The sequence below is a fragment of the Chamaea fasciata genome, unplaced genomic scaffold (assembly GCF_029207755.1).
Source record: "Chamaea fasciata isolate MVZ Bird 193981 ecotype frontalis unplaced genomic scaffold, bChaFas1.0.hap1 SCAF_17, whole genome shotgun sequence".
NCBI classification, from domain to species: Eukaryota; Metazoa; Chordata; class Aves; order Passeriformes; family Sylviidae; genus Chamaea; species Chamaea fasciata.
The window spans coordinates 10989491-11057317 of record NW_027094102.1 but is presented as its reverse complement, the minus strand read 5'-3'; the positions used below and the strand labels follow the sequence as shown (position 1 = coordinate 11057317).

At 50.8% G+C, this 67827-nt stretch overlaps 5 protein-coding genes and 1 long non-coding RNA gene across 11 annotated transcripts; 2 read left to right on the top strand and 4 right to left on the bottom strand.

The window, feature by feature from the left end:
* Positions 1 to 5368: 5368 nt before the first annotated feature.
* On the bottom strand, positions 5369 to 19961 carry MYBL2 (MYB proto-oncogene like 2). 3 transcript variants are annotated; one of them, XM_066199030.1, is made up of 15 exons: positions 19875 to 19961; positions 18197 to 18290; positions 17018 to 17089; positions 16555 to 16647; positions 14728 to 14948; positions 14424 to 14580; positions 13417 to 13686; positions 11817 to 12203; positions 10231 to 10370; positions 9855 to 9954; positions 9176 to 9289; positions 8397 to 8513; positions 8090 to 8236; positions 7700 to 7742; positions 5369 to 6101 (listed from the first exon to the last, which is right to left on the bottom strand). In XM_066199030.1, exons 3-15 carry the CDS (start codon positions 17072 to 17074, stop codon positions 5953 to 5955), a joined length of 1995 nt encoding a protein of 664 aa, XP_066055127.1. In that variant the 5' UTR covers positions 17075 to 17089; positions 18197 to 18290; positions 19875 to 19961; the 3' UTR covers positions 5369 to 5952. The 3 variants fall into 3 exon arrangements, with proteins under 3 accessions (XP_066055127.1, XP_066055124.1, XP_066055126.1); XM_066199027.1 differs by lacking the exon at positions 19875 to 19961 and adding an exon at positions 18819 to 18913; XM_066199029.1 differs by lacking the exons at positions 7700 to 7742; positions 19875 to 19961 and adding an exon at positions 18819 to 18912.
* Positions 19962 to 20030: 69 nt separating this feature from the next.
* LOC136298362 (uncharacterized) lies at positions 20031 to 21858 on the top strand. Its single transcript, XM_066199031.1, has 2 exons — positions 20031 to 20132; positions 20799 to 21858. Exon 2 carries the CDS (start codon positions 20849 to 20851, stop codon positions 21599 to 21601), a length of 753 nt encoding a protein of 250 aa, XP_066055128.1. The 5' UTR covers positions 20031 to 20132; positions 20799 to 20848; the 3' UTR covers positions 21602 to 21858.
* Positions 21859 to 24296: 2438 nt separating this feature from the next.
* On the bottom strand, positions 24297 to 33286 carry IFT52 (intraflagellar transport 52). Its single transcript, XM_066199033.1, has 13 exons — positions 33037 to 33286; positions 32045 to 32132; positions 31596 to 31725; positions 30653 to 30728; positions 30494 to 30565; positions 30030 to 30156; positions 29359 to 29445; positions 29005 to 29073; positions 28129 to 28283; positions 27057 to 27144; positions 25808 to 25916; positions 25162 to 25307; positions 24297 to 24602 (listed from the first exon to the last, which is right to left on the bottom strand). The coding sequence occupies exons 1-13, from the start codon at positions 33153 to 33155 to the stop codon at positions 24555 to 24557; spliced, it is 1314 nt and encodes a 437-aa protein (XP_066055130.1). The 5' UTR covers positions 33156 to 33286; the 3' UTR covers positions 24297 to 24554.
* A 567-nt stretch (positions 33287 to 33853) lies between these two features.
* SGK2 (serum/glucocorticoid regulated kinase 2) lies at positions 33854 to 48665 on the bottom strand. 4 transcript variants are annotated; one of them, XM_066198995.1, is made up of 14 exons: positions 48532 to 48665; positions 43268 to 43337; positions 42031 to 42088; positions 41516 to 41565; positions 40870 to 40927; positions 40199 to 40282; positions 39761 to 39892; positions 38829 to 38941; positions 38312 to 38348; positions 37647 to 37733; positions 36265 to 36360; positions 35842 to 35997; positions 35385 to 35474; positions 33854 to 35177 (listed from the first exon to the last, which is right to left on the bottom strand). In XM_066198995.1, the coding sequence occupies exons 1-14, from the start codon at positions 48581 to 48583 to the stop codon at positions 35022 to 35024; spliced, it is 1239 nt and encodes a 412-aa protein (XP_066055092.1). In that variant the 5' UTR covers positions 48584 to 48665; the 3' UTR covers positions 33854 to 35021. The 4 variants fall into 4 exon arrangements, with proteins under 4 accessions (XP_066055092.1, XP_066055093.1, XP_066055091.1 ...); XM_066198996.1 differs by lacking the exon at positions 48532 to 48665 and adding an exon at positions 47099 to 47117; XM_066198994.1 differs by lacking the exon at positions 48532 to 48665 and adding an exon at positions 46860 to 47085.
* A 7462-nt stretch (positions 48666 to 56127) lies between these two features.
* On the bottom strand, positions 56128 to 59952 carry SLC32A1 (solute carrier family 32 member 1). Its single transcript, XM_066198763.1, has 2 exons — positions 59147 to 59952; positions 56128 to 58308 (listed from the first exon to the last, which is right to left on the bottom strand). The coding sequence occupies exons 1-2, from the start codon at positions 59516 to 59518 to the stop codon at positions 57121 to 57123; spliced, it is 1560 nt and encodes a 519-aa protein (XP_066054860.1). The 5' UTR covers positions 59519 to 59952; the 3' UTR covers positions 56128 to 57120.
* Positions 59953 to 60162: 210 nt separating this feature from the next.
* Positions 60163 to 62313, top strand: LOC136298329 (uncharacterized). Its single transcript, XR_010723294.1, has 2 exons — positions 60163 to 60223; positions 61706 to 62313. It is a non-coding gene; the product is annotated as an uncharacterized lncRNA (long non-coding RNA).
* Positions 62314 to 67827: the final 5514 nt, after the last annotated feature.

The window sequence follows — 67827 nt, the reverse complement described above, 5'->3', positions numbered from 1 at the left end:
GGCAGGTTTTCCAGCCTGCTGTGTTCCCCTGCCTTTAATAGGGCTGTGCTCCTGTTTACCCACTCCTGAGGTGGATACAGCAGCTCCTGCCTGTGCAGGTCATCCAGCACGGTGGGAAGAGCTCTTGATTTCATGGACAAGTATTTATAAGAAGCTCGTGCTGGAGCCTGTGCTTCACCTCCCTGTTTTATTTTTAATCTTCGTTTCATAGAGCTCAGACAATTCTTTCAAGGTTCCCATGAATGATCTTTATCCCTTCTGCAGCTCATTCCAATTCTGTGAATAAAATCCCTGGGTGGCCCTGAAAGAAGAAGAGAAAAAGGATGACATTTGAAGTGAAGTAAGAAGCTGAAAAGAGAACATATTTTTAAAGAAAACTCACAATTCTAACACCACCAAGCCATAAACAAGTGTGTTTGGCATCTGCAGATCCCAAAACCCCGTGCAGGGAGAGGTAAAATAGAGATGAAGGGGGGGTTATCTGCAGTTCACAGCAGAGGACTGGGCTTCTAAGGAGGGAAAGTCTGAGCTGCACATACATTTTGTCCCTCTGAGGGCAGGGGGATGACCTTGAGGTCAGCTTGAGCACATCAGTGATGACAGAAACATCAGAGCACATGAAAGCTGCCAGAAGCAGAGATTCTGAACTGCCCTACCCCAAGTGAGCCTCTGAGCCCCATTTTTAACTCTCCTCTCCAGGCAGGGAAGGACTCCTTCCACAGGCTCTTTTGGGGCATTTCTCTTCTTCTCGATCCACTCCTTCCTGCAGCAGGAAAGCTTTTCACCGCTGCCGAGGGTCCTTCCACCCACCTGCACCCTCATCATGCCCTCCCCACTCCTAACCAGTTCCCATCCTCCCGGGACCTCATGGATCAAGCAGTGCCTCAGCCCACGTCAAAGCCATGCGGCTACAAAGGATGATTTGCACTTATTGTCCAAGATGGGTCAGAAATTCGTGTCACTCACCACTTTGCCACCGAACAGGAGAGGGTTTGCCCTCCTCGGTGTGATGTGAGGCGATCCCCGCTTCACTCCTGCCTGTCCCGCCGCTCCGGGAGGGAAAAGCAGCTGCCAGGAGGGAAAGGATGCGCTGCTTCGGCCTCATCCAGCTGCTCCACGGCGTGGCAACACTCCCCCTTAGCGGCAGGAGGGGAGAATAATCTTCCAAACCAGAAATAAACCCTAAGGGACAAAACGACCTCCTGGCTCAACACGGGTGTGCCGTGTAGAGCTGGGGGTTAACCCAGCTGCATTTCCACGGCGTGGGACTCGGGAAAAAAAGATACCTGACATCCGGAGAGGGGGAAGAGATTTCCTTCCTAGCAATGGGAGGATGCTGGGTGCATCCCCGAAGGCAGAGCAGGGTGGGATTTGCAGGAGGGTTCAGGCAGTGCCCTCACACACCCTCTCGGGATCCTGGCAGCACAGGAGCCACGGCAGGGAGGGCTCCGGAGAGCTGCAGCTGCAGGGATTACTAGGCAGAAATTAATCTGTAAAGAAAACTTAGCAACAGTTAGAGCAAATATTGATTTTGTGTTTGTCTGCTTCTGCAGGGCCTGAGAAATGGCAGATTTAGACATTAACTGGGCTGTTTTGGCTTAATTCAAACCTCGATTTACACTGACCCTGGGAATAGACCAGTACATCAGCAAAATTGAATCTAAAGTTATTATATTTTTTTTTCCTCTTATCTGGTCCTTTTCTGCAGATCTGACAGCAATTTTGGCACCTGTTACCTCCTGTACAATTACAGATAAGTCACTTTATTTTCACAGCCAGGCACTGGGCTCTCCCTTCCCCAATGGACTGAATTAAGCACTTTCAGCCGACTGGTGCCACATTGGCACCAACCTCCCCCCCAAAAAAAAAAAAAAAAATCCCAAATCCCATCTTTAAAGACATCACTATTGTACAAAGCATTCCATTCCCTGGGCGGGCTGGCTGCCTTGGTCAAAGTCAAAGCTTTGAGTGAGCTTTCCAAAACTGAACAAATTTTGAAAAATTCTAAGGGGGATTAGGAATGCAACATCTATTTCTTTTCCTACAGCATCTATTTAGTACCTCAGGAGAACAAAACCAAATATAATGCATTTGCAAACACAAACCTGCTATAAAGAACTAGATTTGCCTTTCACAAGCTATTAGGTCACCAGCTCACACACAGTCCTGGTGATGATTCTGGCCGCTGCCAGCCACACTTGTACAGGCCAGAGGCTGCCCATGACCAGGGGAGGGGAGCCTGTGCTTGTCCCTTGGATAGTTTTGCTGAGTCTTTTCACAGCAGGGGTTTTAACTCCCTGGAATTTCTGGTTCCTAACATCTTCCCAGTGGATACATTTATTTCCTGACCCTGGACCCTTTGGTTTCCACAGCAAAACGTTTTCCCCTGATCCAGTACCATATTTTAATATTTGATTATTCTGTTCAGATAGAGATGAAGAACTGCAGTTTTCTCACCCCAGAGATAGGATTTTATGTTTCCAAAGCAGAGTAATTTTCCTGTCCAGCTGTAGCCAGATCTTAGCACAAGTGGTCTCCATCTCTCGAAAAACCCAGGAGCTGCTCAGCTAATCCCCAGCATGTGCCTGCCCAGCTAAAATCACCCTTTAAATTTCCCAAACCTCTAAACCCACAGGTTAGAGCATAAAAAAAAAGGACATGAGAGATTTTACAAGGTTATTGCTGAGCAACTACTCAATAAAAACCATAAGCAAAGGCAGGAGAGGAAGCACTTTGCTGCTGTCAGTAATGCCCAGGATCGAAGCATTTCTTGGAAAAGCAGAAGGCCTGGACGCCTCACCCCAACCTCCCCTTGCACTCAGCACAGGATCCTTTCCTGCACTGAGCAGTGATAAAGCCCATGGAACATCACGGAGGTGTAACCAATTAATGTTTAGCTACTAATGATCCTGTGATGGAGAATTTCCTCTACTCTGTGCCATCATACCTGCTAGTAAGGAACTATCAAAGGTCAGCAAGGGACTATCAAAGGGCAAGGCTGGGCTGCAGCAGGAATTGCAGCCAGGCCAGCAGAGTCTCCCGCCAACACCTGGGGAACTCCAAGGCCTTGGAACACAAACCACGGATCCCGTGTCCACAAAGCCCTTGCTTTGCCAGGGCAGGTCTGATACCCTGTTCCCTAGCTGAGCCCCATCTTTTTTTTTTTTTTTTTGTATTTCTTTTAGATGCAAGAAATGCCCAAAATATGAGGAATTTCTCTGTTTACCACTTGCATTTCTCCACAGTCAGATGTCTCTCCCCATGGGTGTGGAACCAAAGAGTCCCTTGTGAGCAACCTACTATTTTGCACAGGCTTTGGCAGAATTAGCTGTGAAAACAAGATAAAAAGGCTGTGAAATCCCTCTGAGCAGCAGGAAGGAGCCCAGCAGCTGAGAGCCTTTGGAGGGACACACAGCAGCTCCCACACTGCTGACCTTGGAGCTGTGTGAGCTCAGTGCTCCTCAGCCCCACCAGGCTTCATCCAAAGTAAGATTGCAAAAAAACCCATGGATGACCTTTTTTAATCTCCTTACTCCATTATTTTTATTCTTCACAGCTTCTTTAAAGCTTGTCCTAGCTGGAAACAACATCCTGTTAGTAGTCAGGGGACTGCCACAGCCCAGGAACTCCTGCTATTATATTCCCATTCCTGGTAAAAATCCATCCTTTTTCCGTGTCTGGACTTAACTAGGGAGTCATCTGATCTGTTGTGGAATGCAAACTACCAAAAGACAAACTTTAAGATCAAGCAGCAACGTGGGGTTTGTGCAACAAGCTGGGCCATGGGAGGGGATTCCTTCCACACACAGCCAATGCTCCTGGAACACTTTCACCCTCGTTTTTCATTTAAAGCTAAATTAAACATCCAGATTTCCCCTTGTGGATGAAAGTTGTGCTGCTCTGTGTTACTGCAGAGGCCTCAAAGGGACAGCAGCCAGGGGCATGGAGCCTCAGACTGACAGGGGTCTCCAGCTCCAGTCCAGTATGAAGTTCAACCTCTCTGAGATTTTTACTGGAAAGAAAGCAGAGCATCCAAACTCAGAGGAAAAACAAAGTGAGTGCAATCTTTTTTACCTCACCTGTAGAGCAAAGTCTATTCCTGGGCCCCAGGACAATCAAGCCAGGCTGGCAACCTCCACACTAGAAGCAGCTCCCTTTTCCAATTGAAAGCTAATTCTCTTTTTTATTCATCCACTATGCTAGACCTTGGGATTTTTCTGCCCCTTTCCATAAAGGTTCTGCAAAGCAGGGCAGCCTGCACTGCCTGCATTTACAGCCTCAGAGCAGTTAATATTCTGTCTCATCCTCCTTTAATTTGGGGGCAGCTCTCAGACAGAGGTGCCAGGCTCACACTCTGATTTATCCTCCAGAAGGGCCTGCCTGCTCAGAGCTCCCCGCTCATGTCAGCTCCAGGAAGGAATTGCAATTCCAGGCTTGGGTTTGTACAGTCACCCACAGCAGGAACAGCCGAGCCCACCAAAGCCCAAGCAGAGAGGGATGAGTTTACGACAATTTCTCTTAAAATAACACCAGAATGGGAGCAGCTAAAGCCAGGCTTTCAGACAAGTGGTCCCAGCTGTCTTTCCAAAGCAAACACTGCAACATCGAGAAACAGAAATAAAAATTACTTCATGGATTTGCTCTGGCCCTGAGCTTGTAAAAATGAAAAATGAGCTGGGTTTCTAAACCTCCCTCATTTCCCAGGATCCAAGGTTTTATTAACAAGTTTGTCAGTAAGGATTTTCTGACTCTATTTCCAGCATAAGCCACAACCTGGAATGAGATTTGTACAGCCCAGCTCTGGTTTTCCACCCTGGGGTGAGCACATCCTTGCTGTGTGCACACCCCCAGGCAGAGGCAGATCTGCCAGGATGGCTCTGGCCAAGGAAAGCACAGCACAGCTCACCCAAAAGGCTCTTCCTGTTCTGTTAGAGTTGCTCTTCAGTTTTTCCAACACCTTTCCAGCTGCAGAGTTAATATGTTGCTAAGATTGCCACATTCCATCCTTGGCTACCTCAAATCAAGGCAGTGCTACTGTTCCCACACTGGAATAGCTAGGGGGGTGCAACTTTAGCCTCCAAAGAAAGGGTAACAAAAAGGCTCTGCTACATCACACACCCCTGCTGCTCTTCCTCCAGCCACCATCCATCCCTGCAGTGATCCCAACCACCCAAACACACTGTGGCACCGGCCCACAAAGTAGCCAGAACTTCTGAACAGCTGATGAAACTACTAAGAGTGTGTGTGGGGGAACAGCCCCTCTCCTCCATGCTGAGGAGCCAACAGGAATTCAACACCTTGCCAGGAGAGCCAAGAGCCCCCACAAAAAGCAGCACTTTGCTGTGAGGCAGAGGCAGAGCCCAGGGGATGTGAGCACCATCATTTATTGGAAGAGGGAGCACAGTTGTGGGGAGAGGCCCCCACTGGAGCCATGGCAGGACAAAGAAGCCCCACGGGGAGCAAGGGACTCCAGGCACAGGTCACCCCACAGCACCACACCCTTCCTCCTCCTCCTCCAGCCCAGGGAGACATTCCACCCCCTGGGAAAGCCAGGAGGGAGACTCAAGGTATGCAGGAACCTTCACAAAGCCATTCCTGAGGTACCAGAGCAGCAGCAGGGATCCAGGGATGCTGTGAGGTCAGTCTCCAGCACCTGCTGCACGTGCTTCTCCAAGGTGGAACACAGCTGTTGCTTCCACTTGTCCAGAACTCAGGCCTTGCAGAGAGAGGTCTTGCTGTCAGCTCTCCAAGCCTCCCTTGTTTGTCTTTCCATAATGATCCCAAAGCTTGCATTCCACACACTAGCCAGCAGTTAGCCCAATTTATTACAATGTAGATCTACCTGGGAACTGAAGGGGAAAAAAAAATCCACTCCCATATACTAAGGCCTGGTAGAAGATATTTTTTCCTGTGGTTCCCCCTCCACTCATTAAAAAAGTTTAAGAAATAAAATTAGAAAGCAGAACAATCCTTCATGATAAGATTAAGGTCCTTGATGTGTGACTCTGTTTCAACGTGCCCAAAAACTGTCGAGCTTTCTCCTGCATGAAGAGCTGGTCTCGGGTTCCACCACAGGCCACTGCTTTCCAAGCCCTGGTCATCTGCAGAAGGAAAAGAAAGGATTTGTACAGCACAGTCAAGGGAGAGGACAAGCATCTCATTGACACCCTGTTCTAAAAGACTGCAAAAATATACAAAAGTAACACAGGGAATAAAACTTCAGAACCCATCTCACAACCAGGAGGAACCTGCCCACCACCAGTTACTCCTCACAGCTGAGGTGGTAATTTCTGGGGTTTAGGTACAGCAGTTTCCCAGGTAAGTGCTTCAAGACAATCCACATGTCCTTTCAGGGCTTTCCCTTACTTGCCTCAAGACAAAAACCCCAAAGCACAAACCTATTAAAACCCACTGCCCTGAAGAGATTCTAGAACAACAGAAGGAATTCAAGCACAGCTTTGGAGTTTCTTGCCAACCAGTTCAATTCCTCCAGGAGATGCTGGGCCCCAGGTCTGCTCTGATCAAATGCCATCCTTAACAGCAACCTGGTGCCTTCAGTTTCCACAGGGTCCCACAGCACAAAGGAGGAGCCAAACCCCAGGTGTGCTTCAGTCTCTGCATGCAGAAAGGGCACCCACAAGGTGTTTCTGCACTCCAGGAAAGCCCCTGAGAATCCTCTGGTAAATGCAGGCAGGAGACAGGCAGTGCCTTGAACTGCAAACACCTGTTCATATGCACTGCAGGGAACCAGGGCTCCAGTGCTGGCCACAGCAGGAACATCCCATGCAGCTGCAGAGTGGCTTTGGGACCACTGAGGCTCAACCCAGAGCTGGATGAGCTTCCTTAATAAAGAACTGCCTCTGCCAGCAGCACCAGAGCAGCACAATAAATCCCCAGAGCCCAGCAGCAGCACAGACAGCCCTGCTGGCTGTGGGCAATGGGATTTCACTGCACACCTGCACTCTGTCACCACACCAGCTGCCTTCCCTGTCACCCCTGAGTCACTCCTGAAGTTTATTTATACAGAGCTATTAGCTCTGGGAGCAACACGACCCTGGCAAGGACAGGAGGAGAAATGGAAGTGTTTAAGAAGGGTTTATTTTGGGAAGGGGGAGGAATTACTCTGGCTGAGGGGTATTTATTTGTCAGAAGAAAGAGGTTTCACAAGACAGCTGTAATGCAGTGGCAGATCCTTCCCTCACTGCAGTTTTCTGAGGACAACAGTGCACCTTCCTGGGATGGGAAAACACCATGACAGGATCCCCCAGTTGCAGTTTAACCCCCCAACAAGGACAGCACTGAAGCTGCCAGAGACCTCAAGTGACTATACCCAAGCAAACACCTACAAAATTATTATGAGGTGCAAATCCCCATGTCTAAGCTACACTGCCCAGCAAATAAGGGATATCCCTCCATGAATGCATCCTGCCTGTGAGTGGTGAAGATTGTAGAGACCTGTTTATGCCCCAGAGGGCATTTGTAGGCTGCTGTGACTCCAGCACAACCCAGTTCCAGCTGTGCAGAGCTGGGGAACAGAGCTGCTGTAACAGCACCATGTACAAGGTGCCACACTGCCAGCTGGAGCTCTGTACTGCCACGGGGCAGGATAAAGCAGGATAAAGCCAGCCTATGCTGCCTAAGGCACACAGCCTTCCCCACAACCCAGAAACACCCTGAAAAACACAGGGGTGGGAAATACCTTCCTGTTTAACCTTTATACAGCACTTCAGAGTTGCTCTGCCCTGGAAAGCAAAAAGATGAGCTTGCTGCTGTCCATTCAAGGAGTGCCCACTGGAAAAAGGAAGGTTTTCTTTACTGCCAGAGCAGTCATCCAAATTCCTTCATGGGTGAGAATCCCCATGAGGAAATCCAGGGCCAAACATGCTGAGCAGGCCACAGCTGTGGCTTTGAGGAACATAAAATGACACCTCTGGCTCAGCATCTGCCGGCCTTGGTGTAAAGACAGCCCTGACAGTGTAGGGATGCCTGTGCAGCAGCTCAGAACTCCATCCCTCACTCCTCAAGGAACAAGGGCTGCACTGCCAGATGAACTCCTGCCTGGGAGAGCAGTGGCTGCTGCAGGGCTTACCGGTGCTGGGGGTCTGAAATGGCTTGGCATTTTCCTGTAGGACATCTTCTCTGGCTGCACTTGCACGAAGGCTCTGTTGAGCAGACCACTGTCATTCTTCCTGCTCAAGGAGGAGAGGTTCAGGGACCTTGACAGGAAGTTCACAGGCTGCACCAGGAGAAAAAGTGTAAGGAAAGAAGAAATGCAGCCCTTCATCCACATTCACATGGACTGTTCAAAGGCAGCTCCAGGCTGCCACTGCTGCTTTGCACAGTTGTTTTCAGAGCAGAGCCAGCTCTGCCCCTGCTCTGAGCACACAACCCCTCACCTGGGCTTGTTTGAAACACACAGTCTTGGGGAGGGCAGGCAGGTTTTGTGTCACGTCTTCATCCACAATATCCAGCGCCAGAGACTTCCGCACCTTCTTGATGGGACTCCTGCGCAGCTGGGGAATGTAGGAACACCAATGTCAGCATGAACACAGGAACACCAGTGTCACCATGAACCCAGCCATGAACACAGGAACACCAGTGTTACCATGAACCCAGGAACACCAGTGTCACCATGAACCCAGCCATGAACACAGGAACACCAGTGTCACCATGAACCCAGCCATGAACACAGGAACACCAGTGTCACCATAAACCCAGCCAGCAAATGCCATCCTGAGGGCCCAGGTGCACACCAAGGCCATGTGACCCCAGTTCTCCATGGCACCAGCACCTCAGGAAGATGTGTGCAGCCCTCCCCACCACAGGGCACAGAAGCTGCCAGTGTCCCCCTCCTGGCACCTCGAGCCACCAGTTTAGAGGAAGAGCTTTTAGTAGGAAGGAAAGGCCACCAGGAAACTGAAACTTTTCATGCAAGCCCAACTTGCCCCAGGTGCTCCAAGTGTGCCAACAAGCCCTGAGCTCAGTATAAACCAGAACACTCCTGGCAGTATTTTAAGCAGGCCTTAACCTCAGGCACCTCTTGCTGATTAAAAGAGAGAAACCACAGGGCTAAAAACATTTTGGCACCAAGAGCAGGATGAATAAATCCATCCAAAACACTCCTTAAGAGCACAGGGCAGCTTAGCAGCTGGTACTGGATACACAGGCAGCTCACCCCTTGTTTCCTCTTCTGTTTCTCAGGCTTCACATCATCCTCTACGATGAGTTCAATACCAGCTTCACTTCGGAGCACCTCCTTCAAGTCTTCTTCCAGGTGAGGAGTATGGGGCTGGGGTGAAAGGCCAGAGAAAGCACAAGGCAGTCAGAATCTGTATGCTGGGCAGGCTCACAAGCATTTCCCTTAAGGGACAATGGGGTCAGGAGAGCCCACAGTGGGAGGACAAACACAAAAACCTTTTGCTTCCCAGCTGGAAAAGATATGACAAGTTTTCTGCTAGCCTGATGGATTTACAGGATCTCCAGGCATGAGGGAATTATCAGCTGAACCCCAGTGTGCACACAGAGGCTGGGAGATCCACCTCCTCAGGGAGGCAGATCATTTCCCTGCTCCTCAAGGCCATCAGTAGCCAAACACTGCAGCCTGATTCAAGGGCAGCTTTTGGCATTTTTAGCTGGTTTACAGAGGAGCTGAAATTTCTGAAGCTCCTTACAATGAAAATTAACACTATGACAATGTCCGTCTTCACCCCTCCCCTCTCAGCCTGGCACTGTCAAACTGCCCTTTGTTCTGGCAGAGATAAAAGTTTGCTCACACCCCTGCCCCAGCCTGCCCCCACCCCGTGTCTCATTTGCATCCATCAGCACCACAAGCCACAGCCCTGCCCGGTAATTACCAGAGGTCTAATTGGTCCATATTTCTCCAGGGCATTTTTGAATGGTGTGGGAGTGTGAGGGGTGTTGTCCACCACATATGTCTGATCAGGTGTGACAAACCTGGAAGCAGAGTGGGAAAGAAAAGGGATCAGACAGGCTGTAATCCACGAAAGGCCACAACCTCCCAGCAGCCGAGCACAGCAGAGGTCACTTGGCTGTGCCCCCAGTCAGCCTGGACACTTGCTCCCTGCACCTCAAAGAGCTGTTCTGGGGGGGAAAACACTGATTTAAGGAAACCCCCAGCCTGCCTTGCCTCCCTCTCAGTAATACCATGACAAGTACCGAGAGCTATGTCTGAATTGGACCTGTGTGGAGAAGGGAGGAGGGAGGACTTACGCCAAGTTCTTCTGGAGCAGAGGGGTCTTGTCCCTGTGCAGTGGGGTGGTGACAATCACCTTCTGGCTGCACACAGGCGTGGAGGTCAGGGAGGGGTTCTCCAGTTCTAGTGTATCCTGTTTGGTCCAAAAGTTCAAGAACTGCACGGCACAGGAAAGAAAAATTGGAGACACTCAGTCTCAAGCAGCCCAGCATTGCATTACTTTTTCCTAAGTATGAGGGAAACCCTGAAGTAGAAACAACCCTCCCAAACCAGGGTGGGTTGCAGACTCACAGTTCTGTACACAGACACACACGTGAAAGTTGCCAGAAGGTGCCTCACACCTATAAAGATGATTCACTACCCGTAAGGGATGAGCTGATACAATTATCACAGCTACCAACTACAGAGTGGAAGTCTCTCCTTGCACTGGTAATCCCAGCTCACCCAGTCTATTCCAACCTCAGGTTAGCAAGCACAAGGGAAGTCCATGTAACAAAGTGTACAAGGTAATGGGTCTTGCACTGAGCTGTCTTTAGCTTAAACTATGAGAAAACAACAAGCTGTGTTAGCTCTTCTGGGGTTTTACTTCCCAACAGCCAGTAAGTGACAGCTCTGCTCCCATAAGGAACAGTGTTAGTACCCAAGAGTCTCTTGGAAGAGAAAAACTGTGTTTGTGACATTCACTGATGGCTGAAGCTCAGCTTGGGGCAGGGCCTCAAGGCACCTTGCCTTCTGAGACTCACTCCAGATATCCCTGCCTTTTACACTCCACAGAGCTGTACATTATGGGTCCTGCTCTGATTTCTTCTTCGTGCTGGCCTTTCATTCAAGGTCCACCTGAACCTGCATTTTGGACTCTCCTGTGGTGCCTCCCCTGTGTTTTCTGCTGCAGAAATGGCAGAAATACAGGCCTGGCAGGCACAGCTGGGAAGGGTCTGGACAACAGAGCCACAGTGTTGGAGAATGCAGCAGCCTTTATTCTGATTTATAGACACAACTCCACCACTTCCACATGAGACACTCATGGGTCTGACCACCACAGTGCTCCAAGGTGATGTGTGTTGGAGACCGCATGTGTGGACACTGTGGGAATCACAGCAAAGGCTGAAAGATCCTGAGTCCCTTCTCCAACAAAGACAAGGCCAGGGGCATTTTCATAGGCACACAAGACAGATCTGCACAAGGTGTTTGCTCCCCAGCCTGTCTGTGTGGCTGAACTGCACACAGACAGGGGAAGCAAGTTTTCAGTGGTGCCACTCTGCTGCCCACAGCTGGGGCAGCAATGCCCTAGGGACAGCAGCAGTGTGCTCTCCATCACACCCTGGTATGCAGATGGGGCTCCTTCCTCATGCTGGGCATGTGCCCTGCCCCTCACACAGGGGAGCTGGGCTTTCTTAAAACTGCAGCCACTCCCAGATGGAGACACAGGCTGCTGCTCCCACAGGAAGGGCAGTGCTGAAGAGAAGCAGTGCCAGAAACCAGCTCTGAGCCTTGTTTTAGCATAGGAACACGCTCTGCACACTGGCACGGCTTCATTCAAGGCAGGAGGAGCACAAAGCTGGCAGAGCTGACGGGAATACACGACATTAGGGCAAGAATATACCTGAGATGGAGAGAAGGGCAGTGTCTTTACAGGGGTGCCCTTGGGCGTCATGCTGTTGCAGGAGTCTAGGAAGGACATGCTGGTGCTGGCGACGTTCTCCGTGACAGGAGAGAGAGACATCTTCCTCTTCTTCTGCCTCTTCAGCACCGAGGGTGGGGTGCCAAACCTGCCCTCGGCGTGGGGGGAGATGGGGATGAGCTCTCCCTTGCTGCTCCTGCTCAGGTCAGAGATGGTGTGGCCGTCCAGGCGGTACTCAGTGACACTGGGCAGGGCGGGGGTGGCCTCGCCGGGCGTCAGCCTGGCCGGGCTGGCGCTGCCGCTGCTGCCACCAGCCGAGGGCTCCTCGGGCAGGTCAAACTGGGTCAGGTCACACCACCCATCCGGGTCCTGCACACAGGAGAAACAGTCAGCAGCAGCCCAAAGTGGCAGCCTAGCAGATTGGTGAACTGGGAGGTGAAATAAGTGGGGGTGTGAGACAGCTTTGGAAGGAGCCTGGCCAGGGGCAGCTCAAGGCCTGCTCTCCTCTGCCATAGGCACAGCTGGAACCAGAGCAGGGATCTGACCCAGCTGAAAGCTGCTGCTTGTGCTTGGGGCAGGTTTTTCTATTTATGCAAGGCTGGTTTCCCTGTTTGGTTCACAGAACAGCTGCACAAACAGCTGCACCCCTTCAGAGAGGGGATAAGAAAAACAGCTGGGCAGAGGGCTGGGGACAGGGACTGAAGGAAGCAACTATCAGCCACAGTCTTGGGCACACCTGTAAAACTGGGCATGGGGCTCTGGTGTAACCTGCACAGCTGAGAGCAGATTAAAACTTACCAGAGCAGTTCAGAAATGAGCTGCTTCACTGCTCCAGCTCCACCCCACCAACAGCCCACAAGCAGGCCCCCCAGGGCCCACAGATAAGCTGCTCAGCCTCAGGCACACTGTCTTCCTGTACAGAGGCAAAGTGACTCCTTCACGGATCGTAAGCGCCTCAGGCAGGCTGGGGGCTGCAGAGGAAACTTCCCTCTGAGGGCAGCAAAGTGCCCTGTTGATTTTAGCCAGCCTCCCACCCTGGTGTGCCTCTGTCACCCAGGGGACCTCAGCACGGCTTGACTGGCTGAAAATAACTAATTTCAGTGAAGCTACCTCCACTGAAAGCAAATGGTGGCAATTATGCTGGTGTGAAGGGGTTTGTCCTGCATAGCACAATGGGCTTGGCTTATTCCCAGTATGTCCTGTCTTATTCCACCCCATGACAGGACAGCCAGGACAACAAATGAGCACAGACCTGAACCATTACAAAAAGGAGAGCTGGGGACACTCTGCCTGACAAAGAAGGGCTTGAAATCAAGTTTGCCAGCACTTACAGCCTCCCACACAGGCAGAGCCCATGCACAAGGACAACCAACTAGGAAAATCTACAAGCCCACAGCAATACTGGCAGAGCTGGAAAGGTCTAATCCAGCCCTGGAAGAGAGACAGAGGGAAGCTGCAAGGCAATGACAGACCCAGTCCTCCTCATGGCAATGATCAAGGGGATTCAGTAAGTTCACTCAAACAAAAAGGGTGAGGATCAGTCTCCTAATAGTAACTGGAGGAACAAAGGTCTGTTACTTACAGATTCAATCATGTCCAGAGCTTCACTGAAGGCTGGGGCACAGCCTGGGTACAAAGAGTTGGCAGCTTCAACAACCCATTTGTACGGTGACTCAACCAATGAAGCTCCATCCTCGGGCACTGCATCACCTGGGGCCCCCTCCACGTTCTGCTCTGCCACTCCTGCAGCTGGCAGCTCCAAGGGCAACTCCTGCACACCCGTCACTTCCTCATCACTGACATCTTCTTCCTTTATTTCAGAGATATCCACTGGCCAGTTCGGTGCGACGTTCTTGGCACACACAACAAAGAAAGTCCAGGTATCAGCAGGAAGCAAAGGAACAGTGTCAGGTCCTGGGGACAGAGAGCACCTGGACACGTTCAGCTTTGCCCACTCTCCTATCCGCCACTGGGTTTGTTTCACACCCCCACTCTCCCTCACTGTCCTGTTCCATTCACTACCTAAGGAGTCCATGCAACATAAAGAGCACGGGACGGTTTAACTCAAGATTTCACTTAACAGTGTCCCAGGAGAAAGTTGTACATGCTGAGCATGTAGCATTAGTTCAATATTTTCTATTTATCAGAAGCTGCCTTCAAAAGCTACATACTTTCTTCATGAAAACAATCACTGGGTGTACTTCCCTACTTCCTTTTTTAGAGGAAAGGAACACAGTATCTCTTCACCCTGCTCCCACACACACACTGTCTGGAGTAGCCTCCTTCTCCCACCAGCAACAGCACAATGAAGCCAAAATAATATTCTGTGTCCAAGGCAGATTGATGCTAGGATAGGCAAGGTAACAGCTCTAGCAGACTGCTGTCCTCTGCCTGGATAACACACTCAGGCTCCCATTACACCTCTAGCTCCTGGAGGGAGAGATCTGGGAGGCTGGGGAAGGCAGACTGTCTGTGCAGACACCAGGCTGTGGAAAAGGCAGCAAGAGGCAGCAGAAGGGTGGATGAAGAGCTCCAGAATGCATTAGCAGGGCAGGGGACTGACCCAGCTGGCCGCTGCAAACGCAGTACCTGACTCTCAGCTGTTGTCTGACTTGGCTTCTCCTTGTTATCCACCTCCACGAGGAAGTACAGAGACTTGGACTCCTTGGTTTCATTGAGGAAACCTCCCGTGTCCACTTTTCGCTTGATGGTGGAGTTCCAGTGATTCTTCACAGCATTGTCAGTCCTGCAGAGAAATCAGAAGGGAACAAACCACCATTACAGCAGCTTTAAAGCACAGCTTGCAGCTCCAACACACTCCCAGCCCCATCTCAAGAGCCTAACTCCACGGGCCACCCAGCAGGGAAGGCAGCAGGGAGCAAAGGGGTCCTACCTCCCAGGCAGGAGCTTGGCAATCTCTGCCCAGCGATTCCCCAGGACCTTGTGGGCCTCAAATATGATGCGATCCTCCTCCTCTGTCCACGAGGACTTCTTCACCTCGGGGTTCAGGTGGTTATGCCAGCGCTCCCGGCACTGCTTCCCCAGCCGCCCTTTCAGGTGCTTGGCTATCAGGGTCCATTGCTTGGTGCCGTATTTTTTAACCAGTTCAATCACCTTGGGAGAGAGTGGGAGGGAAATAAGGAAATGGCATAAAGGAGGGGAAGGTCAGTACTTTCAAATCTTCAGGCTTTGCTCTTCGCCTCTCCTGGGACCAGGTAAGGGTAGACAAAGGAGGGCCGCTTTGGAGGAAAGCTGGAGGGACCCAGCAGGGCTCTCAGGTGTTCCAACCCTCATGAGAGCAATGATTCAGCCAAATTTCTGCAAGAGGCTGTTTCCATGCAGACATTTTACCACGTGTGAATGCAGATGACCCCTCACAGAACATGGGGTAGAGACTAACAGGTGCCCAGATGTAGAAACACATTCCCATTTCTGAGCAAGGGCCAAGTTGCACCTGCTCCAAGGTTCCTCTGCCCTCCCTACTTCCAAGGACCTGGCTGTGTGACAGCTCTCGCCATCAGCTCTGCACTGGCCTGCTGCTCCCTTTAACAGTGATACACCCAGGACAGACAGGGCTGCAGCTCCATGCCTTGACAGCACCAGGACACACAGGGAGAGATCCAAGTTCGCTTCAGAAGCATCCACTTTGCCTCTTACCCTCCACCCAGGACTTTGTCACTTCTGCCAGAGCCCCAACACAAATGCTTCTGGGCACTGAATCCATTCTGGGCTCCTACAATGTCCAGGATGAAGCAATCTACTTCCTGCAGTGTTCAGCCCACCAAAATCCTGGCTGAAAAGTTCTCAAAGAACATTTCTACCCTGGCCAGCTGTGCTGAGCTGGAAGGTTCAGGTAAAAGTGATGCTCATGTAACAATTGTTCCTGTTGCAGACTCTTGCCTTTCAAACACAGAAAAATGGACCAAAGATGCCAAACTGAGGCCAAGGAGCTGGGCCAAAGAAATAAGGAGAGAGCTGGAGCTCAGCCTGGCCAGGATGGATAAGCTGGCAGCCAGAACAATGCAAAGGGAAGGGGAAAGCAGGCAACAGCATCCTTACAGCAGTCCTGCTGTAAGAATGGGGAACGACATCAGGAGAAGCTTCCTTAGGGCTATGACAGAAGGTAATGGGACAAAAGAGAAAGAAGTAGGGGAGCAGGAGTGCTACAGACAACCTGCCAAGGATGTTCTGTACCAGAAAACCTTGGTAAAATTTGGATTTCACTCCCACTTTTCTTCAGCACATCAAGATGATGAGTCTGTCTGAGCTGGCCCCTCTCAGCTGAGTCTGGAATCAGCAGAGAAACAGGCTCACAGAAGTCATGATTCACCCAGCCAACCTCAGACATCCACTCCAGCCTGCCTACTGTGGCACAGGAAATGCCAGTTTTATTTTCTCTTAGATCCAACCTGGCCAGGCCAGGTGGAGACCTGCCAACAGGCAGATGAATTAATTCCCTTTTCAGCTCTCTCCCTTGGCAGCCTACTGTAGCAGCACTGTGTGAAAGGGAGAAGGTGTTTACCTGGAGAGGCCTAGATCACATCACATCCCGACCACGGCTGCCTGGGCTGCTCAGGGCAGGGCAGACAGAGCTGCTCTCACAGGTATCCACCATGGGCAACAATTAAACACAGGTTACACCTGAGGATGGCTGTGACATCTCCACCCTCTCTGCAGACAGAGACAGTCCATCACTCTCATCCTCTCAGGCCTGACTTACCTTTTGATCCTCCTCTTTGGTCCAGGGACCCTTCACCAGGTCTGGGTTCAGCACCCTGAGCCACCGGTACTGACACTGCTGGTCACTGCGGTTCTGGGGACAGGAATGGGAACAGCCTTGTGTTACACCAGAGCCCCAGACAGCTCCAAAAGTGGTAGCAGTCCCCACACACACAGGTTGCCCCACAGAAAACCTGCAGAAGCACATAGAGAATATAAATGGAGGTTCTGGGCCCACGGCACTGGACACAGACACAGGAACCTCAATTTCTCACCCCAGTTCCAACAGACTCAGCCTGGAAAGCCCTCTATGGAAGGTGCCCCTGCCCTGAAGCAGCCCCATTTCACATCTTGGAGCTATGAAGTCAGAACAGAGTCCCACTGCACAGACACAGGAAGCCAACACAAGGAGAAGCAGCCACATGCAAACACTGGGATTCCCAGTTGGGCACGAGGTTACTTACAGGAAAGTGGCTGGCCAGGAACTTCCAGTCATTCTGCCCATAATGGCTCACTAACATCTTCAGCTGCTCATCCTACGAAGGACAAAAAGGACACTTCCAGATACACTGAGGCAACACACACCACAGGGCTGATGACATTTGAAAGAACAAATTAGATATTCTGAACTGTCAAGGTTTTGTTGGCATTGTGTGTTCAGGGGAGGAAGGCAGCTCACACCAGTGTTTAGCAGCCCCTCAGTACATGCAGCCCAACTGGAACAGACTGGTTCTGAGCTCTGTATTTGAACAAGCTCATACATTAAGTATAAAACAAGAGCTCAGCTCTGTTCCTCTACAGTCTGATTCAAACCCTGTGGCCAAAGGCCTGCTTATCCAGCCCCAGAACACTCCATCTCCCAGCTCAGTCACTGGTTTTGTCTGGCCAGGAAAATTGACTGATTTAAGTATCACCATCTGCCTGGTGCTCTTCTGTCTTTCAGTACTACAGGGCTCTATAGCATCTCTTTTGTGATCCCTGCTATAGCTTGGGTCTGCAAACTCCTACAGCTCACAGAAAACCTGTTAGAGACATCCTTGTCTGTGAGCTCTGGATAGCAAAAAATGAAATTATTCCCTGCCCAAAATGAGCCCATGGCTTTGATCCCTTCACAAAGACCACCTTACTTGGTACTCTGACCCCAGCTGTAGTTTTCACACAGCACAAAACTGATAGTGAAACTGGGAGGAAGGAAGAGAATATCCCAGTTAATTTCAGGCTCTTAGCCAGGATGACTAAGCCCTGATTCCAAGTGTCGGTACTCCCTGCTTTTGCTCCAGAAAAAGGAGTACATTTCCACTGCACATTTCACCTCACTGGAAGCCCCAGCCGTCATCTGGACACCTCTGTGCTCACAGGAGTGCTGCAGGCAGTGGTGTTTTGCTCAGTACTCACAGGCTTAAGTTAAAAATGTTTGAGCTCTTGATGATCAGGCTATACTCCAAACTCCCCCGAACCTCTGAGCCTCATTCAGGCCTGAGCTCAGTACAAAGACACATAGTACTCTCCAGCAGCAATAGGAGGAGGAGGCAAGATCGTGGCCAGCAGGTGAGGACAAGGGTGGAGTCACCCAAGCCCAGGGTGCCATGTCAGAGGCACCACCCCAAAGCACATCTCTCAGCAAATTTTAGACTCTCACTCACCTCTTCTGGGGTCCACTTGACTTTGCACCTGCCATCCCGCTGCTCCGGCACATCCAAATCGGTATCCTGGTAATGCAGCTCATCCTGCTCCTCACTAGGGGTGAATAAAGGAAGATTATGATTTCTACCTGATAAAAATGCAGGAGAGGGAGCAACCACCACCACACAGAGCAGAACTCCAGTTCTCTCCCTTCCAGCACTGAGCCCCAACCTCACCAACACCCACCCACACACACCAGACTGAAAGGAGATCCTCAACTTTAGGCTCCAGCGCCTGCCCGCAAGTTTTATTCTGCCTAGAGCAGAGGAAAGAGCGTTTCTTTCCACATCTGTCTCTCGGGTGGACTTTGCATCTGGGCACCGGCACTGTTCCCCCGGTACAGCCCAGCAGCTCCCGGACCGCCGGCGCAGAGGGGCGCGGGGAGCGGCGCGGGGGAGCGGCCGCGGGGCTCCCGAGCGGGCACAGCCGGGGGATGCCCCACAGCGCGGGCACCGCGGGGCCGCCGCCCTGCATCCCGCACCCCGCTGTCCGGCCGGCGAGCGGGAACGGGGCAGCCGGGAGGAGCCTCCCGCGGTCGGGAGCGGGCACGGGGAGCCCGGGCACGGCGGGGCCGGCACTCACCCGCGGGCGCGGCGGGCCATGGCGGGCCGGGCCGGGGCTGCGGGCCGGGCCGGGCTGAGGGCGGGCGCGGGTCCGGAGCGGCGGCGCTGGCGGCGCTTTCCTATCTCGCGCCAACGGCGCCCCCCCCGCGCGGGGCCGGGCCGCGCATGCGCGCTGCGCCTCCCGCCCGCACAAAGGCGCGCGCGGGAGGGCGCCCGCCCGCCTGCCCCGCCCCCGGCACCCTCAGGGAGCCCGCACCCAGCCGGGACACCCGCGTCCAGCCGGGACACCCGCGTCCAGCCCTACAGCCGCCCCGGGACACCCTCGTCCATCCCTACATCCACCCCGGGACACCCGCATCCACCCCGGGACACCCAGCCCCACGCTGACCCAGGACTGCCGAGACTCCCCAGATCCAACACAGCGCCCTATCTGGGATCCCCCACATCCAGCCCCACACCAATCCGAGACCCCTGAGACCCAACACATCCAGCCCCAGATCGATCTGAGTCCCTGCCAGGAACCACCTCATCCACCCCCACACTGACCTTGGGATCTGCATCCAGCCCTGCACCCACCCCAAACCACTGGGATCCCCCACACTGACCCAGGACACTCCCTCACCCACCTGTGCTGACCCATAACTACTCATCTCCGTCCTTCCACCCCTACATCTGCCTCCACATGGACCTGGGACTTCCAGGACCCCCACAGCCACCTGAAGCCACGCATTCCCCCCAACCCAGGACCCCCATTTCCACCCTCAGGACTCCCTACACTCACCCCCACTCTGACCTGAGACCCGCCAGCTGCAGCAGCCCCAGGCACAGGGTAGGAATGTCACACATGCTACAGAATCACAGAATATTCCAGGCTGGAAGGGACCACCAAAGACCATCAAAGTCTAACTCCTGGCCCTGCCCAGGACAGCCACAACAATACAACCCTGCGCCTGAGAGCATTGTCCAAATATTCCAGCATACACCATCTATATCACCAATGCTAGGTCTGTACGCGTGGATATTCCTAACCAACAGCTCACAATAAAACAAGGCAAGACTTAAAGGAAAGTTTTACCTTCGTAAGGACCCACTGACAGGACAAACACAACCCAAACCTCTCAGACCTGAGTACCTCCATCAGCCAACCATGGGCCACCCTCCCTGCCCCTGTGCTTAAAGAGAGGCAAACAGAAGTCCCTCCCTCTCCCAAACTAGCTTAATTAGGTTGGGAGAGGGAGGGACTGTTAATTGATTACCAGAACTATAAAACTGCTGTAAGCAACACTAGCAGAAAATGGTCAAGAACATTAGAGGGTCTTTACAGGAGCTGAAGGTAAGTAATACTATTTATTCTGTTTTTGTATTCTTTCTTTTATTTCTTACATGTTAAGGGAAGAGGACTTTAGTCTCTTGAAGAAGAGGTTCCTTCTAGATTGGCTATACAGCCCTTTTACAGTAAATCCAGGAGCTATTTATTACTGTTTAACATTCAGAGCAAAGGTAAGTTTGCAGTATAGTCATCCCCTTCCCTGGCCTACCCTAGTCCCTCAGGAAGGAGCTGGAAGACATCTACTGAGGGTTATCATGTATGAGGCTAAAAGTAAGATGAGAGCCACCCCTCAACCTCTCCCATCCTAGCCAGAGCCTGGTTTTGGTGCCTCCTTCTCAAAGGCTCTTAATTCCAGCTGGGGTTAGTGGCCCTTGACTTCAGGAGTGATGATAAAATGCATCTGTTCCCTTTACAAAGCTAAGAGTAGTGATATACAGGCTTAGGTCAAATAAATACAACTTTAGGGAGACTCCACGACAACCTCTGAGCAGCTAACAGGCTGTGGTAGAATCGTTTTACTCTAAAAGACAGTGACAGGCTGGATGCCCTCCTGTGTGTCCTGGATCCTGCTCAGCTCCTTGCAAGACAGAGACAGGATTTTGCCAAGAGTGGTCCTGCTACTGTAAGTCTGTAACCCACTGGTGAACAGTAACATGTTTATCCTGACAGGGTCATCCTGATCGCTGCCCGTAAGACAGAGAGCTGTTGGATTCTGCACCATGCTGTCCACCCAGAGGCACAGTACCAGCATTCTGAGCAGAAAGGAAATCCTAGAAAATGCGTTCTTGGCCAGGTCCTCCAGCCATAGCCATTCTTCTCCTGTTCTGAGTTATTACATGGACTCCAGCAGCACTTCCAAACCTGACACCTGGGAGTTTCCCATGGACTTGGAGAACACAGCAAGTGGTAGCTCTCTGTGTGTTGTCAGGCAGGCGGAGTCTCTGAGCAGCTGTGTGAAGACTGAGCTGCACAGCCTGACCCAGGGCATCCCTGACCTCAGTCTTGTCTGCTTCTGCAAGGCCCACCGTGGCCAGGCCACCTTTGAGCTGTCTGGTTTGCCTTGTGAGCACCCCAGCAGAGATGGCTGCCTGATGCATGTGGCATCACAGAACACCTCAACACCTTGCAAGAAAGACAAGCACTCCAAACCACTGGAGAGCCTGCTCTTCAAGAGCTCTGAGCTGGCTGGAGACACCTCAGCCCTTGGGAATGTGCCAGCACCCAGGTGGGACATCTCAGCAATAAAATCCTTTATGGACACCAGCATGTCCCTCGATGTAAGCGCTGAGGAGTTACGGTTACTGGGATGCCCCAAACCAGACACATCATCCCCGGAGACCCCTGTGGTGATTCCTCTGGCTTGGCCTGGTGCCTTCAAGAAGCACCCTGTGCTGCTCCACAGGTCTGCCACCCAGGAGAGGCAGCCGAGTGACCCTGACGCTGTCCCTGTGTTTCTGCACCAGGCTCTGTGATGCTGCTGCCCTGGCTCCAGCTGGAGCTCCTCCTGCGAGGAGCAGGAATCCACGCTGCAGAAGATGGAGCCAGCAGCTTCAGTGGTGATGGCAGCAGCTGGTGACAAGTTAATCTGCCCACCTGGGGTGACCGAGTCGCCACTGGTGGTGAGGGACGTTTGGGCTGGTGATGGCACCCCCGAGTGCCGCAGCCTTGCTGGCTCCTCCTCCTCCCCGATCCCTCTCTTTTCTATTAGCACAATAAAGATATGAATGTCTCTCTGGTGGTGGTCTCTGACTCTCGCTGCCCTCCCGGCCTGAAGCTGAGCCCCCTGAACGCCGAGAGCCGGCCTCCGGTACAACCTCACAGGGCGCAGCCCCCTCCGGCACCGCCCGGCGCGGGATCCTCCGAGGTGGCCGTGCCCGGGCGCCCCCCGCCCGCCCCCGTTACCTGGCAGAGGGGTCGGGGCGGGTCCCGGCGGAGAGGGGGCACCTGGAGGCGGCTGCAGCCGCGGGGCCATGGCTGCGGGGCCGGCGCTGCCCGCCGGGAGCGCGGGCGGAGGCGCGCCCGGGGCTGCAGATCCCTCTCCTGGCGCTCCGGGAAAGCACAGCCTGGCAGTGGGGAGCGGCACCCCCGGCCCGGCACCCGCCGGCCTCAGGCGGGCTGTCACTGCTCGGCCCGGCCGCGCGAATCCAGCGCCTGCCACCGCGCAGGGAAGGTGTCCTCTGTCACATCCAACCCCTGCTCCAAGCGAAGGAAAAGAGCCCAGACCGTCGCCCCCACCCATTAGGGGTTGTTAGATATCGCCCCACTCACACAATCCTGATTTTCCTCTCCTCTCTGCTTGCAGCAAAGCAAGGGAGGAGGACGTGTTAAAACCACTTCTGAGGACATTTATGGGTTGCTGAATAACCAATGCACTGTCCCCCTCCTCTTTTAAGGACAGATTAAGGGGTAACGAGTCATGTTGCGTGAGAGGACAGAGACAAAAAGGGAAAGCAGCAAGAGTTGCTTGTAACCAACTTTTGTGAATCACAGCAATCATTTAATTAATGTATAAACTCCCTTGCTAGCTACGTGCCTAACCTGTCCCTGGCCTCACCTCACTCTTGAAAGCACTCACCTACTTGTACTCCGAAATTCTGTCAGTCAGCCATACATGTTACATGTATCACAGTGCCACGGCTAAAGTGTTTCTGGCTACAAGGTAAGTTTACTTCTAGAGGGCCAAAGGGACAGCTTTGAAAGAGAGATGCGAGCTACGTGTATTCTACACTAGTAAAAAAAAAAAAAAAAATCCAGTGAAAAAAATTTGTTCTTCAGCTGTCAGAGAGGCCTCAGAGACACCCAGAGAACAGGGAGCTGCTTGTATCCCCTGGCTGTTCACATGGCTTTTTTCTAAACCATGTTACACCATCAGGAACAGGTGACAAAACAACTCCAAAACAGGGCTGGGAAACAATAAGTTATTTACAGTTTGAAGTATAAACACCCCAGAAGAGTACAAACCAGAGCTATAATTAGCAAGAGGAGCACGCAGGGGGGTGGTTCAGCTGCAGTCTGTGCCGGCTGACTGACCAGTATTGATACTGCACAGGAGAAGAGATTAAGCTTGTTGTGTAAATCTGCAGCTGGAATGTATGAAGTGTGCTCTGGGTGACAAACACAACCATGGCCTTAAAGGAAAAACAGATAAAGAAATGAAAAATTTCCAACATGCTGCAGTGGAGAAAGAGGTACAACAACTTCTAATGTTCTATTAGCACATCTCAGCTTGGCAGGACCTTGGCAGGGACTTTGGGGCATCTCCTTTAGAAAAACCTGTGCCAAGATGCTATGTGAAGCATGAAGAAATGTAAAATTAAAAGATATTTTGGGGGGGATAAAAAGATGAACAGATTTTTTGCAAAAAGCAGCTCTGATTTTAAAAACCCCAGCAGTGCAAAGTAAAGCACAGAAGTCATGGAAGGCCTGAATGGGGGAAGACTTTAACAATTTGAGTGTCAGACTGACAGCCAAAAAAGGCTTTATAATGCAATTTCACCATATTAATATAAAAAAAACAGTCCTTGCAATAGAGGTGTGGCATTGATGATGTTGACAAATCTTTTGTTCTCACCACTGATCTCCATGGCTCTATTTTTGCTGTGCATTAAGCTTCAACATTTCACGGTCAATGAATTTAACCTGAATTTCCACTCCTGTGCATTACTGAAGTCGCTACCTCAGGGAGTGGGCTAGATATCAAATAACTGGAAGCAAAAATATTCCTGAGTTTCTGTGCAGTACCACAGTCTCTTAATAATGAACCATTAAATCTTAAGGTTATCATCCGTGTGCTGTTCTCTCTTTTTAAAATTCAATAGTTCCAGTCTGGTATGAGGCAGCAATCTGCAACAATGTTTTTATTGCTTAATTTCAAATCCTCCCATCCCTTGGATGAAATATTTTCTTTCTACAGTAGCAAACTCACTTCTCCTTAGTTCTCTTTGGCAGAGAGACAAAAGGAGGCTGCCTCAGGGTGATACATGTATTTTCAGCAGCTCTTGTTAAAATTATTGCTCTATTTTTTTGTCCTCAGTTCACAAACCAAAATAACAACCCTTCTCACAGTGCAACTAAGGATTTCATGTACACCAGCAGAACCAACAATAAGACCCAACTACAAAAAAATAAATGCTGGAGCCAGAAAGAAGGACCCAAACCACATTTTTTCTGTATTTTTTTTTAATATATTAAAAAATTACAGTTTCAATAAAGACGTAGAAAAATAAGAAATTCTTTGGAAAGTGCTTGTGAAATACAAGCAGTTCCCCAGAAGGCATTAATTATCTGATCTACCACATATAAAGGATCCAAGTATCCACTGAACTACTGAGACAGTCCCAACCAATACACTGAAAAGAGAGGCTTTAAAAATGGAAAAATATATTTTCCCTAAAAGGTCTATCTCATACTGGGGAAAGCCAGGTCTCAGGTACCATTCTGGAATCCAGCTTCACTTGGGTCAGTATCGTGTTCCTTAAGTGAGGGAAGAGGAAGCAAAAAAAAAAAAAAAAAAAAAAAAAAAGAGCTTTAACAACAGGGTAGAACTGTAAGATTTTTGGCTTAACTAGATTACATGTGAAACAGGCAATTCTTGTTAGTACAAACTGCTGCTCTGCCAACATGCTCCAAACACACTTTGAAGCCTCAAATCTGCTCTGAAGAATCCTTCCAGCACAGCTGTATTTCAGTGCAGCTCCTGAGGAACAATGCTGGTGTCACCTCTGTGCTGCAGCACTGGCCACTCCTGAGGACTCCCTGCTCTCACTCAGGCATCAGTAATGAACTGGATTTAGCTGCAATTACAAACTTGCATGTACTAATCCCCCAATTAAAATAAATGAGAGACTTAATAAATTGAGCACTACATGTTTTATGGAGATTAACAGTCATAAGTACTCTTCACTGGCCTCATTTATTGCACAACTAACACCTCACATCACCTCCTGCCTGTGGTAAGTGTAGTGCTACAATGACACACTGCCCTCACTGTTGCTACTACCAACTACTCACTTGTAATTGTTATTAAAAATACCTGATTCAGTTTCTTAAACTCAACCACTTGGAAGAAGATGTGCTCCAGGATATACTTGGCATCTTGCTTATCCTTGGGGAGTTCACTGGTCACTCCCAGGATGTCGCCGCATTTCCGCACGTAGAACTCCAGGTCATCGTCAGTGCCTAAACAAGCACCCAGGGAAGGAGGCAGGTGAGTATCACACACACCTGGAGCACATCTGGCCAAAAACCTGCTCTGAATACCCATTTCCACTGGCATCCTGGGAGGTTCAGCCCCATAACCAAGCTCAGTGGACTAGCCATGATGCATTCGAGCAGCCAGTACCTGCTCATCTTCCTTGGGTGTTTAGAATAATCTTAACAGTCTAACTTCAAAGCATAAAAACGATGTGAAATTCATCAGCAAGACTGCACAAAGCAATTTGTGCACAATATAGGAAACTGCAGGTAGAGGCATGATAAAATGTCATGTAACAGACAAAATATAATATCATGGTACATACAGTCACGCTACCAATTTCCAAAGCCTTTCAGTTTCTTAGATCAGGATAAGAGCAGTAGATTTTCCCAACTGAGGTCCATGATTTCAAATTAAATATAAGAATTCTCCTCTAAAAAACTGGACTTTTTATATAAATGTGTAAGCAATCTGCTCTGCTTACATTTGTTTGTGATCTCTGCAAGACGTGCTTTCTCTGAGGAAAAAGTTTCATCCAAGTCAAACAGTTCCAGAGCAGGAGGAGGCAATTCTCTGAAAGCAGGTGGAAAAACCTTGAAGAGAAAAAACAGCATGGTTGATTGCCAAAGATTTTTCTTTCACTTTACAGATCTCTAAGACAACAGCTTTGAACTTATATTGGACTTGAAGAAACCCTTTAAAAAGTCAAAAGCAACTCCAAAGCCACGAAAGAGGCACCATTTGAAAATTCCATTTTTATGTTGTAAAAATAACTGAATATTCAGACAGAATTTAGTGCCAGAATTGTCACCCAGCAGCACAACTAGACATTCTTATTTGCAGTTTCAGTTTTGCTCCATGAGACCCAGGTGATGGCTGAGAGCTGAGGAACAAAACTGGCCCTAACAGCTCACCCTGAAAATATACTGACATCAGTTCTGGTCAGAGTATTTTCTGTTTCATGCAGGCACCATTTATGTCACAAGCTGGACCTGGGTTTTTAAAAAGTAGTGAATGTGACACCACTTTCAGTGCACTTTCAGTTGCACTCCTGCAGCTCTAAAGGATCCCAGTAATGCTTTCTCAGTGGCCAGGGTAAAGAAGGATGGAACAATCATGGCGCAGTTCAGATACTCAGACATTCCTGCCTTCTGAAATTAGTCTGACACGCCCATAGCTCGTGTTGTTGCTGTTAGCCCAAACATTGCTGGTGAAAGTTTGATCAGCTCTTGCTGTAAAAGACTTGTGCTCCACTTTCTGCTTCCCCTGAGCATCTGGGAGATGGAGGCAGATCAGGACAGACTGGCTCCTCTCTGGCTGCAGAACTTACACCACCACTGCTTTCTGAAACACCACATCCTGTTTTCACAGGGAAGGCTGAGCCAGCACCTCACAGGACTGGGAACAGCTACTCAGTCAAGGCTTATATCACAAGGACTCTGTTTTGGTACCACACACTACATTTTGAAGCTCTTTTAGTAAATTAGAAGTGTAAATAAGTGCTCTTTCCTAAAAGATGGTCCCTGAGTGTAGTCAACTCCCAAGTGATTAATTATTACTACAGCATTTCTCACTACTTCTTTTACAGAACTACGGAAATGACACACAGAGGTTTTGCATGAAACAAATGAAATAGAGACTCATTAAGGTTGGAATAGACATCCAAGATTATCAAGTCCAACCTTCATGGAGAAGGGTTCTGCCTGTACTGTACAAACAAGAAAATTACTCACAGCTGGCTGGAGGACAGGTAGTGGAGTGTCAAATTCAGGCTGAATGAGTTGGAGTGGCTCATGTTGCACATTCAGTTCCTCATAAGCTCTGCAGCACAGAAAAATTCAAAGCATGAGGGAAAAAATGATACCACATCTATTTCCACTAGCAGGCTACAGAGATGGGTTTTTGTGAACACACCAGCATCAAAGTTTTGCACTGTAACAGCGCAAAAAAAATGCGATGTCCATTTTATAAGGACCTCAGAGAACTACAAATCAGTAATAAATAACTTCTACAGTGAGAAAATTAAAGTTGTGACAGAGGAAGATAATAATAGGTGAATATATAAGATGATTTAAAAAAATGAAGAAAAAGGGATCCAGCACAATACTACCACAACTGGGATTTCAAAAAAGTTTGTAAAGAAGTCAATAACCAAAAGTTGTTTTTTAAAAAAGCATTTGTTATGGGGTCAGAAGGGAGATTCTCCTGTGAATTCACAACTAGTGAAAATATAAGAAAAACAGAGTAAGAAGAAAGAGTGTCCCCAGCAGAGTGGAATTTCATGGAATCTGTGTTGAGCTGCAACTATGCAATGTGTTCATGCATGATCCGGGTAACAGGGAGTAATGATGGACAAAGCTGATAGTGACACTAAACTGGTAAAAGTGAGCAGTTGATAAATCTCAAAACATAATTACTGGGAAGTGCAAAGGTGACTGAAATGCAGCTTTCAGTAAATGCCAAATAATTCAAAAGTGGAAAAACGAGCAGCTCTCAGTTACCACTCAAAAAAATGCACAACTTCACTGCAGACAGTTCTCAAAACTTCAGACCAATGAATTTTATGTAGTCAGAAAAAAAAAAAAAAAAAAAAGGAGAAAAGAAGGCCAGAAACTATAGCTGAGAAGCAAGAGAAAACATCATTGCCACACTGTACAAATCTATCTTCTGGAATACCCCTATTCAAAATGTTGCCTACAGTTCAGTCCTTCCTGGTCTTCAGGAGACACAGTTAAGCACAAACAGAAAATGCAGAACATCAAATGGAATAAATAAATAAGTAATAAGAAAATTACAGCTGCTGACTTGATAACTGAAGGGAGGGCAGTTGTGTCCAGCTGATAAAGGGATGTATCAAACAGCTTTGTGAAGTCTCTTGGGTTCTCCTCTCCTTCCTGCAGGCAGACCCGCAGCTGCTCGGAGAGCGCGGCTGTGTCTGGGAGCACTGTGTAGTCTGAAACCTGGACACACAGACACACACCCCTGTCATGTGAAATGGCCAACCCATTCCCACAGCCTCTTTCTACCTTATATCTCACCTAAAAACTCACTTAGAAATAATTATTTCACACTTTACCAGGTATGGCCCCTTGCAGTGCAGCTCACTAGATCAGTAACTGTGCCAACTCTTCTCCCAGTTGTAAAGTTCCCCAACATATGGATATTTTATTTGGGTTTCTGTCGATTCTTTAAAATTAAAACACTAAACAACTGTGCAAAACTGATGTTCTTTTATGCACACAGAGTATACAACTTTATCATATAAAGATATCTCCAAATAAAAACAGCATTTGTATACAACTAAAACAGACACACAGGTTGACCCCTGCTCACATACAGAAAATCTGCCTTTCCTTCCTGCACATTCCTCTTGTCTGAGGGCTCAGAGTGAAGTGCAAAACTCATTACACTGGAGCAGTCCATCTCATAAACATGGGCAAAATGGAAAGAGACTTTCACAAATTATACCTGATAATGAATAGCAACCTGAGGCTGAGCTGTACCACTACTTTTTATACCTGAGCCATCTGTCTATTCAATCTTAGACCACGAATAAAGATTCTGCAACAACAGCAGCACACATCTTGCTATTAAACCATTCTGTGCTAAACACATGGTGTGCCAGGACCAGTGCTGCCAGATCCCACTGCTCTTTGCCTCCTTGTGATGGATCTCTCTTACCTCGGGGTCCTCCATATCCATCTGGTTTAAGTGGATATCTGATGTTGTGAGCCACTGGAAAAGTACATCCTGGGGAAGGGGAAAACTCAGTTACTTTCAGGAGGATCCAAGAAATCTCATACTAAGCTTAAATATTCATATTAAATCTATTAAACAACATATAATGAAAAAGATTAAAAATAAGATAACACATCAAAGAATATCTGTTAGTATTGGCTTAGAATCCCATACTGAATCCATCTCATAGCTGTCTTGCTCTAAAATGAAGCCCGGAGTGCTTTGCAAATGTTGTGAAGATCCAACAGGGTATCTTAAAAGAAAAACAAAAACAACTGCCAAAAAACTCCAACTTACCATGATCTTACCATTTTCTTCTTTATCTAAATACTGGTCATTGAACATGTGGGAAGATCCCAGTGCTGCAATCTTTCCACCTTTACTCTACCAACAAAGAATACAATGTAGCAAAAATTCCTTCCAAATGACAGTTTTAAAGGCAATTGTTATTGCATTGCATACTTGACTACATAGTAAAAAACTGTGTTAACTTGTTCACATTCATTAACAATATCAATACAGTGCCTGTAACTCCTTGCTACTACATTTCTGAATTTATTTTTATAAATTAACAGGGCTGGATGAGTAAGACAACATACGAAAAATCTACTGGTTCCAAGGTGAGAGGCTTCTTTTTTAATTCAATGTGCTGTACTTACAAAGCTAAGGATAATCTTACTTAATAAATTATTACTAGAACAGCAGAAAAAAGCTCAAAACCTTAAAGAACTAAAGATATCCACCAGTCAACCAAAAAATATGTAATCTTTGCTGACCACCTCATTAATGCTCCTCTGAACCCCATAGCAGGAAGTTTATCATTAAAAAAACTCAGGTGTTGCTGGGCTCATCTGGAGTTTGCAGATGCATCAGAAACTGAGGTGGGTTTGTAAGAATCCCCAAAAGATCCACTCAGAATTTCTGTGTGGGGCAGGGGGAATGCAGGGAGTGCCCCAGGCAGCTCATACCTCATGCTGATAGAAAGCCAGGATAGGCCTGTTGAGAGGGAAGCAGACAGAGCCTGTGGACAGAACTGCCACTGCTGGCTTCATCACATTCAGTGTGGCTCCAAAAGGATAAACAAAGGTGAGAGCTCTGCAGAAAACACAGAAATTCCATAAGCACCTGCATGCACCAGGCAGGCTGGACAGATTCACCAAACTCAAGCTGAAACCCATAGACTAGAGGCAAAAAAGATCTGGCCATGAGAACAGTAATTCCTTTCCAAACCTATCCCTCCTGCTCCTTCAGGGGTTACCAAGCTCTACTAAACAGATTCTCCTTTGCAGATATAACCTAAGAAGCATAAGAACATAAGAAACGCATTAAAAAACCTCACCATAAGCACAGTGTACTGCTGCTCATCACAGACCTGCCAATTCTGAGGTGTTCTACATATTTTCACACCAGTTTCCTCAGAGAAAACACTTACTGTGAGTCATGGCCCCTGCCATCTTCATCTGTTGTCTCAAGCACTGTTTTCTTGGCAGCTTCACTGATTCCCCTACGAGATATTGAAAAACAAACCTTACTGAAAACAATCCAGATTACAAGGGTTTACTGTGAAGATTCACAAACCCCAAATCTTTACCTGTTCAAAACTCCATCAGAGATTAGTGCTTCTTTTGGGTGGTGGTACTTGTAATACACGTTTCGTACCACAGCATCTTGAAAAAAGAAAAAAGGTATAGAAATTTACATCTTAGATGATCAGTGTGTTAGATGTAGCACAGAAAAAACAAGTTAGCTCCTGGATTCCCTGGGTGTTTGCTTCTAACACCACAAAGCTGGAATCTGGCTACCAAAAGAATTGAAACTAGCCTTCACTACTGTTTCCTTTTGGACAGAATAGATTTAGGATAGGAATATGTTTGCAAATTGAAATAAAAATACAAAAATTTAAGCACATCACCATCTTCTGCAAAGCAAAAGAGAAAGAGATGATCCAGCTAAAAGAGCCTGTATCAACTTTTATAACTCTATTTTTAATACATCTTCCAAACACTTGATGAATTAAATCCTACTGATGCAAAAAAAGCCATAGTCTAGAAAAGCCACCAAAGACCCCAAATATTTTATATACCCTGAGACACATCTGCCTTGGGTTGGGGTTTTTTTCCACATTGGCAGCGCAAAATTAATGAATGACATTTTATTGGTCTGCTAAAGAAAAGTGCCACTTCTTATTCAGGGTAAGCATTAAGTGAGTCAATCCCTTAAAATGTGTGGAAAATGTTTTAAATTAAGAGCTTTTTAATCAAGAAATTTCCCTAGAATTATGTTTTTTAGTAAATTAAAACTAACAACTACAGCAAAGGAATGGAAATGGCTAAGTTGCCCATGTACTCTGTCCATGGAGAGCCTTTGCTGGGCTCCAACATTACCAGGTGCATGCAGATTTAAAGAAAAAAAAACTTTTAGAACAAAAGATACTTTGTGAGAAAGATCTGCTTGGCATGTATCCACAAAAGCTGAACCTGCTCTTTCAATTTTGCTGCAAATTGATGACTAAAGGTAGCAGTGAGCCCCATTACCATTATTGAAAATAATCCCATATTCTTCTAACAAGAAGTTGATATTTGTGCCATTCCGGGACTCTCCACCTTCTCTCAGCATCACCAGGATGGCCCCACCATCCTCCAGGAATTTCTTCAGAGCAGAAAACTAGAAATCAACAAAGATCCAGGGGGAAAAAACAAAAACAAAACAAAAAAAAAAAAAAAAAAAAAAAAACAAAAAAACAAACAAAAAAAAAAACACATGAGAAGCTACACACAAAACTGCACAAAGTTATATTGAGATGAGGGGAGAGAAATGATTTTGACTGCTTGCATTTAACTTTATCCTATAAGAAAAATGTTCAAATTCTAATTTATATGAATTCATTTAAAGCAGCATTACAGCAAAGTCTTCTGTCTTGTTCTTTTCTACTTAAGCAAACTTTAAAACATAATTAACTTGAAAACAATTATTGACTTCTTACCTCATCAGCACTGAACTTCTCTCGTGGTCCCGCTGTAATCCACAATTTCACCCCAAACAGTCTCTCAGATGTGATCTCATCTTTTAAGCTATGAATAGATTAATAAAGACAGGCATTATTCTTGGATATAGTCCTGAACCACAACTTTTTCCTTGTTGGTTTTTGGGGGGTTTTTTGTTTGTTTGTTTTGTTGTTTTTTTTTTTTTAATAAAGGACTGGCAAATGAACACAAAGCAAATCACTTCAGTCACTTCACATCCTTTTATCTGGGTTTAAAGCTGACAACCCGAGCAAAAATAATCCTCACAAACGTCAGTCAGCTAAATAGTAACGCTGCTATGACAAGGCACTGTGGCAGACCCAGAACTGCTGCAAACTGTCACAGCTGCTATTAAACTTTGCACCTGAGGAGCTTCCTATTATTTTTCTTTTACTTCTTTTTGGTCCGGCCACATTTCATAGAATAAGATGAGTTGGAAGGCACCCTCTGGGATCACGGAGCCCAGCCCCTGTCCCTGCACAGACACCCCAACAGCCCCACCCTGGGCATCCCTGGCAGTGTTGTCCAAAGGCTCCTGGAGCTCCGGCAGCCTCGGGGCCGGGACCATTCCCTGGGGAGCCTGGGCAGTGCCAGCACCTCTGGGTGAGAACCTTTCCCTGATCTCGTCTCCCAAACAGCAGCGGTGGGATAAGGAGCACCTTCTACAAAATCCCTGTTTTCTTTTTGTCCCAAACTCCAAACCGAGACAGACTCACAAACCTGCACGAGGAGCTTTACCCTTACAACTCACATCCCATCTCCTCCACAGCTGAGCTATAGCTCCCGAGAACCACGCACAGCATCCCACAGCGGCAGGAGATGCAACAGGGCGCAGCCAACGCGAGAGAGCGACCTCAGCTGACGAGAAACACCCCCAGAGGCCACTCGGGCACCCAAGGCGGAGCACACAGCCCCGCCGGGGCCCCTGGGTGCCCCGAGAGCCGCCCCTCACCTCTGCACCTTCCAGCTGCCGCGCAGCCTCTTCCGCAGGGCCTTGTAGCCGCCGGCCGGCGTGAAGCTCTCGCCCTTGGAGGCGTTGAACACTATGGCATTGCGCGGGCCGCTCTCCATAGGCTCCCCCGGGGCTGCCGGAGGGCTCTGGGGAGCAGCGGCCAAGCGCCAGCGCCCGGGCCGCCCGCGGGTCCCCGCCGTGTCCCCGCCGCGCCGCCGTCACCACGGGCGCCCGAGCAACGCTCCGGCCGCACGCATGCGCGGGTGGTGTTCGCCCCCCCCCGCCGAGCGCGGAGGTCGCCGCGGTGGTTCGCTCCAGCCCCCGCCGGGGGAAGGCGCGGGGCGGTGCCACTGCGGAGGGCGGGGGTGCGACGGCGCGGGGCACGCTGTGCGCTCCCGCCCGCCCTCCCTCGGCCCGCGCCGGTGCGGGCCCGGCGCAGGCCCGCTGTCCTCAGGGCGCTCTTGGCGTTTCTGGGCCTTTGGTTTTGTTTGTGTCTGAAATCTCAATCGTGACAGCTGCAGGTCGTTCCCTGTGAAGGTGCCCAGAGAAGCTGTGGCTGCCCCTGGATCCTCGGAAGGGTCCAAGGCCAGGCTGGATAGGGCTTGGAGCAACCTGGGAGAGTAGATGGTATCCCTACCCCTAGCCTTTAAGATCCTCAACGCTTCCGTGATTCTGTGATCAGCTTAAATTAGGGAATTCTTCTTTAATTTAAACCCAGCAGTGTTAGTGACTTTCTGCATGCAGCTCCACAGTCTCAGGCCCAGCACAAAGCAAACACCCTCCGTCCCCTCTTACCCAGGACAACCAGAGAAGCACGTCAGTGTTCACAACTTTAATACAAACCATGTCATATTTCCAATGACTTCAGCATATACAAGATAGAGCTTAATTTAAAAAAAAAAAACCCAAAACACACAGTTGTACCAGCACAAGGTTCCCCACAGCATGAGCATCACACAATTTTAGAAAGCCCCTCGTGTAACCCCGTGTTGCTCTGAGCCCCCTCTCCTCCCCACAGCAACAGCACAGAACAGCTTAAAACAAAAATGTGGGAAGTGACATTCAACGAATACACCGGCATTTAAATTAAGGCAGAATAAATAACTGTTCCACATGAGTGATGGGCAGTTTCAGGTGAGTGCTGGAGCACGGCCACCACTGGCTGTTCACTGCCCTCTGCTCATCACGGTAGTGTTGGTGTGCCTGGGGCAAGTCAAGCACAAGCTGTGAAAGCATCCCCCCCAACCAGAGTTCAGCTATAAAGTTAATTTTATTTTTCCAAGCAAGTCAGCCTCTTTCCCCACCCCCTCTTTGATCTGGGATTTTCCTCCCACACATTGGTTCCTCCATCACAGCCTCGTTGTTGCTTCAGTAGCGTCCCAATCCTGGACCAGAAAGGTGGTCCACTCACTTTGAGGAGGATCAGACTGGCATAAAAATCCGCAGTGCAGTTCAGGACTTAGAGATCTGCAGCTGCCTTTGGAGCAATAACTGATGAACAGTTTTTCACTCAGCCCAGGATGAGCGGCTTGAGTGACAGAGTTCACTTAAAGGAAGTCACTGTTCATGGTGATGTGAAGAGTTTCCTTTTCTGTTCAGGGCTTGGGGAAAGACATTGGACGTAGCTGAGCACATCCACCAAAAAAAAAGTGTCCAGTTACAGGGACATGGCTGTTGATATGAATGATGGCACATACCTCAACCATAAATACAACCACAGAGTGAATTCAATTCTGCCAAGTAGCACAAGACACACAGGGAAAATCATAGTCAGTGTCCCACTTTCTCTGGCAGGGAAACATTCATTTAAGGGAGAAAATCCACCAAACAGCAAAAATTAAGAGCTCTGTTCCATCCCAGCCAGTTAGTGTGTTAGTGCCAATTTCCTTAAACCATGAGCAAAGGACAGTACCAATCCTCCCGAAAGGAAAATAAACATAAAACCCATTCATTTAAAATATGGCTTCACAAAGCCTTTGTAAAACTTAAATGTCCTCTTCAGTTGGTGCATATGAAAATCCTAAAAATGCATCTGAGGCACTGGAGCTGCTGGCTGCTAGGTCAGGCGTGCGGGTGATGGAGGCAGAGATGGCTTCTTGGGTGAACTCAGGATCAAAGTGTCGCAGATCAGCTGGGCCAGCCTGAAACAAGGAGCAGAGACACACAATCATTGAGTGAGCAGAGCCAAACCAGACCCTTGGGTTCAGAGAGCCCAACGCAGCTGCTCTTCCAGAAGAGCAATCACCACTGCATCTGCAGGCCCCAACCCACACCTCAGAACCCTCAGTGTCAGCATGAGACATCTGGAGAGGTTCCCTTCAGTAAAACAGACAGAATTACCCACTTACCACATTGGGGTTGAATGGAGGAGTAATCCTCTTGTGATATAAATCATCCCAGTTTATTGGGCTGAAGAATACATGGCTCTTTATCTCGAGCTGTACAGAAAGCAGGAAGGAAGAGTCAGTCTTCTGCCAACCCTCCTTTTCCAACACCTGGTCTCACGGCTTTACGTGGTTTAAGAAAGATTTGAAGTTACCAAATACCCATATCCACAAATCCTTAATACATGAGGGTGCTAGTCCAGGAATCCCCTGAAGGGAAATGACCCTTCACACACTGGTGTCCTTATCTGGCCACCACCCCCCTCCCTTTGGAAATCCAAGTCCATGTGTGCCTTGTAGGAGGCTGAAGGGACAGACTGTGTGGGAAGGTTTTTCCAAGGCAGCGCTGTTATGAAAGAAATGCTCAGAATAGAAATTTTCCCAGCCATCCTCCCTCCTGCTCGTAGTGAAGGCCACCTACAAAGTCTGTTTTGGCACCCAGCCTCCTCTTCTGGTCCTTGTGGAGAAGTCCTTGAAGGATGTCACAAGCTGCCACAGTCTTGGTTCCTTGGATCTGTAGTGGCTTGTGCAGAATGTTGTCATACATCTGAGACACATCCCGGCTGTAAAAAGGAGGCTAATTTGAAAGAGAGGAGAAGCAGCCAGGTAAAACATGAGCTACCAGAAGGAGCCACACATTGCAGGTCAAAATGAGTCCTGCAGTGAGTAGATGAGGGAGACCTGCCACACCTCTGCTCAAAAGGGCAGTGGTAGGGTTAAACCAGATCATTAATTCAGGATTTATTTGTCTATCAACTTGTGAACACCAGACCAACCTCACACCACAGCTTTTGCAAATAAAATTTCCACTACGTAAAGTAAACCAGCCCATTTCCAAACTTACCAGTCCAAAGAGCATTTCATAGAGGACAGCTCCTAGGCACCACCAGTCTACTGTCCTGTCATAGGGCTGCTTCTTTAGCACCTCAGGAGCCAGGTACTGGGAAGGCAGAAGGAAATATTGGAGTCAAATTATAAAGGAAGAGCTTTGCCCTTCTTAGTCCCAAAGCTGGCTGCAGCTCAAGTTGAACAAATGCATTTGGAATAGCACAGATGCATTTCCTAGCATTGTCTAATAAACTGTGCACTTGCTTTGGGGCAATGGGGTTGAGAGATGTCTACCAAAGTCCTCAAAGTGTCCTTACAGGCTACAGGAGGTTCTCTTCCTTGAGAGGACTTCTACAGGAATTCACCACCTCCCACAATTCAGCCCGAAATCCTGTCCCACTATGACACATAACACATTTAAAAAGCTCCTGTATTTTTGAAAAAGCTGCAGTTCTCAGCCCCAGAAAGTCTGTCCAAAGCAGCAAAACTACCAAGAATCGCCATCAAGAAGCAACAGGCAAGAATTGGAGCAGTCTGAGGAAGAGTTTCCCACAGAATTACCTCTGTGTACTATCAGGCTCTGTCTAGAACAGGAAAACACCAACACACACCAAAACTAGAAAACAAAGCTCAAGCATTCCTGCTGGCTTCCTGCTGTGCTATTGCATAAGTGACACCCCACTGAAAAAGGAGGGAATTCCCCCCCCCCCCCCCCCCCGCTTCTGCTGAGCTTGAACACTGAAAGGTGTTGCATTTACAGCCCCTTTGTCAAGCTGCCTGGGGAAAGCAGCAGGACAAGTATATTACCTAGGCTGACGCATTACCAAATCCCCAGGCTCAGTAAGAAGCAGGCAAAAAAGCCTCCAAGAAGCCAGACTGGAAATAGGTTTTTGCAAAACCCAGTTGCAGTGCATTAGAGGAAAGGCATTTCCTCCCTTGGATCAGTGTTTGCATTCCAGGGGGGAGCCTGGTCCTCTCCTCTGCGCAGGGCATTCTGCAGCTCCTGCATGCACCAAGGACACACAGGAGAGCACAGCGAGGTCCTGTACATGCCAATACCAGCAGGCTCCTTGTTCTGCCCCTCTGGGGTCTCCGAGCAGGTAAACATCCTGCTCCCAGGGACAAGGTTGTCTCCACCTCCACAGCTATTTTCACAAGCCATTTCCAAGTGCAGGAAGCCCTGCCCCAACAGCTCATTAATACTCCAAAACTGCTGTGTTGTTACAGATAGAGCTATCTCTGCTGGATAGGGAAGGCCTTATCTGAACTCCAGCTTCAGGCTGACAACCTCAGAGACCCCATAATTTTTTGAAGTATCACATAAGCCTAGACCCAGAGCACCAGGTGTCTGAAGGTTTCACTGCCCAGGTCACAGCAAAGCCCCAGCAGATGCAGTACCTCAGGAGTGCCACAGAAGGTAGAAGTTGTCTCCTCTTGCTCCATTCCTTCTTTGCAGAGTCCAAAGTCTGTCAATACTATGTGTCCCTAAAAAAAAAAGGGAAATTTTAGCTTGTCCCACTCTTTCTGGAGAGGAGACAGGATCTCCAAAGATTTGCCTAAGTGTTAATTCTCATGTGGGTTTTAGTTCCCCACTGCTCATCTGCCTCCCTTCCCTCCCCTTAAATTCATCCTATAGCACAGGTGCTGGAGCCTGTAGAAGAAAAATAAAGTCAAGATTTCTTCTTATTTTTTATTTGTCTACAGCTGGATAGTCATGAAGAGATTCAGCACTGCTGTGATTTTCTGCTACTTTATCCCAGAGCCAACTTATGTATCAGTCACCACCAGAGTTACAGCAGTGACCTGCTCTTCACCCCCCTGATCCCTGCCCACAGGTCACGTCCCAGCTTCTGGGAATGAGCCAAGGGCCACAAAACCATGCAGTTCTTCAGAGGGCAAGCCCACTCATCCCCTCCAGGATCTGCACAGAAGTGCAGTGGGGCAGGCAGACAAAATCCATGCCATCCTGTCAGCTATAGCCCAGCTTGCAGAGCCACAGCCCTCTGCTTGTGGTCTTGATGTTTTTAAAGCCAGCAGGAAGACAGCCCAAGCTGTGAATATACCTGACAGTCCAGGAGGATGTTCTCAGGCTTTAAGTCCCTGCAAGACAAAGTGCTGTTTGAGCAGATTTGGCCAGATATTTAGAAAACATGGATCTGAAATAGCATCAGCTAAGAACAGGAGATAACAAAGCCTCCCCATCTGGATTATCAAGACCTTCCCAAACTGCAGACTCCCACCAGTATACATGCACGCAAACATAAATAGGCTGCTTTCACACAGACTGCATTTCCATGCATAAATTGTTGCTGAGAGATAATTTCTTACTTATTGAGCCAGGTTTGTTTTATGTCTTTAAACTTAACATCCTCAGACTGATACTGGGAAGGGGAAAGAGTGGTTTATTGCCTGTCAGGGCCAGGGCAGACCCTTTTGCAGGGTAAAGCGCCGGCAGCAGAGCCTTGTCTGGTGTAGGGTGTTCTTCAGCTTTTCCAGTCCTGCATTTCACTTTCCCAGTGAATCCCTTTCCCTCCCAACACTGCATCCCCCACCTGGGCAGGCTGGGTGCCTCTGCCTTACCTGTAGATGATGTTTAGGGAATGCAGGTACCCAATGGCACTGGCGACTTCTGCAGCGTAGAATCTCGCCCGGGGCTCGCGGAAACAGCGCTCCCTTTGCAAGTGGAAGAAGAGCTGTGGGAAGGTGAGAGGGTTGATCATGTCTCTGAATAAATGAAGGCTAATGTGGAGCAAGGCTGAAAGCCAGCTACAGAAGTGAAAAGTGATTTTCAGCAGGTAGCACGTGAACAGCATGAAATAAGCCCAAGCCAAGTGAATTTAAGAAATCCAAACATCTTTCTGGAAATTGTTTCATTTCTTCTCATCATTCACAAAAAATTAATAATTCTCAACCCCGCATCATCTACTGACCTGGTTAAGCTCCTGGCTTACTACAACCCACAGGCTGATTACAGTGATAATATGGCCATGAGACATGGTACATGCAGAGAGCTGAAGATGCAAAGATCCCCAACATGAACTTGATTTGGGCAAGATATCCACCTTAACAACACCTCCCAGCCAGTTTCAGATAGCACGGAAAGACAGCTGAGAAAGGTAAACTTCTACAGGACAGAAAAAGTCTAGAAAGCTACAATGGCATCACCCCTAAGTGCTAGACATGGATCCAGAGATGGCCCACAGGGGGGTTTCCCTGAAGCTCACCAACACAAATATTTCTCATATTCTCCATAGGATTTTAAAATGCCCCAATACTGCTTTTCTTAGAATCTTTACTTTGGCAATCATCTGACTCAGGTCATTGCCAGCAAGATCTTGACTCAATTTATGTGTGAGGTATCCTGCCAGGTATTCCTGGCTGCTACTTGCCAGCAGTCAAAATATTATCTTCTTCTCAAGATCATTATCTTCTGACAAGAAATAGTTTTAAATAAAGCAGCATGTTTGTGAAGGACCAAGAAGGATTAAAACAAAGCCTGTAAGTGCACTCACCTCTCCTCCATTTACATAGTCAAGCACAAAGTAAAGCTTCTCCGAGGTCTGGAAGGAGTAGTGGAGTCCCACAAGGAAGGGGTGCTTGACATTTTTCAGAAGCACGTTGCGTTCTGCCATGATGTGGTTTTGCTATCAAAAAGCAGACAAGGCATTAAGGTTTCAGGCAAGGATCAAGCCCAGCCTGCCCTAAGGGCTCATTACTGTCTTTAAAACACGTGGAAGTTGGGAGCCCACAAGGGTCATTTCCAGCACCAAAAAGAGAAACCCTCCCCCTATCTGACCTAATTAATCTCTGTTCTTTTGTTCTCATGGCACAGGCAAAATCATGTTTAACATCAGAAATGCCTACCTGAATGCCGGGTGCCCCAGCTGCATTACCCAGAAAGCCCATACACCCACCACAATTTCCAGGATAGCCCAGGAGAGCAGACACACCTCCTTTTTCTTGAGGATGGTTTTCTTATGCAAGACTTTCACTGCATAAAAAGTCCCATCACACTTGCGTTTGGCCAGGAGAACCTGCAACAGAAGAAGCTGGTCACAGCTACCTGTCTCACCTTGGTCAGTGTTCACTCATTAGTTCAACACTCTTGTGCGTGATTATACACAGAAAACTACTCCAGAGGGCCAGGTACAGCGTTTTAAGGACCAAGCTCCAGCCCTCTCAATTCTCAGCAGTTTGTCATTGCCAGAAGAAAAGCCCTCAATATCTCCACATATATCCCCTAGACACCCAATAGAAAATAGTTTTGGAGCATTTGAGGTCAGTCCCATTTAAAGGGAACCCTGGCTGTCCCCAAAGTTTCTCTGGAGATCTTTTGCTGAACAAGTTTGAAACTTATTTCAAATCAAACACTGCTCTTTACCATCACCACCCTGAGCATAAAAGCCCTCACTCTTTGGTCCTTAGAGAGCTTGGAGGACCTTAAAGTTATAATGGACTGTTAATATCAGTATCTAAGGTTTTATTTAATCTCAGTCCCACTCAGGCCAAACACCTCAGGAGAGGTACAAGCAAACCACACAGCCAGAAACTCCTTCAGCAACCCATTTCCCTTCCAAGCTGCCTCCAAAGAGCTGCAGCCCACCTGCGCAAGCCCACTTACTTTTCCAAAGCTTCCTTTGCCAATAACCTTCAGGAAGTCAAAGTCTGTTGGCTTGGCACTGTTGGGCAAGAATGAAACAAGTTAATGTTTCTGGGAGAGAAACACGCAACAGTAACACCACCATCTAAGCAGAGTTCCTGCTTGGAAAAACCAGCGTTTGTGAAAGGGATTAAAGGGCGCTGGCGGGTGACCCTCGCTCCCAGGCAGCTCAGGATTCACACTGAGTGTGTCAGTGCACCCTGCAGAGGATGAGCCACCCCTCAGCAACCCATGGGCTGAAGGCAGCAGCAGTGACAGCACGCTGAGGACAAAGTGACGCCTTTACAGGGGACACAGTTTATCCCTGTTTCTAAGGAAAGATAGTCAGGAATCCAACAGTGACAAGGAAGGTCTTCCCTTACTGTGTCACAAAAGGAAAAGGGACAAGGGGCTACAGATGTGGCCAGGAGAGGATGATTATAACAAGTACCAGCTGCAGCTCAGTTTTGGAAGCTGGTGCACTGGTGATACATGTGGTTTTAAGGGCCAAGTAATGTAATTGTCCAGACTCCTGCAGACATCACCCTGTGGCACACAGGGACCATCTGCATCCCCCTGCCAGACGTGTTCACGCTCCACACCCTACCTGGCTTTGCAGGGAGCTTACTTGGGGTTAGCAGAAGGTCCGAGGTTGATGTTGTCAGTTGGTGTTGAAGGCTAGAGAAGACAACAAGAATTTTAGCCGCAAGGACTGTGATGTGGGTTGGGTTTTCCCTTCCTCAACACAGCATCCTTCACACAGAGTCATTGATAAACACCCATCAGCAAGAGACTCAGTGGATCCTTCAGCAAACATTAAAGGTCTCTTAGGATGGCCTCATGCACACCCAGCACCACAGAGCTGCAGCCTCCCTCTTCTCAAAGACAAGGGGATACATACACATGTACACACTCTCCCTCCTTTTCCAGTTCCCGAGGAATCTTACCCTCCTCAGACTCCGGGAACATCATGCCTTGTCCAAAAGAGCCTCTCTGCTGTTTTTCTCCAACCAGCATCACCCACAGGACAGGGCAGCAATAGGACTCCCACCAGGCTAACACAGGCTCTCTCCTTGTTTTTCATGTAAAGGCACCAGCCCCCTTTGTCCCAAACAATTTGCTTGTTCAGAGCCATGATCTCACCTGGGTGCTTTTGTCTGGGCTCCGAGAACGATCCATTAAAAAAACCACTCGTTCAGCACTTGGGAAAAGAAGAGGAAGTCAGTGTTGAATACAAAATCTGGGAGAGAAACAGCTTCACACCATTAACCTGCCAGGGAGCAGTGCAAACCCCAGTGTGTGCACCCCTTCCATCATAAGAGGGCTCAGCTGAGCTCCCCAGCACTGCCATCCCCAAAGGATGGGGTGCCTGCACTCTGGGGGAGGCAGGGAACAGTGTGTGCTGACAGGAGGTTGGGCAAACAGGGCTCCTGGTGAACAAGCACATCTAACATTAGCCTCTGACTTGTAATAGCAGAAACTGCACAAGCCATGAGGACCAGCACAGCCCCAGCAGCAACACAGCACCAGGCCAGGTAAAGTCACAGCTCTCCTGGCCATGGCCAGACCCCTCTTGAGGCAGATGCAGCCCCCTCCCCACTGCACAGGGATGCTGCAGCCCAGTGAGTATTCAGAAGAGTCCAGCTAGGTCCAGCCACCACGGTCCATGGGGCTGGCAGCAGCCAGAGGCCACTCCCCAGGCCAGGTCAGACCAGGGCAGCTCAGGGCTGTTGACATTGCAGGAAGAGGAGCTGTCGTGGCAGGCTCAGTGAGCAGAGGTATTAAAGACCTCTTGTCTGCCTGGTGCAGCTTTTGCTGGGGCTGGAGAAGCCAGACTTGAACACTTGTTTGTTCAGATCCACCCTGCCTGAGCATCACTGGGGGTGGGTAAACCTTGCCTCAGGGATTTCTCCCTTTGGTTTTAAGGGTTCCCCTACACTCTTTGCCAGAATTAAGAAGATACCGTGAACAAAACAGCTCTGCTCCCTTCTCCCCTGCCCCAGAGAGCTTAGACTCCCCCTCAGCCCCACCACACCCTCACACACTGTGTCAAGGCTCTGAATCCCCACAGCCACCCTCTGCCCCACCCCTCCCAAAAAGGGGGCCCAAAGCCTCCCCTCATCTCCCCTGTGGGTGCTCCCACCCTCTGCCCCAACACACCCCCAGGCACAGCCCCCCAGCCATCCCAGAAAAACCCCTCTGGCGCAGGCAGGCTGAGCGTGGCAGGAGCTGCCGGGCACAGCGGATGCTGGCAGCTGTACCAGGGACTGCCCACATCTGCCCGGTGCCAGCCAGCTCCATCCACCAGCCAGCCAGTCCAGGGCTTATCAGGCTGAGCTGTTAAAGGGCTCCCATCCCACTGGGAGGGTGTCATACTCACTACGAGCAGAGCCTGGAGCCGGAGGCCTTGATGGTCTGTTCTATCCTCTCCCGGCCGTGCTTGATGAGTTCTGTGAGGAAAGTTGGAGCACCGAAGCCGATTAGCTGGCAGCGTGATCACAAGTGCACAGAGGCACATTTGTTCTTCACTGACCTTGCTCTTCTCTCCACAGCCGCCCTCCTCCCCCTTCCACTCACATACCAAAATAACCAGGAAATTATAGGAACCAGGACATCTTCCCTCCCAGCCTCACCAGGAGCCCTCAATAGCTCACAGGACAGGGATGAGTGCCACAAAACAGACACCCTCTCTGGTGGCCGAGGGGACTCGAGCTAAAGCACCACTGTGAAACCTCCTCAAGCCACCCCTGTGTCCCCAGGGGGGACAAGGAGACTGCTTACAAGGATGAGGTTGTACTGGGATACGTCATACAGTTGGCACATCCCCTGTCCCTTTCATTCAGGACTCTGTGAGTAATTAGGGACGTGAATGAAACCTTTCAGGCCCTGCAGGAGGTAAGCCAGCCCACACATCACAGGAGTAACTTGCCCAAGGACACATAGCCAGTGCCAGAAGCTGGGATTCCCACCATGGAGTCTCCCTGCTGCTCAGCTGTGCAGGCAGTTGCCACCGCTCATCACCATCACCTCTCCCTTCACAGGGAGGAAGCTGTGAGCCTGCTGCCTGCTCCTCTGGCTGAGCCAGAGGGAAGCCCAAGCAGTGCAGCCTGTACAGAGGAGTTCCTTGTTCCACTTAGGTGTAGATAGCAAAATTATTTCAAGACTCACTTTTACTCCTCAGTCCTGCCACTGAAGGGAAAGCAAGAATCAAAACATTCACAGAAACACATCTTTCCCTCTCCATCTAAAAAGAAGGGGCTTTATAGACTCAAGCAAGCCATCATCCTGGAATTGCTCTTCTACAGATCAAGGAATGGACAACACCAACTGTCAGAGCCCATCTCCCTGGGCAGGGATTTTGTAGAACAAAGTTTTGAGGCAAACAAGCCCATAACAGAGCATTTCCTGCATGGACCTTTGGATCTGCCAGCCAGAGAGAGGGTCCTGTGAGCTCCTGAGAGCCCCTGAACTAACCCCACCAGCAGATCTGGTATTTGGGGGCAGCTCTGATGAGCAGCCAAAAAACTAAGCTGTGGGTTTAGAGTTTCTGAATGGATAAGAAAGGCAAAGCAGGAATTGAAAGCAAAGCCCACAAACCATGCAGAGGGAGAACTTACAACATCAGGCTGGTCTGAGCTGCTGACCTTGTCCACACTTTGCCCTGCAGCAAGTCCAAGGTCCTGTCCCAGCCAGCAGCCACCAGCAGGGACAGCACCCAAAGAGATCAAGCCCCATCTCCTCCCACTGGGCACAGTCCTTTCCTGGCAGCCTGGCTGTCCCAGGGCTGCTGAAGGTCATCCAACACCTGCCCCGGGGCTGCATTTATCTCACAGGCTGCAGGACAGGAATGGCCACAGCAGAGGGACATCACTGCTGCTGTCTCTGAGCAGACAACACTCACTGAAGGACCCAGGCCTGGGAGGAGGCTGGCACAGGGCACATAGGTGTGTGTGGACAAGCCCCAAGCTGCACATGGCAGCAGTAGGTAGAGGAGTGAAAGCTCCCACCCCTGCTCAGGAGCCTCTTGCCAGAGCAACCCAACCTAACACGTCACTCCTGCTCACTGCCTGCAGCTCCACCAGGTGATACAGCCCGTTTCCTCCAAATCTGAAGCCCCACAAGCTTGGGTTTGGCCTCAGGGCCAGCTTGCTGCCACTGCTCTGATCCCAGACCCAGGGGAAATAATAATTCAGGCAGAGACAGAGATATCACAGGTTAGGCATCTTGGAGAGCACGTGGGCAAACCATGGGAGCACATCTCTGTGCCTTAGAGGTATTAACTAGCAGCAAAGGATGCAGAACAAATTCCTGACTCACTCCAAGGGGCTTGGACAAGCCTGTTTTAGCAACCTGCAGCTAGGCAGGAGCCCCTTCCAGCCTGGCAGCCCATTTGTGCCTCCCTCCACCAGCCCTGCTCTGCTCCACTGCCTCTGCTGGAAGTGGAGCCACTCAACAAGTCCCTGCTGACCAAGGGCAGCTTTTTCATTAAAGGGACTTGCTCTGAGGTTAAAGTCTCTGGCACTGAAGTACCATACCCATTTTTAGGATGTGTATATCCACATCCCACATCGCTTTCTATTCAGGTTCAGAGCCACCTTCCCCAGCCCAAGTCCACCTTCAGAACCAGGTTAGTTTGTTTAAATCTCACAAGCAGTTAAGCAGGCTTTTCCTTATCACTAACAAACCCTCCTCCCCCTAAAGCACAAAGATTTCCTGAGCACACACACTGCACAACAGAACCAGAAATAGGTCACAGAGATACGCTGGAATCCTTGGTTATCCATGCCCGGCTGCGTCCCTCCTTGTGCCTGCTGGTGCAGCACGGATGCTCCAGGCACTGCCAGGGCCACAGAGAACATCAGCACCAAGTCTAGGAGTTCCCCAATATAACGTGACTACTGCACATCAGAAACCCAAACTCCTGCACCCCACTCCCCCCTACTCAAGGACCATTTCACCGCAACTCCCGGCCACAGGCACCCCCCAGGCAGGAAGAACCCGCTCACACAACAGAAAGCTGCTACTTACAAGTTGGAGCAGTTACTGCAGCTAAACCTCCCCCCAGCACACATCCCTCAGTAACATACGTTCGCTTCCCAGCAGAGCACGAGCAGCTCCCTGTTCCTCGCACAGTTCTGGCAGTGGTGACCCACATTCCCATGCCAGCCCAGCGTTATTTGCTACAAACACATTACTAATGCAAGGCGTACCTTGCACGGAGACACAACCTCATAGACTCGTCATCTGCGGGCTGCCCCCACCCTCCTCCCTGATGTCACCGCTCTCGGCAGCCTCCCCTGCCTAACCTACATTGCAAACCCCCCGGAGCCAGTCCCTCGCCCTCTCCTGCTCTGGGAAGGGCTGCCAGGGCTCTCTCTGGGACAGCAGGCGATATTTTGGAGGGAGCACAGAGTTCGCAGAGGCAGGGGTGGAGAGAGGGGCACCAAAGGCAGCCCACAGCTTTCACCCAACACAGGGGCTGCTCGCAGCTGAAGGGGGAGATGCCCCAGTTTCAGCTCAGAGAGGAGCAGGAGGATTCCTGGAAACACGTGCTTGTACTGGGGAGAGAAAAAAAAGGTTCAAGTTTCCCCCTGCTACAGATCTAAGAGCTAGCTGCAAGCTAGTACTGAACTCCACTTTCATTCCCATTGAGACACTACAGCAAATCCAGGAAGAGGTTAGGAAAGACTTTAAAGCACTTCTGCATTTCAGGAAGCTTTCTTAACCACCCTCTGGAGAGCTCCTGGCTTGTCCAATTTTCTCCTGCAGATCCTGCTCCCTACACCCCAGGGACACTGCAAAACAGAGCAGGAACCCAGCCAAGCAGCCCTGGCTCAGGGCAAGCTGGAGACAACCAATCCTCGAAATTTTGGAGAAAAGCTACATGCAGAACTTAAAGAAAACAGCAGGTGGCTAAAGCTTAAAGCACTTTGGAAAAGAAGAAATCCATGAAAACAAGTCATCAAACATACCTGGGAGCACATCTCCCAGAGGCTGAGCCCTGAGGCACGGGAAGCAGTCCACAACCACCGAGCACAGATTCCTCTCATTCCCCACACTTCCCCTCCTTGCACCAGCCCACCCTGGCTGCCCTGTTAGGCCAGGAGCCCAAAGCCCCTTCCTAAAACCCAGAGGGGAAGAGCTTTGTTTCCTGCAGCAGTTCATTTAGCCGCTAAACACAACCACCCTCAACCCCTCAGAGTGATCATACCACTGCTGGTGCCTCAGTGCAGCACTTTAAAGAGAGCAGGAAAAGCTGACCAGCTGCAAAAGATGAAGAAACACCTGCTAGCTATACCCAAGGAGTGAGAATTTAGGTGGGAGGGAGAACTTTGGGTGGGGAGGAAGAGGTGCAGGTGGTGGGTAGGAGCAAATTACAGCCTCAGGCAGGCAGCTCAGGTGTTCTGAATAATTTTTTACAAGTCAGCTGGAAATTAGTCCACTGTGCAGTGGTTTGGAGGAAGGTCAAAACTGGCATTTGGTTCAGGTCAGACCCTGAAGAAGTTGATTTTTACAGTGTCCTCAGGGACCCTGGAGGGCTGCAGCCAGGGCAGCCAGGCTGGTGCTTTGCAGCACTATTAACTGCAAACAAAACCACATGGGGAGCCTGATTTGAGAGACCAGAGACTGAGCTCTGAGCAAAAGGAGACCTGGGAGAAGGGCTGATATCTTCTCTCTCTTCATTAAAAATAAAGCCGTTGCTTTTTGCTGTCACTGTAGTTTCCCATAAAATCTCTCTGCGTGCAGCTGCAGCAGCAGGAAAAGAGCTTCTAGAGCAATTTTAGTGGTGGGTGCAAGGAAATAAAGGCCAGGCTGTGGGCAGCATTCCCTGTGGGAAGCAGAAGGGCTGGCCACCATGGGATGGGTCCCTCACCCCAGCTTCCAGGGGGAGATCATCAGGAACATCTGATGTTGTTGGTTTCGTGTGTAATGAGGGTGGAGGAGCAGCATTTTGCTTGAAATATTACCTTCCTTCAGGTCTAAACCTGATTTTTTTCTCAGGCAATATTCTCAAGCTATCAGCCTTGACATCTTTTAAGAATGTCCCTTGTTTTACTTTTCTCCAGCTTTGCCTCTGCTTGCATTGAAATGGTCAAATTTCAGAATAATTTCATCAGTTAACTTACATTTTCTAGTCAATGCCTTCTGCTGTTGTTTCTTTAATGAAAATCTCGGTGTCATCAACAAAATCCACTTGATTTTAATTTCCATGGAAAAAAAAGCATCTTTAATTAAAAACTCACTTCCTATCTAGAGAAGAGTAAGCAGGAGGATCCTGTAAGGAAACTTTTAACAGCTAAAATGCATTAAATGCCTAAGTTCAAGACAGATAATGATGGACAAAGTGATGTTGGGTCAGTTTTGTCCATCCCACCCCCTCTGTGAGGATCACTGACCCTGCAGGGCTGGCTGTCACTCAGGGCCAGGAGAGGAGGCAAAGCTGCCACCTCCCCTCACACGAGTCCCCTGTGTGTGTCCCATAGGAACCAGGCTCCCTGCAGCCCTTGCTGGGCAGGCTGAGCCCGGCTGGAGCCCACCAGGAAGGCTCAGCAGCCCAACACTAATGGGAACCTCCACGGGATCCTTCTCCACGGCCTCACCATCCCCAGGGCTCGGTGACACCATGCCCTCCAGCAGCATTACCCTTTGTCTTGCCCAGGGCGGTGGAGGAGGGCTCCATCCAGGCCACGAACATAAGCCAGCCAAAATAATCTCCTCTCCTTGCAGCTGGGGCAGGAATTCAGCTGCTGGCTCCGGGTGTCCTCGGGAAGCAGGGCACGCAGATGTTCCTCCGTCTGCAAAGGTGAAGGGCACAGCAGTGAGAGCAGAAGCAAGTCCTTGGATGCAGCGCTAGCTGCCTGGCAGCCAGGCACGGCTCTGGGACACAGGGACAGCTCCTGAGCTCATCTGGGAAGCACCCAGCCAGCATTCAGTCTGCTGGGGATTACTGGGGGACTCTGCCATCACCCCAGTGACGAAGAACTTTGGGACTGGCAAACAGAGGGAATGGAAGAGAGCTGAGAGGTTTGGCTCCTGTAACACAGAAGAAATTTACCCAAAACCTGTTAAATTCATGTATTTCTGCTGTAAGGAAAGGATTTGGGGTTTAGATGCTCTTGAGGAGCTGAAACCCAGTTCACCCTACCTGTACCTGGGTGACTGCCCTGGCACAGGAGAAAACATTCCCTGGAAGCACAGGGACACATGGCCCACCAGTAAATCCCCAGTGTAGGGCAGGTCCCCACTGGGAATTCAACATCAGTCACTACAGATGCCTGGGGCAGCTGCAAAGCTGCCTGTGGAGCCCTGTGACTGTCCCTGGAGAGGTGACCAGGGTGAGCCGTTGTCACCCTGATGACATGGGTGGGACAGGTGGGTGTGAGCAGGGTTGTCCTCCTGCCCTCCCCATGTGTAAGGGGTGAGGCTTTGCCCTTGCTCTGTCCCGTGTGCCCACAGCCAGTCACCCTCTGCAGCAGCTCTTGTCCCTCACCCACCATGTCCGATGCCCAGGGACACTTTAGTGCCACCGAAGGGACTTCTGAGTGTGGGAGCACACACATCACACAGGCACGTGTCCCTGCTGGTGCCAACAGGGTAACCATGCCCCCTTACACCAGCACTGACCTTGGCCCATTCCCCTGCCTAGAACTCACACACTCCTAAACAAAATTAAACAATTCTGGTGAAGCTGGAGAGCTGCTGATGTCAGGGCTGGGTTTTGCCAGCACTGCTGCTCTTCTGTGCCTGGCTGCTGCTTCCCTGCCTTCCAGGGAACACAGTTGTGCCAGGAAAACCTCTGGCTGGACCTGAGTTCAAAGGTGAGGAGCAGCTCTTGGGCAACTTAACCCCTTCTATGCACAGCTCCTGCCTGGACCTGGCCAGGCCATGGGAGGAACAAGCTCTGGCCACAGAGAGGGATTTTTTTCAGCTGAACTGGCACAGCTCAGTGTCCAGGCCTTGCCTATACTGGGAAATATCTTCCTTTCCCCCAGGGGAGGGAAGCTGCCTTTCTCTTCCCCAAGCTCTTTAAGGTGTCAAGGGCTGCATGGTCCTTCCCTGGCTGACTTGGATCCCTCCAGAAAGGACCATCCCAGAAAACCCATGTTTGCAGCTCCACTAGGACAGGTCACATCCTGTGGGGACAACAGGTCCAGCCCATTGTCTCTACACACAGAGAAGTACCCTCTCTCTCTCTCTCTTACAATATTTTATATGCTTTTTTTACAGGGACAGATAATCCTAATCTCCCTGTCTAGCAATATCCATAACCATAACCATAAAAGTATCACTGAAGTGGAACCACACAGTCCTGAGCAATTGTAATTGCAGGGAGGGTCCAGATAAGGCTAAAACAAATAACTTCTCTAGAGAGCACAAAGCAAGAGTCCATGGATCTGCAGTGAAAGTTGACCTAAAATATTTGGCTACTCAGTTATCTCTGCTGGGTAAGAGCTAAGATTAGGATAGGATAGGATAGGATAGGATAGGATAGGATAGGATAGGATAGGATAGGATAGGATAGGATAGGATAGGATAGGATAGGATAGGATAGGATAGGATAGGATAGGATAGGATAGGATAGGATAGGATAGGATAAGATGTTCTTTTTTTAAAGTTCAGAGGCTATTTGCTCCTTTTAGGAGGATTCATGAAAGACTAAATAGATTATTGGTGACCATAACAGCTCTTTAAATTTTTTTTTCCCTCTACATTTTTCTTTTAGCTCCCAAAAACCAGGGCTCTGCCAGAGGCTTTGCCTTTGATCTTGCCAAGGAATCCCACATAAGTGCTGGGATATTTCCCCATGTTTTGGAAAAAGGAGACAAGAGGACACCACTGGGGATCAGTTTTTTATTCCAAAGGACAGTTAAATTGGGTTTGAGCAACTCTTGCCACTTTTTGTCCCTCTGTTTCTGTAAATATGAATGTGGCAGAATATTACTGATGTCTTGTAAAGCCTTTACATCTTCTCTAGAATAAATTCCTGAGGTTATTATTGCCATTAAATTAAATGTCTGGGACTTTTTTTTTTATCTTTTTTTTTTTTTTCTCCTAAGTGCTTTTCAAATGTAGGCACAGTCTCAGTGAATAAATAACACACCGTTGAAAGAAGCCTGACTGTACCTTGTCCTTATGGAATGCTCAACCACAAACCCAACCCCGTCCCCTCAAAACCTGGTTTTGAGGTAGTGACTACCTCTTTTCCCCTGCAGCACCGGTCAGTGTGACTGACATGGAGCCACCACCCCTAGCTCAAGCCCCAGAAGTGCCCAGCCTGGTGGGAACAAGGGCAGAGAGGCAGTTTCTGGCTGGATTGAGCAGGGCTCAGCAGCTCAGAAGTGGCTCTGAGAGCTGCACTGCCCAACCCCAGGCCCCTCTCTGCTGGCACAGCACTGCCTTCGTCAGGAGAAGCTGTGGGTGCAGTGTCCCTGGGAATGCCTCCCCTCTGCCTGCTCCATCCCTGAGAGCTTCCAGCTCCAGCTCCACTGCATGGGATCCATATTTTCCACCCTTTTTATCCATGTGCAAATCCTGGGAAGCAACTGGTGCTGGCATGGCCAGAGGTTGTCTCCAGCAGAGTTATACCTGCAGGATCCAGTGAGCAGCCCGGTCCAAGCTGGGCTCAAGGCATTGCCAGGACTGTGAGCCCCTGTGCAAGAGCAGCAGAGCCATCCTGAAATCTGCCAAGCCCAGCTGTGTTCCCCTGCTCTGGAGCAGAGCAGGAGCAGCCCTCCCTGTCCTGTCCCTTGAGAGGGGTTTGGGAATGCTCTGTTGAAGGCTGCTGGACACCCCTGAGCTTCACCAGGCGCAGGAGACAACAGCCAACACAACCTGAAATTTCTGCTGTAAACTTCACCCTCCTGGTGCTGGCTGCAAATCCCAGTGGAGCCCAAGGCTCCTTGCCATGTGCAGGTGGCCCAGGAACACGGGGACACACAGCTGGTCTCTGCTGATCTGCCAGCTCCTGAAATGACCCAGATCAGGGACACTCATGGTGCTCCCCATAGGAGCTCATCCAGGGACAAGCAGGGTGATGGGAGTTCCTTTGATGGAAGTTTCTGGGGGAAGCAGAGCTAATGCTAGAAATTTTCCCAACTAGTTTGCAGGGACTGCTCGTCTCCTCTCTGGACTTCTCCCCAGCTGGTAAACAACCCCACTGCTGAACTCAACCCCCTCCACTTCCAGCTGCTGGCCCTGGGGAGCAGCTCTTCCACAGGCCAGCCAGGTTCCTGGCAGCAAGGCACGAGTCCTTCACAGAACCCTCTGCTGCTCCCGAAGGGCTTCAGGAACTGATTAAAAGAAGGGAAAGTCGCAGTCATCGCAGAGAAAGCAAAGGGCCAGTACCTGCAGACGGGGCTCCTGGGATCCGGCAGGGGGCTGGCGGGCACTGCCGCGCTCTCGCTGTGGGAAGCAGCCTGTACCGCTCTCCCTCCCCGTTGTTTTTATTTTGGCAATGCAGTCTGAAGGTCGAAGGAAAAGTCCGAAGGAGTGGCTTGTGGCAGGCAGTAAATTATTACCCTGGACCGCTCTCCGAGGGGACCAAGGCACGGGGAGCTGGAGTGGGAGAGGAAAATCCCTCCTTGGGGGGATTAGAGGGCAGCTCGCTGGCAGGGAAGTGCAAAGGGTCAGAACAAAGTGCTCTCTTTGCCGGAGGCTGTGCTGGGTCACATGCTGGGTCCCAGCAGAGGTAATGAGGCGTGGGTCACCTCCCAAACTCCAGCAAGACCTCCTGGCTGTGGACATGACCTGTTGCAAATCCCCCAGCAACCCACAGACCTTGCCAGACAGGAAGGAGCTGAGTGAGAGGGAGCTTTGCCCTCTGGCAACCCCGAGGGGTGAGAAATCCAGGGACTTTTACGTGCTTGATCTGTGCAGGTGTGAGAGTCTTACCACCTCCCTTCTGCCTCCTGTGTGTCCCCCACTCTGTGGATCCTGGGCCATTCATACAGAGGAAGTACACCTGAGATTCCAAGGAGGACCCAGACCCATGGGCACGTCAGAACTGAGCCCAGAGGAGCATTCTTAGAGCCAAATCTACTGCCTTCCCTGCCCTCCCCAGTTTGCCCCATTCCTCTCCCTTCCTCTCTGCAGGAGCCCAGCAGCAGTGGTCACACATCGCTGTGTGGGGACCCAAACAAGAGTCTGACTGATGAGTGTGTTGGTGGAGTCACTGGTGGAGCCTCCAGCTCCTCACCTGAAACACAAACTCCAAAGCTGTACAAAATCAGTTGATGGAGAACATTGGTCAAAACAAGCATTTACTGAAACAGCCTGGGTTATGTGATATGGAGTATCCAAACTTCATGAGGCCGAGATATCCAGCAGCCAGCACAGGCAAGGTCTCTGGCTCCATGTGTGAGGAGGAGGCAGAGCCATACCTGCCCTCTGCACACAGGGACGAGTGGGCTCAGCCCTGACCTCACTCCAGCTCCCACCGATGATCCCGTTGGGTGGCACAACTGTGTGGATGCGTGAGGGCAACAGAGATCCGGTATTACCCTCATGTCTCAGGAGAGGAGCCCAAATAGAGGTCCCTATTGTGTCTGAGGAACTGTGTAAAGACACAGAGAGAAATAAATCCGTTCCCTGGTAGTGCAGAGAGGGCCTTTGTTTGTCTGGTTTTCAGAGTGAGAAGGTTTAGAGGATTGTTGCAGCACATGACCAGAAGCTACAAAGCACAGACAAAAGCCATTTGGAACACAGATCAGACTTTGCCATCGCCCTGGCTTTTCAGAAGACTTCTGCTTTGTTCAAGTCAAACCTGCTGCTATTTTGGGGGTTTTTTCCTCACTTAGCTGCGTCCCTTGCTGTGAGGGCTGCCCGTGTCCCACAGCACGGGGCGCACCAAGGCTTTCACCGGGACCAGCACAGCATCAAAATGTCTGCTGCGACGGGCTGCGGGCTCCGAGCCCAAGGCACAAGTGTTGCACCAACAGCCACGTCCGCTCCGGCCACGGACAAGTTTAGAGGACAAAGCCTGTGCTTATCGCTCGGCTCGCAGAGCCGGCCGCTTTCGCAAGCCGGTCGCGCGTCAGCCGCCAGCGAGCGCCGGCTCCCGGCAGGAGCACGGAGGGAAGCGCCTGAGCAGAGCTGACAGCGAGACAAAGCCCGGTGGGGCTCGCTGGGGAGTCGCTGGCTCTGCCACAGCTGAGAACGGCAGCGAGGGAGACGCGGAGGTGCCCTGACAGTCCCGGGAGCGGCACCGCCGGCTGCTGCTGCCCGCGGGCACCGGGGGGTACCGGCGCCTGCCGGAGCTCCTCCAGCCCGGCGGATCTCACTGCAAGCGGGAGCCTGGCGAGCTCAGGGATCTGAGGTGCCCTTGCAGGGGCTTGGGGCACTCTCTGGTCAAGCTTCCCTGTTCTTCACCCTGAAGGATAGGAGCGAGGATCCCTGACCTTGCCCTCCCTGTCACAAAAACGACACAAATCTTCTGACAGCCCCAAGTACAGCCAGGGTAATTTCTGCTCCCAAGGGGAAGGGGGAAAAAAGTGCTGAATTCGGTTTAAAGCCTCTGCAAAATTAAAGCTCCGTAAAACGGTTTCCATCATCAGGTACCCTGAACCACAGAACTTTTGGCCCCTGTGAAGCACAAAGACCAGGACACATTAGTCCGTGAGCATCCTGTGTGGCATGGCATGGGTCCCTTTGCTTCCCTGGAGGGGAGCACAGAGGCAGAAACACCCTGAAAGCACCGTGTGTAAAGCCAGTGCGAACCAGAGATGCCAGAGCAGTGTATTAACCTGCCAGGGAACCTCAGCTCTCCTCTTATTCCCCGGATCCGAGGGGATATCTCAGCCCTGCTCTGGGCTGGGAGATGGGCTGGATCTCCTCCCACGCTGGCCCCTTATCATCGCTCTGGGGAGAAAGCAGAGCTGGAACAGAGGGTTCAGGGCAGAAGCAAGATCATCGAGCATCCTGGGCTGACTCGCCTCATCGCGGGCGGGGGGATGCGGTGGCGTCGGGCCGGGCACATCCCTTCTCCCGGCTGTGGGCGGATGGATGCGGAGGCTCCGGGCAGGGCTCGCCGTCGGGCGAGGGCGCTGCTCCACCGTGGCGGCTCCGGGCCGGCTGCGGGCGGGGAGCGCACGGGGCTGATCGGGCTGTCGGTGCCTGCGGCAGGGCGGCAATCACGAGTCACCTGCAGCGGGGTGGGAGCGGGGGTGATGAGGGTGAAAGCGGTGAGGATGGAGGTAGGAGTGAGCATGAAGATGATGGGGCTGAGCTTGAGAATGGAGCAGGACGCTGCTGGATATGCCCAGGCGGCATGGAGGGAGATGTGGCTAATCCGGAGGCAGGCGCCTCATCACGATGTCCCCCCACACTCACCCACCCCTGTCTCCACACGGCATAGACCCCACAATTCCCCTGTTCTTTTCGTTCGGAGGCTGCCCAGAAAATCTCCCGAAATGCTTTTTTTCCCCGGGCACGGAGATCCCCCGCTCCCGCCCGCAGCCCCTTTCCCAGCTTGTGCCAACACCCCCCTCCCGCCCCCGGTACCGCATTGCGGAGCTGCCGGCTAACACCGGACCGGAGAGGACCGGGCGAGGGAGATGGGGGGACATCCCAGCCCTACCGGGGCTCGACGTGTTTGGGGGCAATAACAGGAGTCCCACGGGGACCTCGGTTGTGCCTGTGCTGCGGAAGCGCTGCCGATGGGTCTCCCCATCCTCATCCTCGCTGTGTATCGGCAGCGGATGGACAATTAGTTGTCGCGGCTTTTAAAATGGTGTAAATCGAGGTGTTATCGGTCACAGGATTGGAGTGTGGGGCTGAGGTCACCCGCGGTGGCGGCTTTGATCGCAGCGGGGTCAGCCCGACGCTCCACACCCGTGGGCAGGGTTTGGTGAGTTTGGATCAAGTCAGGGGTACACCCACCCCTTTATTTCGTTTATTTCTCCCCCTTTGTTTGTTTGTGAGGGGATCTTTCCCCCCCTCTTTCCCAAGAACAAAAACCTTGGGATGCATCAGCAAACTCCTGTCCCTGGAGTCTGAGCACTACGGGGGAAAGCAAAACTGCGAGGAGGGGTGAAAGCAGCCCCGCCACCCCCAGCTGTAAGACGACCTCTTCCCAAAAAATTTGTCCTACCTCTTGCAAACAGCTGAATGCCTCCTTCTTTGGAAACCCGGCTCTGCCTCCCCTTAGCCCGAGGATGTGTTGTAGCCCCGACACGGGGAGGATGAACCTCCCTCTGCCTCTGCCCTGCTCCTCCGAGCCCCCCACGAACCAGGCCAGCCTCATCATCTATGTTTTCTCTTTATTGTTCGATATATTTATGTACCACATTATATGTTAAAGATAGAATTTTTTTTCTGATATACATTTTTCATCTTATTTACCACAATGACACCACACGTACATTGGAAACAGCTCCACGGATCTGGTAGATTGCACAGAATGAATTGTGTCGTAGTTTTGTTCCTGTAATCCTGAACGACATCAAATCCAACCATATATTATTTTTTTAAGCTTTTCATAATTTAGAAATAACAATTGTGAAAACGAAACGAAACATAAGTCACCGAGAAGTGGACTCCAGGGCTGCGATTTCAACCAGAGAATCGGAGGCAACACATTTGTATTTGATGGGAAGCGCCATTCCTCGGTGTGGATTCGGATGGAAGAATCGAGCAGTCCTGACATCTATGTGACTACGGTGTAAACATTGCAGGCAAGCGGCATCACCGGTCGTCAGACGCTGCTTGGGCTTGTTGGGCTGGTCGGTACAATCTGGGTCTCATCTTACATCCATCCCTCAAAGTGTTAAAACAAAGGTCCCTGCTCCCGGCGGGCGCCCGCGGGGGGTTTGCTTTCGTCTGCGAACGCAGCGACCCAATCCCATGGGATCGGCACCTGTGTTTCAGCTGCTGAAACACTGAATTGCATATCTGTGAGGAGTGTTGTTGAAAACTGCGACTGTTTCCCAACAGGCCGTCTGTGGGGGGCCAAGCTTCAGGCAACGAGTGAGGAGATAGGGGTGGGGCACCAGATAATTTCCTTCAAAAAAATCTAAATAACAAAAAAATAGATTTAAATCTGAGCTTATTTAAAAAGACATCAGGGCGAGCACTTTCATCTCTTCTTATTTTCCTTAGTTTACAGATTCTATGACATAGAATTTGTTGGATGCACGTAACGAAAATAATGACTCTTTCCATTAAAGGGATGCAGAATTATTTGGCTATGCGGATGTTCGATGCGATTCTCTTCCTGCACCCGACTCTGGCCCCTCCTTAGTCTTCAGCATTGGTTCTGAAAGCCTCTATGAGGCCTTCTAAAGAGTGGATGAACCCAGAGACGCTGCAGATACCACCTATAACGAAAATGGCAACGTCAAAGAAGACATGATGCCACAAGAGCTTCCTCCACAAGAGCTTGAGGTGGAAGAGACTGGGGAGCAGGAAACAGAGCCCTGCGCCTGTGAGGCTCCCAGTAAGACCCATCAAGAGGGCAAAATGGGGGACATAAATAGCCATGAGCAGGGTGAAAACTACCAGGGCACATCTGAGGGTGAGTCCCCAGGATTTGAGGCGCCCGTCACCCCCATAGCAGTTGGGGAAGAAAGCCCTGTTTCCATCTTGGAAAAGGGACCGCTCCAGGACCTCTACAGCTGCAAAGAATGGCAAAGGGTACGAGAGCAAGGCTTTGGCCACCAAGAAAATGTTGACTACTGCCCTAATGGTGGATGGCAAGTTGTCTGTAATGACCTCCTTGGTCTCATCAGCCCAGGTCAGGTAGGCGACCAAGGCAAAGAGTCCCTTAAGGATGCAAGCTGCGATGTGAGTCCAGTTCATCATGCAGTGAAACTCCTTGGGGTTCTGCATGTTCCCCTCCAGGGAAGGCAGAAAGATCTGGGAGGTGTAGCTGAAGACAATGATGCCAATGGAGATGGGAAACTTCTTGACATCAATGTAAAACTTGACTTTCTCCCAGGCCCAGTCGCGCGCCCTGGAGAGGCAGTAGGCGATCACCAGGATGTTGATGACAAAGTGGGCTAACGTGCAGAGCAGGCTGAACTTGGAGACTGCCTTGAGGTTCTTCAAGAACGCACAGGGCAGGAGCACTGCCGTGGCAATGATGGACCATGACTTCTGGGAGACAGGCAGGTTGGGGAAGCTGTTGTACATCAGGTTCCCACTGACCACCACGTAGAGGATGCAGGTCATGACCAGTTCAATGATCTGAGCCACGTTCACGATTCTGCCCCCAAGGGTGGGGAAGCGGGGCGCGCAGCACGCGTTGGCGATGTCCACGTAGGAGTCTCTCACCCTGACTATCTCCCCATCCTCATTCTCTTCGTAAAGACAGGCAATAAGGATTTTCCCAGTGTAGCAGCACACCACTGCAGCGAAAATTATTAAAAAGAGTCCTAGGTATCCACCGTGAAGGATGGCATAGGGCAGGCCCAGAACAAACATCCCCTAGAAAGAGACAAAATGGAAACCGTGTTGTTGGATCTCCGAGGGGCCCAGGCCCAGGGCCGAGCACTCAGCTGCACCATGGTGATCACGTGTGTTCCCTGTCTGCCCACGCACAGCACACCCACGGGCGGGCCCACAGTCACACCACGCAGCGCGGCCACGCGCAGTGACGCAGCCCTGTCCCTGTGACGTGCCACCCCCGCGGTCACACCCCCGCAGACGTGCCACCCCCGCGGTCACACCCGCGCTGTCACACCCGCGTCACCGTGCCCCCCAGCACCCACAACGGGCCAGCAAGGCTCTGGTGCCCAGGCTGTGCCCCGGTGTCTCCCCTCTCTGTCCCCAGCCCCTCTCAGTGCATCAAGACCCCTCAATAGCTGGGGCCAGAGGAGGGGCCAGACTGGACTCACCGCAGTGCAGCCCCACCACCAACCCAGTCACCCCAGGCCCCCTGTCCCTCCTTGCCCGTGACCCCTGCTGGGGCAACCTGATGGGGTCAGAAACTGCAGCGTGACTGGGCTGGGGCCTGGGCCCCTCCCTGGTGCTGTGCCCTGTTCGGGGGTGGCGCAGGGCAAAGCAGAAAGTCGGGTTGGGGGGTTTTATTTTCCACTTTTTTAAAATCTGTTTTTCCTTTTCTTTCCTTTCTCCCGCCCTATTATTCTCTTCTGTCTTTCACCTATTTTTATTTCTTTCTTTTCCCCCCCTTTTATTCCCTTTTACCCCTTTTCCCTGAAGCCGGTTTGCAATCAGCCCAGGGTTGCTGGCCGAGATACAGAGCACGTAACAGGACCGGGATCAGAGAGCGCTGCCCGGTGCCCCGCGGCGGCGGCAGCCGTACCTGGATGGCGTTGGTGACGTTCCATCCCGCCTCCCATGCCGTGATCTTGGGCTTGCCCTGTCCGGAGAGCTCGGAGCAGGCCTCCTTGGAGGCAGAGGGCGGCAGGGGCCCTGTGCCGTCCCGCTGATAGTGGATGTCCCCCTCCAGGGGCGGCTCTCCGCCCTCCTCGCTGCCCTCGGACTTGAGGATGTCCATCTGCAGCCCTTGCCGATGCTCCATGTCCAGGTCGTCGCAGTGGGCGAAGCCCACCGCCTCCTCATCGGTGGCCGCCTGGAAGCCCATCCTGGCGAACATGCCGCTCATCTTCGCCTGCGATTTGTGCGACACCGAGGTGGCCACATTGGAGAGCTTGCTGCGGAGGAGGGTGGCCATGGCGGCGGCTCTGGTGACTCCGCTGCTCGCGGACCCTCGGAGATGCAGAGACCCGACGGGGCGGGCGGGCGGCGGGGCGGCGGACGGGGCTTGGTCGCCCGGAGCGGGGCGGCTGCGGGGAGCTGCTCCGAGCCGCTACCTCCGTGTCCCGGCGCAGTGCGGGCGGCTCCCGGCCGGGATGCCCAGGGGCATGACACCGCTGCGGGGGGAGCGGGCCCGCACGCCCCTCCGCCCGCTCCTCGCTGCTCCGCGCCGCTCCGCCGAGCCCCGCGGCGGGATCGGGGGGCGAGTCGGGCGGGATGGGGGCTGTCAGCAGACGGCGGGTGTCACCAGACGGGCAGCGCAAGCCCCTGGCAGAGCGCGCCGCGTCTCCATCGCAGTGCGCCCACCTCGCGGAGAGAAGAGGAGAGGGGAGAGAATTGCTGCATTTCTGGGGGAGGTACCAGCCTCCCCGGCCAAGCCCAGCCCCCCGCACTCCCCCCCCGCCCCCGCCCCCCCCCCCCCATAGCCCGCCGGGCCCCGCCAGCAGCGCCGCAGCCCGGGACCACCCCCCCGCCCGGCTCCGCATCCCCTGCGCTGCCCGCCCTGCTCCTCACCTGCCCCTCACCTGCCCCGCACCCGCCCGCAGGCCCCCGGCCGCCAGCCCCTTCCCCACGGAGAAACAAAAGAGCCCCGATGAAGAGGCGGACAGGCGGCTTTCGACAGGTTCTTAACGGGATTTTCCTCCTCGCACCCCCTTGTTTTTCTTTCCTCTGTCCCCCAAAACGCGCGGCTCCTTCGGAGGCGGGGGGCGGCCTGGGCAGCGGCCCCTGCCCGGGGGACACAGCGGTGCGGGCCACCCGCCACAGCGAGCGAGGGCTCAGCTCTGTGTAACGATTCCTGGAGTCAGTGAGCTCCCAAACCGGCGGGACGAGGGGCGCAGAGCCCTTTTGGGGCCCGCAGCCCGGTGGCACCGCACGGGCACCGCACCGGCACCGCCCGGCCGGGGGGGACACCGGCACCCGGGGGATGCTCCGTGTGGAGCTCTGGGCCCCCACCAGCTAAAACCGAGCTTCTCCTTGCTTTAAACGAAACACCGATGTTTTCGGTTTGCTTCCAAGCGCTCATGTTCGTTTGTAAGTTAAAAGCCTTACGATTTTTAATTTATTTTATTTTTTTTTCCGAGGTGAGCGGCTGACATAGCCGACAACAGCAACGGGAAATCCCGGTCCTGTGCTGTGGCACAGACAAGTGGAGGGTGGCAGGGGGGCCGATGGCATTCGGGGGCGGTGTGTGGGCAAGCACGTCCCCTCTGCGGCGGGAGAGACTTTGAATCGTTGTTAAAAAAATAAAATTATATATATATATGTATATATGTATATATATATATATATATATATATATATATATATATATATTCTTTTAAAGGTGGAGGGAGGCAGGAATTTCTGTTTCCTTTGCTGCTTTGGAAGGCAAAAAAATAACATTATTTTAATACAGATGGGAGGAAAAGCCACCACTAAATTATTTCCTAGTATCGTTGTTGAGGGAACAGGGAGGGAGCACCCAGGCTGCGGTTCCAGGTTCGATGAGGTACCGAGCAGAAATGAAGAAAAAACCACCCCAATTCTCAAGAAAATAACCTCTTAAATAACCTCCCTAAATATCTTTTTTTTTTCCCCAGCCACAATCCAAAACCAAATCGGATGCAAAGAGCCTGAAGGGTGCAAAAAACCCCAGAAAAAACCCTAAAATATCCGCGGTGAGGGCTGTCCCCCTAAAGGGTCTCTCGGCCGCTGCTCCCGGCGCGGGGATGGGCGAGCTGCTCCTCCAGCCGGCCCCCCCAAAATTTTTTTTTTTTTTTTTTTTTTTTTTTTTTTTTTTATGGCAGCGGTGGAGGAGGGCGACTGAGCGTGGCGCATCCTTGTCTTTGCGTGGGAATTATTTCATGTCAGTGCACAGATAGGTCGAGAAAGCCGAGCGGGGCACGGCTTCGCCCCGGGTTTAGCAGCGTCTTGACGGGCTGGGATTTAACGGGAAAATTTTCAATTGCAAAGCTCGAGCCGTCCCCGCTGCCCTCGGCTGCCGCAGCCGCCGTTACTCATCTTCACAGCCCGGGAAAACCTGAGCTACGACGGACACCGTGAGGGATTCATCTAACGATTTCTTTTTCTTTTTATTAACATTATTTTTTTTATTCATCCTAAGACGAGTTCGTTACGAAAGAAGACGTGAAGGAGCTCTGCTTCTGAAGGCTGCAGGGGGCATCAGGGAAGAGGGAACGAAAATGCATCCAAAGCTCTGCCCGGTGCGTGATTATTTCCTCAAATAGCCCTGACGCATCCCTGCCCCGGCACCCCCGAACGGCTGGGAGACCCAAAATGGTCCCAGCGGGCATCACACCCTATCCCCGGCCAGCAGCCCTCGATGCCAGGGCGTGGAGGGAGTTCCACTGGGCACCCTTTAAGGTCCATTCCAACCCGAGCCTTTCCATGATCACACCAAGGGTGGAGGAACTGGGCTTTTTGGCTCTTCCTTGAGCATCCAGAGTATCATGGATGTGTCGGGCTCGGGAGACATCTCTTACAGAAAAAAAAAAAAAATCCCTAACCCTAAAAAAAAAAAAAAAAAAAAAAAAAAAAAAAAAAAAAATCCCTAAAGTAAATATTTTTTAAAACCACAAAGAACAAACAAAAATGGAAAAAAAAAATTCCCCAAACCGACACAAAACCTAACAAGCAAAAAGCCCCTAAAACAAACAAACAGACAAAACAAAACAAAACCGTAAAACAATAACAAACAAACAAAAACCCCAACAACAACAGCAACAAATCAATATGAATCCAAAAAATCAAAACCAAGCAAAATCCCCCCAAAACAACCAATTAGGCAAAAACTCCAATCAAGGAAAGGAAAAAAAAAAAAAAAAAGAAAAAAAAAGAAAAAAAAAAGCCACAGAGATCTTGAAAATAAGTCCAGGATCTCGGGGCCGGTGCCGCGGGCCAGGGGCTGCCTCTCGAGGGCCGCGGGACCCTCCGCTCCCGGGAGCTGGGGCCGTTCCTGCGGCCGGGGCTGTCCCGGGCTCGGGGCTCTCTGTTCCCACTCCTGCCCGGCGCTGTGTCCCCTCCTCACCCAGGGGACCCGCACAGCGCTGGGGGCTATTGAGCCTCGTCGGAGCCCCAAGTCAGGGAGAAACTGTGGGGGACGCTGAGGGGGTCAGGGGCGGGGGTGCCGCTGTGCCGCCCCCCGGTTTAGCGCCGGGAGCTGAGCCCGCACCCACCTCCCCTGTCCCCGCTGTCACCTCAGAACCGCCCCCGCCACCCCCTGCTCGGCTGGGAACACCCCCCCGGGGTCCCTCTGCCTCCGGGACACCGGCTCGCTCCTGCCCCGTTTCCAGGAGAGGAAGAAAAAGATTGTCTACAGCAGCGGCTGGAAAAATTAAAAAAAAAAAAAAATACTTTCTTCCCTCTCCCCGTTGAACTTCTACCGGCGGCTGAAATCGGGTGGAAAGCACAAAAACAGGAGCGGGGGTGGGGGGAAGGGCTACGGGACACGGAAAGGGAGAGAGGAAGGGAGGAAAATCCGGAGAGATGGAGAGGAGGGTCGGGGCATTTACCTCTGCTTCTCTCCCCATCGCTGCCCGAAGCGCGCCGGGAAAGGCTGGAGGGGCGGGTGGACGGACGGACGGACGGACAGACGGACAGACGGACGGAGGCAGCCGCGTCACTCCTGGGCTCTCCCTAACTCCCAATTAACCCAGGCAGGAAGGATAACGGTGCCAAACCTTATCCAAAGGTTAGCGGCTCTCAGGGGGGCGTTTGAGCTGCGAATCGTTTCAGCGAAGCTCAAAGGCGAGAGCGAGCCCGCGAACGAGCCGCAGCCTCCCCTCTGCCAGCGCTGATCCGGGGGGCTCGGGCACGATCTGCTTTCTCTGCAGCCCCTCCCCAGGCGGGCTGAGGGTCTCCTGTACCCCCCGAGCAGCCCTAAGGGTGTGCAGCCCTGCTCCTGAGGGGAGCAGCTCGGCCAGACCCCACCACCCTCCCCAGGCACATCCAAGCCCGGCGAGCAACTCTGCCTTATCTCTGCAGACCAGACTTGTGAGGGTTGTGGCTGGATCTTCTGGTTATTAAACGGAGGGAAAAGAGCTATTTGTGTTCAAAAATCATTTGAAGCTAGGCAGGAAGGCCAATCCTGGGTGTGTTGTCTTTCTAAATCCCTCACCACCAGCCCCTCTCCGGGCTGCTGGGCAGCACAGAGCAGTGCCAGTTGCAGGAAGGTGCAGATATTTGGAAGCAGGATGGGCATCACTCCCAGTTCACTGCTCAGTCAGGCTCCCAACCCACAAAGGATTTGATTCTCGTGGGCTTTGGGAGGCTGTGAGCTGCTGCAAACACACCAGACTGCAAATGGTGACCATATGAAAGAGGGGCTGTGCAAATCCTGAATGTTCACCCTCGTCCTGCCCTGCACCACTCAGGAAAAGAGTGGGTGCCCAAATGCAGGTGTGCAACCCCCTGATTCCTGCTCAGACCCCTGGCCTACGCCACGATATTTCCCCACACCCCTCTAACCTGCTGCAGGGCACCTCCAGCACAGCTGCCAGCTGCTGAGACAGGAAGGCTGAGGGGCACCTTCTGCCCAAAGAGCCAAGAAAATTCCTCAGTCACATCTGCTCGATGGACAGAACTCACACAGGCCAGCCCCGGCATTCCTGGAGCAGCAGCCAGCCCTCGGGACAGGTACATGTGCACACAGGGAGGTGATCCCAGGACATGGAAGCTGTCCCACCTTCCTGTAGCCATTGCCAAAAGCAGCTCCTGGGTTTCTGGCCAGGCACAAGCAGGAGAGGCAGTGCCCTTCATCCCAGCTCTGCCTCCTCATCCTCACCCCCTCCGCCGCCTGCCGGGCAGCTCTGACAGGATAATGAAGAGTTGCACGATATACTATAAAAAGGCAATTAGATAAACTGCTGGATTGGGACCAGCTCCCGTGACCTAGTTAATAGCTCTGGGAATTTCGGGAGGGCAGGGAAGGGAAAGGCATCGGTGTCAGGACGTGGTGCACGGTGAGGGGGTTTTGGAGGGGAGGGCCGGGGGCCCGTGGGCTGCTGGAATGTCCCAAGCCTTGGGTTCTCCCTCTTGAGTGTGTTTAGAGCTCAGCAGCAGCAAAAAGCACAAAGTGAAATCTCTGGGTGTGGAATCACACACACTGCTGCTGGGGTTGTGCTCGGGCTGAATCCACAGTCCCGTGTTCAGGACAAAGACAGCAGCAGCCGCACTGACAGATACTCTGCAGTAAAATAACCATAACAGAGGGAAATCCAAAAGCAGAGTCCTCAGGAGAAGGCCTGCAGTGGATGTCCCTTCTTTATTTCTTTTTTTATTACTGAACACAAAATGGCTGCCTAAATTACAGAATCATAAAAAAAAAAAAGACCACACATATTGAGGATTGGGAATATAATTATTTTAGATTAATGTGTATTATTATAAGAATTTTTACAGTATGTAAATTAAAAAGGTTTCTTGATTTAAAATGCCATTATATGCAAAATAAATAACTTCTGATCTGTAATTTGGGATAAAATTTTTACGTGAATTGCTGTGATTTCCATTTCCCAGCGGGAAGAGCCTTGATAAACCATTATCACCTATAAACTAAAAATTAATTTGAAATTTGAGCACAACACATTCCCATTAACATTTTCAATAGATTGGAATTAAATTTAACTCATTGTTTGTCTTTATGCTTCACATCAAAGTTAAGTGGTAGACACTGGGTACCAAATTCCCAACTCACTGCTCTGTAGTATTGTTCCCACGAGCCTAACAGCATTTTCATTGACTTAATATATAAAGCTTCATCACTGTCAAATTAAATATTCATATATGTACATGCTGTTATATTTCACAGGAAATGACAAAGGACTTGGAAAGGAAGGTGCACACTCCATAGGCGCCCAGCTTTTAAATATCAACTTCCAAATAAAGAGCTCTTCGGCTGCAGTTGTAGAGGTTATAATAAACAGCAACTGGTCTGTAGAAGAAATTTCTCCCTGTGGGCAGATGATGCCCTAGTCCTGGAGACTTTTTATATAATCTATTTTTTTTTCTTATTCTTTTAACGCTGTTTTTTTCTTAATTGTGTTTAATCTGTGCATGCTGTGGGAAGGGCCTCTCAGGGCAGAGGGCCAGGCAGCAGCCAGCTTGCCTTGGGCTGTTTCTTGTCAGGAGGGCTCCATCTCAGCCTGCTCCAGCCCCCATCTGCCCATTTGCCTTCTCCTTTTTGTGTCCATTTCTGATGAAATCAGGTCAGCAACACACAGTCACTCACATCTCCTGCAGACATCTCCCTGCTCTACCCAAAAGCCAAGAGGAGCAGTTTGGGAGACCCCAAATCCTGCTTTGAGATATTCCCAACAGCTCAGGCAAGGCCAACAAGGCAAGGCGGCAGGCACAGGTTTGTTTATCTTCCTTTCACAGGACCTCTCTCAGTGTTTTGGAGTGACAGGAACCAGGTTCACCTAAGCCAGGGACTGGAGCTACTGGCAAAATTGCTGTTGGGTCTCTGAACTCAACTCCCACACAATTTGTGGAGCCTCACACTTGGAGGGTGCTGCTTCCAGCAGCAGGATTTGGATGTGCAGCCTCTGTGTGCACATATCATCAATTAGTCTGGGTTGTATTTTTTTCTAGAGACCAAAAATAAATTCCATGCGAAGGATACGGTCAAAACCTGAGGCCAGAAAAGCACCATGTGAAGCTGCTGCTGTGCCCTGAGGGAAGCCAAAGGGCAAAGTGAGATACATCACAGCTTGATCCAAAGGCAAGGAGAGCTCAGCCCACCGCAATACTTCCCGTGCTGCTGGAGAGGAGGAGACAGAAAACCTCACCTCATGCTGCTGCCTGTGAACCCCCTCATGCCCACTGCCAGCTGAGGGGACACTGGTGCTTGTGGGCAAGGCCTGGATGCTGCACTCACCTTGGCTGCCCCTGCTCTGCAGTGTGGGCACAGTCCTGCTTCTAGCAAAGAAAGAAAGAAAAAAAAAACAAACAAAAAAGCCCACCAACCAAACAAAAAAACCAAACCAAAACAATACCTCTTTTTGCAGGAAGGCTCCACAGACATCACTCCCTTTCATCCCACAATGCCAGTGTGAGCAGGGCAATGCACAGTGCTGGGAAAAGTCCCTGTAGCACAGGGAGGGTGTGAGCGCCCAGCTCTCTGCAGCCAGAGGGGGATTTGGACCAGCCCTCCTGGTCCTGCACTGACAGGGTGCAAGGAAATGCAGTTACCTGTGCCCAATACGAGCAATAGAGAACCTGCCTGTTGCTTACATGGCTCAGGGAGATCAGCTCACCACAGTGTCTTTATCTGCTCTTGCAGGGCGCCCATAATAACCCTGGACACCTCACACTGCAGGCAGTGCTGACCCCAGAGCCAGTCACAGGGACAGCACTCAGTAATTGCAGCTAAATGCAGCATTTCTATAGAGTTTCTCAAATGCCCAGACCAGAAAAGCTTTCCTGTCAGCATTTCAGATTAGCAAAGCTGGGACAGGGTAATATTTATTGTCCTCATGAGCAAGCAAGCTGCGAGTTTCTTGTCCAGAGGCACCAGAGGAGTCCAGCCAGCCCTGGGGGACTCAGCATCAGCCCCACAGGCGGAAGACCAGACCTCTGCAGAGGGGTCTTTCCTCTTTCATCTAGGATAGTGCACAGAAAGAGAACGGGTACTAGGGCAGGACTGAAATTATCCCTTGCCAGGAGACAATAAGGAGGGAACAGACCACGAGCTGGAAATCACAGCTGCAGCAGAGGATGTATTTTTGGTGACACAGCAGCACAATGCACAGCTGTCACACTGACACACAGCAAAGAGTTCAGCAAAATAGAAATTTCACCTGTCACCACTGCAGCAAACCTCCTGTGGGGGTTTTGGTCACTTCCTGGTGGGATGCTCTGCTCCAAAAGAGGCAGGAATGGGCCCAGGACTGGGCAAGGTGCAGGCAGGGTGGTTCTCACCCAGGGTCTGCTCTGCAGCTGCCAGGACTCCTGACAGACCCCCAGGGTCTCTGCTTCATGGGTATTACAGGGAAAGGTTCTGTGCCTTTCCATGAATTTAGCTTTAGCCTCTGACATAAGAGAGGAAGGAAAATGAGATTTTAAAAAAAATTGCAAATAAATATTCTGGGCACTAAAGCAGCATTCCTGCCCACTGCCTCCATCCTGCAGCAGCACAGGGTGGTTCCAGCAGCACCCTGCACTGAGCCCTGCAGGAGCCCAGCGCAGTGTGGTGCATCCCTCTGGGACACACTGCAGCTTGTGGAG

Bases quoted from the DNA above. Each gene is read 5' to 3' on its own strand.
- MYBL2 (XM_066199027.1), bottom strand. From the start codon at position 18,838: ATGGCCCGCCGCGCCCGCGG. The intron at 10,371-11,816 runs GTATATTCTTGC...TGTGCCGTGCAG, and splicing joins TGCCCTTCTCTCCATCTCAG to TTCTTGAACTTTTGGACCAA. The intron at 8,237-8,396 runs GTGAGGGGTTGT...CTCCTGGTGCAG, and splicing joins TGTGTTTCAAACAAGCCCAG to CCTGTGAACTTCCTGTCAAG.
- LOC136298362 (XM_066199031.1), top strand. From the start codon at position 20,849: ATGCTGTCCACCCAGAGGCACAGTACCAGCATTCTGAGCAGAAAGGAA.
- IFT52 (XM_066199033.1), bottom strand. From the start codon at position 33,155: ATGGAGAGCGGCCCGCGCAATGCCATAGTGTTCAACGCCTCCAAGGGC. The intron at 30,566-30,652 runs GTAAAGATTTGG...AATATCTCGTAG, and splicing joins TCTGATGGAGTTTTGAACAG to GGGAATCAGTGAAGCTGCCA. The intron at 25,917-27,056 runs GTGAGTAATTTT...TTTCTCTTCAAG, and splicing joins TACCTGTCCTCCAGCCAGCT to GTTTTTCCACCTGCTTTCAG.
- SGK2 (XM_066198994.1), bottom strand. From the start codon at position 47,052: ATGAACTGCTGCAGGAAACAAAGCTCTTCCCCTCTGGGTTTTAGGAAG. The intron at 40,928-41,515 runs GTAAGCTCCCTG...CTTGCCCAACAG, and splicing joins GGACCTTCTGCTAACCCCAA to TGCCAAGCCAACAGACTTTG. The intron at 39,893-40,198 runs GTGTGTCTGCTC...GCTTTTTGATAG, and splicing joins CCATCCTCAAGAAAAAGGAG to CAAAACCACATCATGGCAGA.
- SLC32A1 (XM_066198763.1), bottom strand. From the start codon at position 59,518: ATGGCCACCCTCCTCCGCAGCAAGCTCTCCAATGTGGCCACCTCGGTG. The intron at 58,309-59,146 runs GTACGGCTGCCG...GTCTCTTTCTAG, and splicing joins ACGTCACCAACGCCATCCAG to GGGATGTTTGTTCTGGGCCT.